Source organism: Bubalus kerabau, chromosome 2, assembly GCF_029407905.1.
Source record: "Bubalus kerabau isolate K-KA32 ecotype Philippines breed swamp buffalo chromosome 2, PCC_UOA_SB_1v2, whole genome shotgun sequence".
In the NCBI taxonomy this organism is placed as follows: domain Eukaryota; kingdom Metazoa; phylum Chordata; class Mammalia; order Artiodactyla; family Bovidae; genus Bubalus; species Bubalus kerabau.
The window spans coordinates 923,977-996,065 of NC_073625.1; the positions used below are offsets into that span (position 1 = coordinate 923,977).

Sequence of the window (72,089 nt, forward strand, 5' to 3'; positions counted from 1 at the left end):
GGTTGTATAGGGCTAAGATTTAAGACCTTTGGCAGGATATACATTCTTCTAAAAAGCTCCCAGGGTAGCAAGAAGACTGCATGTAGAGTGGATGACTGACAAGTGATCGCCATTTGCTAGAGGGGTTTTAGACTCTCCTTTTCTCCATTTTGTGTCAATTACATATCTGCAGTGTTTGGCATGTTTCCTAAATATAGACAGACTCCACGAGATCCTCAGTGGCATCTAAGCACGGCTGCTTGATTGTCTACTTGTATATTCAGGAAAGAGCCTGAAGTATGAAGCAATGGGTACACTGAATCCAATTCAATGGTAATGATGATGAAAGTAAAGCAGTTCTCCTCCAAGGAAAGATCAGCTTTCCCTGGTTCATTAATTGGTTAAAGACCTTAGATCAGCATAAAATGCCTTTAGCTGGTAATTAGCATGCAAATAAGCGCTGGCCCACAGGCCCAGGACTTAAAAGAAATGAGGCTGGGTTTAAAAGGAATGCTGGAGGCAAGCATACCTTAATAAAAATAACTAATTCCCAAAGCATGGTACCTTCCCTTTGTGGTATTTTCTTTTTTAATCCTGTGAACCCCACCCTGAGATTTGACTATTATTAAGATTCACCACTGAGGTCACTGAAATAAATTCTTTAAGAAATAACTGTGGGAAGGCAGCAGATTGCTTCTGGGGAAGACCTGTGGGTTTTCCATTAGGAAGCTTATGAAACATTTCTATCCAGTACATAAAGCTGGGTTTTATATACCACAGTAAACTTTGCAAAGGCTGGAAAGTCACTGTAGACATTAACAGATTTGGAACCCCCAAATCAGTTCCACATCTCAAAGCTAGCAATCACCTCTGTGTTTTTCAGGATAGGTTAGGCTATGAGACTGAGAAATTAATCCCAGAATTTCAGGGCCTGAACATCAGCAGAGCTGATCTCTCACTACGGCTCCATTTCCAAGGCAGACAAGCAGGGGCCACTCCTCGTCACCCCACAGGACCCGGCTGTTGGAGGCTCTGCCCATTTGTAACTGCACCATCTGGAGCTTCTGCCACTGGCTCTTGAGTGCCTTGCCCTGGAAGTGAGGCTCTTATTTCTGCTTTTACCCCGTCGGCCAGCACAGGCCCTCTGGCCCCATCTAACTGGAGAGGGGCTGAAATAATAGCAGGGCACTTAGTGAACATTCCAGTCTGATTGTACCCAAACCTTCGTGTCCTTCTCTGCTGCAACAAGTCAGGTCAAGCGCAGGGTCGCCAACATGCTATTCAGAAATAAGAATAAGGAGAAAACATGGACACTGTCTCAAGAACTAAAATGCCTGTGCGGGTGGGATGCGGTGCTCTGACCACTCCATGTGGTGTTTAAGACGGAGTCCTCTTCGGAAGATACCAAAGTGCTCCTGCTGTTATTTTTCAAATTGTTTATCTGCATTACTATTTCTCAATATTTTCTTTCTTTATCTTACCCCTAAGGGAGTTTTTTTGACATTTAATTTTTCCAAATGGTTCCCTAATGAAATATTACTACTACAGATATACTAGATATCTATTTATATGTCATATGTATATCTGAGCTTTACACATAAAAATAGTAAGCTTTTTTGTTCCACAAAAACCAAGAATTTTTGTTACCCCTTGGAGACGACATCACCTTTAGTTCAGTGCAGTCGCTCAGTCGTGTCTGACTCTTTGCGACCCCATGAATTGCAGCACACCAGGCCTCCCTGTCCATCACCAACTCCCGGAGTTCACTGAAACTCATGTCCATCGAGTCAGTGATGCCATCCAGCCATCTCATCCTCTGTCATCCCCTTCTCCTCCTGCCCCCAATCCCTCCCAGCATCAGGGTCTTTACAATGAGTCAACTCTTCGCATGAGGTGGCCAAAGTATTGGAGCTTCAGCTTCAGCATGAGTCCTTCCAATGAACACCCAGGATTGATCTCCTTTAGGATGGACTGGTTGGATCTCCTTGCAGTCCAAGGGACACTCAAGAGTCTTCTCCAACACCACAGTTCAAAAGCAACAATTCTTCGGCGCTCAGCTTTCTTCACAGCCCAACTCTCACATCCATACATGACCACTGGAAAAACCCTTAACCCTTAAGAATTGTGCCTACATCTATGGGGTCACACAGAGTTGGACACGACTGAAGCCACTTAGCAGCAGCAGCAGCAGCAGCAGTTGCTAAGTAGGATCCAACTCTTTTGCAACTCCATGGACTGTAGCCTTCCAGGCTCCTCTGTCCATGGATTTCCCAGGCAAGAATACTGGAGTGGGTTGCCCTTTCCTTCTCCAGGGATCTTCCTGACCCAGGGATCGAACCCTCATCTCCTGTGTCTCCTGCATTGGCAGGAAGATTTGTTACCACTGAGCCACTTGGGAAGCCTACCCTTGAGAATATATGATCTAAATTTAGCAGAACAGTTTCCAATTGTCTCTGTAAATAAGGCATTAGAAATGAATTCAAATTGAGGACTTTTGCAGCTTGACAGGAAGCGTAGGCAGGGTTCCTTTGGGCAGATGCTAAAGATCATACAATGCTAGGGGGTCCCACGCACAAGCTAGAATTGGAAATCTCTCTGGATAAAGGGCAAAAGCAGCATGCACAGATCAGTTCACCTGGAAAGTTTCCTTCTGTCCCCTCCCCTCACTCCTTTTCCTCAATATGCAAGGGGATGGGAAGAAATTGATCCAAACAGCTTAAGAGTTGTTGTAATTTGGGATTCTATGAAAACCGGTCAGAAGTGGATATTCAAGGGTGATATTCAATATCACCTATGATGTGTGATATCCCACGAGGAAAGCAACAAACCCTGGAGCTTGCCAAGCAGGATCCAGAGGATGAAAGAGTAGGAAGCTGTGATGGGGGCTCTGTTCAGCTGATGGAAGTACACAGGATTTCCAACTCTGTTATCTGATACAGTCTTCCAGAATTGGCAAGAAAATTTGAGCTGTTTTGCACGAATATTACAAAGAAAAAAAAAATGAAAGCAACTCATCTAGTCATTAGTATTTTGTAAGATATACCACATCAAGTTTAGCAGACTTTATACTATTTTATCCATGACCAGTATGCTGACCTTGGTACTTGCCCTGGCATCCCTCTCTCCTGCCAGTCTCCTGTCTTCCACGTCAGCCCACTCATTAGAGAGGATGCCGAGGGCATGGAGCCGGGGCTCCGTGTAGTCTTTATTTCACTTTGTCAGAACTGTGGAAGAGTCGGAGCAGCAGGGGTTGGAGGAGCAGGAAATGGGGGCATCGGACAGGAAGCACAGCTACCTTTAAAAAACTGCACAGAATTAATAAGATACTGCTGCTGCTGCTAAGTCGCTTCAGTCGTGTCCGACTCTGTGCGACCCCATGGACTGCAGCCCACCAGGCTCCCACGTCCCTGGGATCCTCCAGGCAAGAACACTGGAGTGGGTTGCCATTTCCTTCTCCAATACATGAAAGTGAAAAGTGAAGTCGCTCAGTCATGTCTGACTCTTAGTGACCCCATGGGCTGCAGCCCACCAGGCTCCTCCGTCCCTGGGATTTTCCAGGCAAGAGTACTGGAGTGGGGTGCCACTAGCTTGTTTCTAACATCTATGATCAAGTAACTGCTCCAGATACCATTTACAAAATTGATACTTTGTTGGGAGAAAAACCAAGTTTTGTAATATAATTAAATAGAAACTAAATTGGAGAAAATACATAATCATTTTATTATTAATATGTTAACTTTGTAAACAGTATTTGCATATTGTAGGCATTGAGCAAGATAACTAAGGCAAGTTAATTAGACTTCAAGTGAATTGCCACTATGTTAATTCATATTTTATAAGAACAGTAATTAAAATCCAACATGTTATAGCAGCATTTTATTATATCTAATACTAACATTTCCTTATAAGTGATTTTAAAGCTGTAGCTTAATGGATTAGTAAAAGTGCAGTGGGGTAACTGGGCATTTATTGTTAATAGAATCTAGATTATGAAGTGAATTTTTATTGTTTTTAAAGTCATTCACTGCACAATTTTAATGATATAATACTTACATTCCATTGGGAGTTCATTTGTAGCCACTTGGTACTGCAAATGACTTTCTATATACACGTTAAAATAAATATTGGTTTGACATCATTTCTCCAGTCTCATTTTATTTATTTAAGAAAGCATAATTATCATGATCTTTGGGCCTGACTACCGAGCGCAGTGGGTAGTGTGACACATGAGGAGTCCTGGGGTTTTCCTTGTCAAACCACCATGCCCGCTTGCCATACGTCTCCCACACTTGAACCAGGGTAAGGTCCAAGGGGTGATTCTACTTCCTTCATGAAAAAATAATTGGAGGAAGCATGATGAGGTAAATAAAGCATGTGAAGTCAGGTCAGGTCTTTCCTCCCGCAGATAAACTGCGCTCCTGATCGCTTGCCATTTAGAGGAGAGGAACGTCACTGCCCTCTTGATGCGGGGTCCCAGCAGGGCTCCAGCGGGTCACAAGGCCAGTGTGTGCCCGCAGAAACCAGGAGAAATCGTGTCCCTGCGCTTCTAATCAAGCCACCCCGAGGGGGCCGCTACCGTTATGCGGGGCGCTGCAGAGGCCCCGAGCGCTGGTGGGAGGGGTCCCGCCTTTCCCCCAGAGCCTGAGATGAGTGAGGAGACATGGCCCCTCTGAAGCCCTCACCGCCGCCCTGAGGACGGTCTTCCGGCTCCAGTTTTCCCAGCGAGGAAACGAGCGCAGTTGTGAGCACAGTGCCTCGCAGGTCCGCACTTTCCAGGGAATGGCTGCATCTCCCTGCTGATTGCTGGACGCCCAAATCGTCCCTCACTGAAGACTTAAACTCCAGCTGCTGGAGCCCCAGTTCTCCGCACCCTCCGGGCACCGCAGTGAGTGGACACCAGCCTCGCTGGGTCAGGTTCACTCCCTGGACAGCCTGCAGCCAGCAAGGAATCAAAGGTGGAGAGGACCACCACCCAACCTGAAGAGGGGAAGGGGCAGAGGCCTACCGCATCCTTCCACGCTGCCACTGAGACCACAGAGCAGTCCCAGCCTCATTTTGTCCAGTCCTGGCGTTTCCCGATTTCCTTCCGTGGTGGAACCCCCAGCACATTCCCTGGTAAATTGTCCACCCCAGGACTTGCTTCCCAAGGAAATCACTTGCATCCACCCTGTGCTACTTCGGGATCTCAGGTTCACCATGATCTGTGGAGATCACAGAGGCAATTACACAGCCATGGTATTTGTGTTTCCATTTTAAATACACACTTCATGAATGGCTTAAATAAATGAAAACAGCAGTTGAATTTAGGTTAACAAAAGGGATTGAGTTTATAGGATTTCAAAGAGCACTGATCTTGAAGGGCATTAGATAAAGTGAGGGAATCTTACAGTGAAAGATAATTAGATTCAGATCTTGAATGTATTAGAAATCAGAGACACACATTTAGGTGGAGGTTTCAAAAGAGAAGGAACATTTCCCTTTGCAATCTTCAGTGTTTAAAAATTAGACAAAGATCCCAGAGTAAAGTATGCTTTGCCTTTACAGCTTGTCATTGGATGACTCTTTGAGAAAAGACATCAAGTTTTCTACAGGGAAAGAAGTTTGAGTAAATGAGGGAATTTCTCTTGTAGATGTTACTAGAGAGGAACATTCGAGCTCATTACCATTTATACATAATGAAGTCATTCACTGAGCCTTTTAAATGCCCCTCCACTGAAAGCATCCCAGGATAACCAGCATGGAGCCAAGAAGAAAGCAATTGTGTGTGTGTGTGTGTGTGTGTTTCATATTAATGACACTTTTGGAGATATCTCATAGAAACTTTCCAAATATTTGAAAAAGAAAAATCTCTTAATAGATTTTTATAACAGAATTTGTTGTAGAATTCAGATAGTTTCTAGACAATTCTGCAACCATGAGCTCACTTTGAGCCCTCCACTCTCCCCAGAGATATCTGGGGTGATATCATCTTCGATATCAGTGCTTTTTAAACTATAGATATCAGCTCAGTTCAGTTCAGTTGCTCAATCATGTCCAACTCTGCAACCCCACGGACTGCAGCACGCCAGGCCTCCCTGTCCATCACCAACTTCTGGAGCTTGCTCAAACTCATATCCGATGAGTCAGTGATGCCATCCAACCATCTCATCCTCTGTCAATCCCTTCTCCTCCCGCCTTCAATCTTTCCAGCATCAAGGACTTTTCAAATGAATCAGTTCTTCAAATCAGGTGGCCAAAGTATCACAGTTTCAGCTTTAGCATCAGTCCTTCCAATGAATATTCAGGACTGATTTATTTTAGGATGGACTGGTTGGATCTCCTTGCTGTCCAAGGGACTCTCAAGAGTCTTCTCCAACACCACAGTTTAAAAGCATCCATTCTTTGGTGTTCAGCTTTCTTTATGGTCCAACTCTAACAACCATACATGACTACTGGAAAAATCATAGCTTTGTTATTAAAGTTTACTATTTCCTCTGAGTATTTTTAGTCTGATGCTTGGAAAGATTGAAGGCTGGAGTAGAAAGGGATGACAGAGGATGAGATGGTTGGATGGCATCACTGACTCAATGGACACGAGTTTGAGAAAGCTCTGGGAGTTGGTGATGGACAGGGAGGCCAGTCATGCTGCAGTCCATGGGGTCACAAAGAGTCGGACACGACTGAGTGACTGAACTGAACTGAACTGATTTTTAGTCTGAGATTCAGAATGTTTCTATGTTTAAACTTTTCTTCACCATATCTTCCTGGTGTCTTTAAATCATAGCATTTCCTGATCCCCTTCCTGCCAAATAGCATTTATTGAGATTTAGAAATTGGAGATTAACTAAAAGGTTCTAGGTAAATTAGAAGTCTCTTTAATAAATTGCATTAAGAAGAGTTACTGTCCTTTCTATTCATAGAGGAGAAGTCTACCACCAGGATGCAAACTCATTTGCTTATTCACTTATTTTACTCCAACAACAGTATTAATTATGACTTCAAACCTAAAATGGATGATGAGCTTTGAAATAAAGGGTACCTGGCTACAGAACCTAGTTTCCCTCTCCTCTGTTTTCTTTCTTTCCTACTTTCTTCTTTGTGTGTTTTTATCAACACTGATAGATACTCCTAACACAAAATGCAAAACTGTGTGCCTTCACTTATTCAACAAACATTTTTGAACACCTGTTCTGTGCCCCAATATGTGTTAGAAATGTGGAATACATTTTTAGCCAAGCAGGCTTATCCCTTCCCTAAAGGAACTTAATAGAAAGGAGATAAAAAGCTTCTTCTACCTCTGTGCCTGAGCCTAAGAATTAAACTGACCTCAGATATTAACAAGAGAAAAGCATGCATATTTTATTTAATATTTTTTACATGAACAAGAGAGTCTTAAAAAGGAAAATGAAGACCTGAAGAAGCTGTAGGGCCCCAAATCTTATACACTTTCCAAACAAAGAATGATAAAATGTGGGGCTGGGACAAGACAATTTAACTTGAGCTAGGGGTAGTAAACAGTGGGCCAAGGACAAGGAAATACATGCAGGAAACTGATGGAAACTAAAGGTTATTTTAGTCGTTTTCTACATACAAATCTGTTTCAGCATTGACTCCCATCAGGTGATAGAATGTTTTTCTCAGCTCAAAGAGGTTTCTTTTCTCATGGAACTTTTATGACTGGCTTTGAGGTAGAAAAGGGAAGCTTAGAGAGATCTTCCTGCATCTGCTGTTTCTCAAGAGCCTTATGTTCTAAATAATCAATATGCCAGAGAAGAGTAATTGGGGTGGCCCATCCTGAACTCCTCATACACATAAAATGATGCCTGCCTTCAGAGAGTTCATCGCAGAGTAGGAGACATGCCTCAGCTGTATCAAATGCATTAGCTGTTACATGAAGATGAGTTTGAGAACATCTCAGTTACACTTTCAGGATTCAGGAAACTATCAACAAGAGAAAGAAATCCAGGCAAGGAAAGAGCTTGTGCAGGGATCTGGTGGCTTAATGGTGAGATTCTGGAGCAGCAGGGTTAGGAGGCACTGAATTGTATGCCTGCAAAGAGGAGACAGAGGAAAAGAAGCAGGCATGTTAGCAAAAGCCTAGATCAGCTCGCCAACTTGCATTTCTTACTGAGAAGGCTGGGATGGAAACTATGTCAGAGAGAGCAAATTGACCACTGAAGATTTGGGATCCCCTCCTGTAAATTACTGCTAAAAAGTGGCTTCCCTACCAGCTACATTTTATAGTCTCTGTGAATCTAGATGGTGCTTGCTGCTGTTGTTTAGTCGCTCAGTCATGTCCAACTCTTTGTGACCCCATGGACTTTGCAGCCCACTGGGCTCCTCTACGGAGAAGGTGATGGCACCCCACTCCAGTACTGTTGCCTGGAAAATCTCATGGACGGAGGAACCTGGTAGGCTGCAGTCCATGGGATCACAAAGAATCGGACATGACAGAGTGACTTCACTTTCATTTTTCATTTTCATGCATTGCAGAAGGAAATGTCAACCCACTCCAGTGTTCTTGCCTGGAGAATCCCAGGGACAGGGGAGCCTGGTGGGCTGCTGTCTATGGGATCGCACAGAGTCTGACACGACTGAAGTGACTTAACAGCAGAAGCAGCAGCAGGCTCCTCTGTCCAAGGGACTCTCCAGGCAAGAATACTGGAGTGGGTTGCCATTTCCTTCTCCAGGGCATCTTCCTGACCCATGGATCAAACCTTTGTCTTCTGCATTGGCAGGCAGATTTTTTTTACCACTGAGCCACCAGGAAAGCCCATATGGTGACTAGTGTTTGCTAATCACCATAGTAAACACTGTCTCAGGTGGGGGGAATATAAAATAAGGATTAATTTTCTCCACTGCCTCTCATCTCTTGGTTGACTAATGATATGCAGGGCACCCTTGGAAGCTCCATAAAGAATAAGGAGCGGTCACCAGCAGCCTAGGTTTTGAATGACTAGATGAATCTTAGCCCTGCTCTCTAATCAAGAACACCCATGCTGGATGGATACATGAGTGAAAAATCAGCGTTTACTCTAACATGAGATGGACATTTTCAATTTTGTCACTGCAGCTTGTTTTACCCTAATTAATGCAAGAATCCATTAGAGGATTTTTTTTTTCACATAGGTACGCTATGATCAGTGTATATTTTTGAAAAGAGAAGATGCATTGTGTGGGCACAAAGGTCACGTGCTGGGAAATTGCAATAAGCTACTGGAAGGTGCAACTTGTATCAGGACTTTTATAGCTAAAGAAGATTACAGGTTTGGGCAACATTTGGATGAATCATCCTATAAGAATTGCTCCTAGCTTTAGTAAATGATGTCTAGTTGGCCCCAAGTTTTAAAATAAGAGTGGAAAGTTGTTAAAAACATAATCCAAAATTATCCCATTAACAATGAAATCTGTGGTACAGTAAACATGCATATTAGATTTGAAGAACCCAAATATGATGACTAGAAGCAACTGTAAATATTACTTAACAATTCAAATATTGCAGTATTTGAAATGAAGGGTTCTATTTTTAATGGGAAATCTGTATCTCATCATAAAAAGGAATACTTTTGGTTAACTCTCCTTCATAGAAAGTGGCTCTTTCTTCACATGGCTGTTAGCCATCTCATAAAGATAAGACTGCTATGATATATTTCAAGGAGGAGAGCCCAGAGACCTGCAAATGCACACAGAGTGTAGCTTGAAGAGAGATGTTCCCTCTGTCAGGGTATAGGATGCCAGGTCATGAATCCTTGCAGAGCGGACATTACAGATTGGAGTCTGGAAGGAGAGAAGATGTCAAGGAATCAAGAGCCATTGTAGAACAAATGATGGTGGTAATTAAGGCTATGAGTAAAGAAGGGTTTAGCTCTTGCAATGCAAATAAATCAGAAGCCCGTTTGAAGCAAGGAAACAGTGTGCCTCTTGGAATTTGTCAAGTTCTTGCCCTTTTGATTTCCATATAATCTAATGCTCTCTTCAGGAAGTATCTTCCTAAGATACATAGAAAAAAAATATGGTAACTGCTAAAATATGAAAAGAGGCTTATACTCACACCTAGCTGCCTTGAACTGGTTTTGAATTAAAACAATAAAAAGACATCAATCATATTTCTCAATCAGTATTTAGCATATCATTACCAATCTTGGCAGGGATAAATGACACATTTTTAGGTGATGCTAATGAAGACAACATGTTCAGATTGACAAAACTGGACGTTTCTATTTGTAAAATAATCCCTGAATGAGACGCTGGATCTCTGAGGGGGGAGGTTTGCATCACTAAACTAGTGTATTGCTCCTTTAAAGAATTCGTACATAAATTGCTTAACCTATTTTTTCAAACCACACTTCAATATAATAATGTCTTTTATTTTTTGATTTCACGATGGTTATTAGTTGTTTGTTTTTGCCTTTTGTGTGAAGGGGAATTTTTGTCCTTTGTTATTCCACTGTTGACAGTGAAGCCAGAGATAGAAAATACAGTGTAGCATTCAGAGAATTGTTTCAGAATTTGAGTTTTCAAATTCCTTTATATAATTACAGTAATATTTGTACTTATTCTAAAATTAATACTTGTTTTTCTGATTATAAATTTATCATGTGTTCCATCTATAAAATTTAAATATGAGAAAAGTATAAAACATTAAAATATTTTAAAATTTAGTTGTCTTCTTTTTTATTCTTTTTCTACTTCTATGCATAGGTAAGTTTGTTGTGCTTTTTCCTACAATGCTATATTATATGGCACTATGTCAGAAATATTCTTTGACAATGAAATTTTAATGGCTATATGATGATCCATCACACAGATGCATCATACATTTTTTAATGATTCTTTTTTCTGAACATGTAAAATGTCCTCAAATTTGTGCTATTGCAAAACACACACAGAGGAGGAAAGACTTCACTTGAATAATCCTTCTCATAAGATATATTTTTTATTTCTAAGTGATCTATGCTTCCCAAGTTGCTCAGCAGTGAAGAATCTGCATGCCAATGCAGGAGACACAGGTTCGATCCCTGGGTCAGGAAGACCCCCTGGAGAACGAAATAGCAACCCACTCCAGTGTTCTTGCTTGGGAAATCCCATGGATAGAGGAGCCTGGAAGGCTACAGTCCATGGGATGGCAAAGAATTGGACAAGACTGAGAGACTAAACAACAACAGATAGATAGATAGATATGTTTGTATGTTATCTTCTTACCAAAGACTCCTAGAAATGGAATTTCTACACCAGTGTGCACAGACCCTTTGGAAGGCTCCTGCTACAGGCACCCAGATTGCCTCCAGGTTCCCTGCCGCACTTCATGCCTGTCAGTGGCCACTGCCACCTTGGCCAGTCATGCTCTGTCAGTGGCCACTGCCACCTTGGCCAGTCATGCTCTGTCAGTGGCCACTGCCACCTTGGCCAGTCATGCTCTGTCAGTGGCCACTGCCACCTTGGCCAGGGCAGCTTTGACTACCATTACTGTTGCTACCCTGTGTCAAATTGAGAGGCCAAAAAAATGGGGTCTTATTATATGCATCATGTTATTTTCACTTCTCTATCTACAAAGACTTTTTGCTCATTTGTTAATTTGGATTTAAATTCTTCCTTTCATGGATTGTCTTTCTAAACCTTTGCATAGCATTGTTCTTAAGATACTGATTTAAAGTGATATGTTTTTAGAAAGAAATATTCTAACACCTTTTCTTGTTAATCTTCATTACTTTTGTCTATATATCTTTTAATTATTCTGTAGACATATATAAATTCTTGAACTTAAAAGCTTGCCTCCAATTCTTGAACTTATACTTTGCTAAAAAATTTTTAGCTATGATGTAATCATTTAAAAGCTTACCTCTAATTATTCTGGATTTTTTGAAATTATTTTTATAGTTAATTCTGTAATTTCTGAATTTATTTTGATGTATTTTAGTTGACCAACATTTAAGTTGTTTGTGTTATACTTTCAAAAGTTGGAGAGGGAGATTTTATAAAATACTTTTTAGTCTATAAATTGATTATATATGCTTTAATAAATTAAATAAACACTTTAGTTCACTGCTTTCTCAATAAGACATTGACAGTCTTAAGCATTAGATGATATTTTCTTTATTGAAATATGATTGATTTAATATTTTATTAGTTTCAGGAATGTACAGATGTGAGTTAGATCATACAGAAGGCTGACTGCCAAAGAATCGATGCTTCCAAATTGTGGTGCTGGAGAAGACTCTTTAGAGTCCCTTGGACTGCAAGGAGATCCAACCAGTCCATCCTAAAGGAAATCAACCCTGAATATTCACTGAAAGGACTGATGCTGAAGTTGAAGCTCCAACACTTTGGCCACCTGATACAAAGAGCAAACTCACTGGAAAATACCCTGATGCTGAGTAAGATTGAAGGCAAAGGATAAATGGGCAACAGAAGATGAGATGGTTGGATGGCATCACCAACTCAATGGACATGAATGTGAGCAAACTCCAGGAGACAGTAAAGGAGAGGGAAGCCTGGTGTGCTGCAGTTCATGGGGTCACAAAGAATCAGACATGACTTAGTGACTGAACAACAACACTCCATTTAAAGTTATTATAAAATTGATATTGTTCGGTACTCAGCCATGAAGTTATAAAGTATTGGCTGCATTATATTGCCTGTAAACTATCGCCTGTATTCCCCATCCTGTACTATTGTCCATGTAGCTTATTTATTTTACAGGGCTTCCCTGTTTGCTCAGAGGGTAAAGCATTTGCCTGCAATGCAGGAGGCCCAGGTTTGATTCCTGGGTTGGGAAGATCCCCTGAAGGAGGAAATGACAACCCACTCCAATATTCTTGCCTGGGAAACCCCATGGACAGAGGAGCCTGGCGGCTACAATCCATGTGATCACAAAAGAGTCAGACACAGCTTAGCGACTAAACAGCAGTGTGTATTTCTTAGTCCCATGCCACCTTCTTACCCCTCCCTGCTTTCTTCTGCCCACTAATAACCACTAGTTTCTTCTCAGTATCTGTGAGCTTATTTCTGTTTTGCCATATATATTTGCTTTTATTTTTTATGTTCCACATATAAGTGATAACATGGAGTATTTATCCTTCTCTGTCTGACTTATTTCACTAAGCAAAACAACCACCCTGAATCCACCAATCTCATCTGACCTGGCAAGCTAAGCAGAGTTGGGCCTGCTTAGGTCTTGGATGGGGGACCCGCTTTGATAATGTAGATGTTAAAACATACATACATAAGTATGTAAATATAACTACACAGATACACAAACATCTATCTGCTGGTCAAAATTTACAGGAAAAGGAATGTTGTAGCCTTTACTGGAACATCTCTATCCCTTCCCTGTGTTGGTGTGTCACATAGCAGATATAATATCATATATTACATATGACACATTCTCTGATCCAGTTCAGAACTACTTGTGTAGCTCACAGATCTGTCTATTTCATGTTATACCAATTAATCCCTCATTGAATTGTTGGGCTTTTATAATAGATGTATTAATATTTTATATATATATATCTGATCACAAAAGTGTCTTATTTCCCTTTTTCAAAATAGTTTTTCCAAAAGTTTCTGAATAGCTTAAAATTATTTTGTCCAATTTCAAATAACTTTCCATTGAGGTTTTTTATGAGGTTTCAATCAATATACAATGTATTTTTAAACATAAATAATACCTTTTCAAAACTCAATCTTTCCATCCAGGAAAACCTGTGTTTATTAATTTAAATTTGCATAGTCCTTAGAAAGTGTTATAGCTTTGCCATTTCTCATTAGAATTGATTATTTATACACACTTTACCTATTCCTATTGTTTTATTAAAGAAAACTTCACTATATTATACATTCAAACTGGCCTTACAAACATTTAGGAACTCTCTTGCTTCTTCATTTAGTTGCTTTGTTGGATCTTGTCATTAAATTATTGTGATTAATCTATTACAGTGAATCTTCTAGATACTTTTCAAAAAATGAATATGATGACATCAATCCTCTTGTTTCATTCTTTCCAATAGGTTTCAGTTAGTTAGTTCAGTCACTCAGTCATGTCCAACTCTTTGCAACCCATGAACTGCAACATGCCAGGCCTCCCTGTCCATCACCAGTTCCCAGCATTTACTCAAACTCATGTCCATCGAGTCAGTGATGCCATCCAACCATCTAATCCTCTGTTGTCCCCTTCTCCCACCTTCAATCTTTCCCAGCATCAGGGTCTTTTCCTGTGAGTCAGTTCTTTGCATCAGGTAGCCAAAATATTAAGAGTTTCAGCTTCAACATCAGTCCTTCCAATGAATATTCAGAACTGATTTCTTTTAGGATGAACTGGTTTATTTCTTGTTATACGTTCTTTATCTTCTCTCTCTTCCTTTTGCCTTTGACTAGAACCTCCAGAAAATTGTTTAATAGTAATGGGAGCTATTGTTACACATTTTGTTATTTAGAAATTAGATGGTGTGCCACTACGGCTGCATGTTTCCAAGTATTATCCTTTGGACATTAGCTCTCCAGATGCACTGGGAGAAAAGAATTTCCTTTTTTTTTTTTTTTTTTCTTTAAGTCTCTAAAGCTTCTTGTAAAAATGTTTAAGAAATTGTTTTAAGAAAACAACACAGCACTGGAGTTGAGGAGGATGCCCACACGCTCCTGGCAGCTTGAAGAAGTCCAGCAGGAAGAAGGACTGTCCTCTCCACTGACAGCAGCAAGCTGCCCTCTCGTGTGCAGGCGGTGAGAAGCCACCACCACTTCAAACTCACGTTCCTCCAATGGGCTTTTGTTCAGAACATCTCTTTCCAACGTCCTCCTTTCCTCTGTAGAAGAACAGTTATCACTTGTTCTCATGATTTGCCTATGGCTCACCATGCTTGCTTGTCCCCAGTGAAATTCCTCTGCTATTCCCAAACTCATTTATCTTCTTAAATAAAACTGTTCTTCGCTGTTTAAACCTGGCATTATCATTAAAGACTTACAGTACATTTTTGTAGCTAAATATCTGAGAAATCCTGCAATTAAAAAAGTTGTTTTTATTTTGTTTTGCTCCATTTTCAAACAGATCAGAGAATTTTTTTCATGGCATTTTAGTGAAAAACCATTAGAACTGATGTTTCATTGAACAGAATCAGTCATTGATTCATGTGAAACTCTTGGGTGGGAGAAGTACTCTGCCCTGGGTGCAAGCCGTAAGGGATGCCCGGTAGTGGGTTGTGGGATCATGTAGTAGCTCGGCTTTTAATTTTTTTAAGTTGTCCATAGTGGCTATAAAAGAAAGAGCGAGAAAGAGAAGGGGAAGGAGGGAGGAAGGGAGGAAGGAAGAAAGAAACTCGAGGAAACAGCCAAGCGCATTCCGCCGGGCCCTTAACGCCATCATGTGCATCCTTATACGAGCGAGGCGGAGGGAGAAACAGAAAGGAAAGCAGAGGTGACCGCAAAGGCGGAATCGGAAATAATGCAAACGGAAATGATGCAGCCCGGAGTCACTGAATGCCTGCGGCTGGAGGCCTGGCGGGGCAAGGACTGGACTGCCTCTTAGAGCCTTCGGAGGGAGCTTGGCCCTGCCAACCCCGTGATTCTGACGTCCAGAACCATGAAAGCAAAGATTTCTGTTGTCGGAAGCCAACCAATTTGCTGTCGTTTGTTAGAGGAGCCAGAGAAAACTAACTCAAGCACCGAAGTCAGATTCCCAGGTAAGCAGCTCTGAAAGGCCTACATTTTCATTTAAATAAATACACCCACATTTGTGCCAGGTCTGGAGTACCAAATCTTTTTCTTGTATTCATGGGATTTCTTTTTCGCTTAGCAATTCTCTTGTATATATTGCTGGTACCACACAAATGAACTTTACTGGATTTTACTTTTTCACTGATTGTCTTCTGTGCATTGATTTTCCTTTAGTCATCAGCCTATAGGGCCCTTTTAACAGAGCGCACTTTGATAAAAGTGTAAAAAAAAACTTGAGTAAACTAGTATATTCTTTGACATCAGAGCAACTACTGAGTAAATAAGTGGTCTGGCTTGCTGAATTGGACACACTTATAATTAAAACTGCAAATTGACTGCAAACATTTTTTAACAACTGATATTTACAAAAAGAACATACATTATATACAAATATTATACATTAGAGTAAATGCTGATCTTGAAACATGTTTATAACTACGAGAGAGAAAAACTCTTTTATCAGCCAAGTTGTAAATCATTTCTGCATGACGAAGTTGTCAAAATCAGCTGAAAATATCATTTTTGAGTCTAGTACTTTCTTTGAAAGCTAAATACAAAAAAAAAAAAAAAAAGCCATCAGTGATAACTTGGCTTTGGGTATACCTAGATGTGTGACATCTATTTTTGCTGTAGTCCAGATGTTGCCATCTGTTTTCTATATCTTAAGAGATCTAACTGTTTAAGAATTAATGGTCAATAGAAATACAAGAGGCATTTCCCAGAAAAGAAGATTGTTTCTGGGCCTTAGATTGAGCCACATTAGTGGGAAGAAGACCAAGGGCAGGGGTGGGATGGGAGTGGAGAGTTAATCAGCTCAGAAGAACAGTGCCCTCAAAAATAAAGCAAAATGATTAGGGCAGACAGAGTAATGTCTGATAGATATTTTGGTGACCTAGTGAGTCCAAGACAGGCTGAATAGGTAGAAAACCAAGGATCTCAAAAGATAATACTCAGTTCAGTTCAGTCACTCAGTCGTGTCCGACTCTTTGCGACTCCATGAATCACAGCACGCCAGGCCTCCCTGTCCATCACCAACTCCTGGAGTTCAGTCAGACTCAAGTCCATCGAGTCAGTGATGCCATCCACCCATCTCATCCTCTGGCGTCCCCTTCTCCTCCTGCTCCCAATCCCTCCCAGCATTAGAGTCTTTTCCAATGAGTCAGCTCTTCGCATGAGGTGGCCAAAGTACTGGAGTTTCAGCTTCAGCTAGTACACTTTTTTCCTTGAAAGCTACATAGCGAGTGTCTGTGCCACTAGATCAAACTGACTCCAGATCTATTCATCTAATTTGCTGCTAGACCTACTGTGAGTGTGCAGCCTTGTCCTAAAGCTGAGGCTCCTGTGTTGCCTTTGTTTGCCAGTGTGAAATAAAAGAGTATATATCCTTTTTCTTTCTCTTTATAATATATGCATATGTGTGTGTGTGTGGTGTGTAAAATCTGACCCCAGTTCCCAGAACAAAGCTCCTAGAGCCTGAGGAACTCCCTAAGTGTTAAGAGCACAGGGAGCGTCATTTGTTCTAATATTTGGTCTTTGGCCCTGTTTTCTGACAGAGCATCTACACCCCTTGAAGTCAGTCCCCTGGGTGCTAGGAGTGTCTGTGGCTCTAATCAGGTGGCACTAGTTGGGCTCCAGGATGGGATCTGGTCACTAGATAAGCCAAGCTATGATGAGAAGCTTTGCTTTTCAGCCCTAGGCCCAGTTCCCCAGAGAGAAGAAAGGGCCTGGAAATTGACTTCATGGTCAGTCATGCCTCCATAAAAGTCCCTGAAGTATACAATTTCTGGATTGGTGTGCAGACCTAGTGTCAGAAGTATTGTGAGTGTGTGTATAGAGAAGAAAACCAGAATGAATGTGCTCTTCCCTACAGCCTGTCTTGCAGCAGATGTGTTTCTGTGTGCATGATAGAGTGCATTTATGTATGTTTACATTTATAGCTTCTATAAATAAATATCAATCTATATCAAAGATGCCAAGAATTTATTGACACATTAGTAATGGAAAGTGTTAATTTTTTTGAAAGTTATGTATCAGTTTATGGATTAAAAGTTCTCATACACCATTATTGTGTTCTTTCCAACAAACCAGGAAAACAAATTTATTCCTGAGTCCTTCCATATCTTAAATGTGATCACTTCTCCTAATGTCATGAAACTAGTAAATGCCAGTGTCATGGCTCAGAGCCAGGGAGACCCAGGGCTCTTATTAATCCTCATGCTTTGCTCAGGAAGAAACTCCAGGAACATGAAGAACAGGAAAGACAAGAATCTTCCAGGAGTTTTCCAGTGCATGGGAGATAGCACCATTAGGGCAAAACTTCTTGGAGTTTCCACATTCTTGAAACCCATCTGGTATTTCAAGCTGGTTCCTGAAAGATGCACAAACACACCACGGGGGATGTTCTGTGAAGAGGAAAGCACATGGCTGAAAAAACCACCTAAAGCCCCAGGAGTTCAAGAGGCCTACCCGGAACAGCACTCTTTCTGTCCTCACCCCAAATACCACACTCTCAGAGATGTAAAACCTCTAGTGTTTATCCGTCATATCATTTACTGTTCCCCTCATACCCAACTGAAGCCAAATTGGGCCTCTAGACCCCAAGACTGAATTAATTCCTGGGACAGAATTTTGATAAAGTAGAAAAGTTTTATTATTTTGCCAGGCAAAGGGGGACACAGCGGGCTAGTGCCCTCAAAACTATGTGTCGCACCCTGGAGAGGGTGGTGGGATGTCTTAGTGTTCAGGGAGCGGGGTGTGATCAGCTCGTGGACATTCTCCTGACGATTCAGTGTGAGGTGAGTAGGACTCAGAATCATCAACCTCCTGGTTCTAAGGAGTCTGGTGTCTACATGCTTGTGAGCAGCAAACAGTTCACTTCTCCCACTTGGTGGGGGTTTTGATGTCTTCACTCTGCCTCAAAGATACTGTGTGTGTGTCCCTTGAGGGGGAGCCAGGGCCTTGCCCCAGGACTACACTGCGGTTCCTTGATTACTGCTCCTTGTCTCCACATCCCCTCTCGTCCTGATTACCAACTGTTTGAACTTGCTTAGAACTCAGGCTTCCCTTGTGGCTCAGCTGTATCCACCTGAAATGCGGGAGACCTGGGTTCAATCCCTGGGTTGGGAAGATCCCCTGAAGAAAGGAAAGGCTACCCACTCCAGTATTCTTGCCTGGAGAGTTGGACACGACTGAGTGACTTTCACTTTCACTTAATCATTCATAGAACACTTTTGTTTACATTATCACATTACACTTTCTACATAATGCTTTGAATTGGGTGTTAATTCTATCTCCATTTTAAATCTTAGGTTAGCAACAGTACATTATTCAGAATTGTATTTAGAAAATAGTATTTGCAGTTCTAAAATATAGGTCCTTTGGCTATCTTCTTCTTTCTGACCTGAGAAGGTTCTATATTTAACTTATATACACATTTTCCTTACTGAATGCAGGAGAAATAAGAGCTAAAATGTATAATGAATAGAGAAGGTAGACGAATATACCTTCTTTAGTGAATAATGTTCAACCTGAGCTTTCTGTAAAATCCATTCCCATTTTGCACAGTATCTACTCTCTGGATCTGAAAATCAGCTCTGAAATACCTAACTTAAAAAAATGATAGTGAACTAGCAATGTATTGGAAAATAAGCAGAATATAGTTCTACAAATTGAGAGGGAAAGAAACTTTGCCAAAGACCATGAGGCTTAGACCACAAACTAGTCCCTTTTTATCCATGGTTTCACTTTCTCTGGTTTCTATTACCTGAGTTCATCCAAGATCCAGAAGTACTAAATGGAAAGTTCCAGAAATAAAGAATACATTTTAAACTGTGTGCTGTTCTGAGTAGTGTGATGAAACCTCCTGCCATTCTGCTCTGTCTCACCTGAGTTCTCCAACCATTGACATCATCCACTCCTGACATCCAGCCATCAACTTTGTCACAGTTCAGTCATCCAGGATCACCCAAAGCAAGTGATCCCCCTCCATCAGAAGGTCAGTAATAGCCTAATTTAGTGATCAAAATGCCTCCATTATTCATTTCATTTCATCTCACCAAGTGGATATGTCATCATAAGAAGAAGGTGGGGGAAACAGTACAATAGGATATTTTGAAAAGAAGAGACCACATTCACATAGCTTCTATTACAGCATATGTTATAATTGTTCTATTTTATTCCTATCTCTTGTTGCTAATCTCTGACTGTGCTTAATTATAAATTAAGCTGTCTCATAGGTGTATTTATAGGGAAAAAAAATAGGGAGCCATTTTCCACATTTTCTTTCATCACTACCTTGCTGAATCATTGACTCCAGTTGTTCAATATCTTAAGACAAAAATATAACTTAATTTTTGAATACTTAATATTAAAAAGACACATGCTGACTATATATTCATTTCCTCAAAAAAGAACAAATGCATAGCTATAACATGTCAGTCAATAAATCTGTTGTTTAGGAGACTGAGGTAAAAGAAATGTTAATGTTATTTGCTTTCAGGGAGCTTACATACTACCAATGTATATACCAAATATATGTATACTACCATGCATATACAAAATATATGCATGAAAAAATGCATATATTTATAATATAGAATGGGATTATAACAACTGCTGCTACTGCTAAGTTGCTTCAGTCGTATCCGACTCTGTGCGATCCCATAGACGGCAGCCCACCAGGCTCCCTGTCCCTGGGATTCTCCAGGCAAGAACACTGGAGGGGGTTGCCATTTCCTTCTCCAATGCATGAAAGTGAAAAGTGAAGTGAAGTCGCTCAGTTGTGTCCGACTCCTAGCGACCCCATTGACTGCAATCTACCAGGCCCCTCCGTCCATGGGATTTTCCAGGCAAGAGTACTGGAGTGGGTTGCCATTTTCTTCTCCAGCTGCTGACCTAACAAGTGACAATTTTATTTATAAAATGGGCCTAACAGTCTACAACTTCACTTGAGCATAAGTGAAAGAACAAACATGAACTTGTCTGGAGACAAGAAATATACACTAGATACATTTAAAACAGGATATAAATTCTCACGTACCTTTCATATTTACATTTAAATATGTTCATTTTTGCATACTTACAGAGTGTAAACAATCATGAGAATCAATTGTTTTTATCACCCAGGAAGTATTCTTGGAATTTTTAATCAGTGCTGTTATGTCCCAGATATATATAGATAATCCTTGAGGTCGTTTCTGATAGAAAAAGACCCTGTTTTTTAGTATCCTTGGTCTGTGTTCTTTTCAACCACTTGGTACTATTTGTGTGTAATCTAAAAACACACAGGGAAAAATGCATCTTAAAACAGGAAGAAAATGTTAATTCCCTGTAGTGTGGCTACCTGGAGATAACCACTGTTTTGGTTTACATCCCTGTGCATTTCTGAATGCTAGTTTGATACACAGTAAAAGTTTGGTTTAAGTTCAGAATCTGCCAATTTTATCTGGTGTCTATTTGCATTTTTTCAGATGAGTGATTATTGGATGTTTTCTTAAACAGCACATTCTACCTTTACTCTTTTAACTAGATATTTCATTGTATGTATTTCTGTCATTAATAATTCCTCATACAATGGCCCTTGCTGTGAGTGTTTGCCATCATGGATTTTGTTAGTTCCCCTCTACTTTTGGATGTCGTGGAATTGGACTAAAGGAGCAGAGACATAGTTAGGCATAAAAACCAAGAAGCCTTTTGTGTTTAATTGCCAAGAAAAAACAAAATGATTATTGTAGGACTATTTTTTTATTCCTGATTATAGTTAAATGTTATTTGCAGCTTAAATGTCTTAAGTAGGTATTCTGAATGGAACATGGTTTCTTAAAAAGACTACAGTTTTGGTATACAATTGCACAAATTTAATATGAAATTGTCAAATACTCCAGTTTGAATCTAATGTACTATAAAGTAGATTTCTAGATGGTTCCCTCTTTAGATGTCTTGTTGTACTTAGAATTTGTCCACTTAATTTCTTTTTCTATAAAGCCAAGGTTTTTCTTGTACTTTTGGAATCTTATGCTATTTTTAAAATATTGATGTCCAGTGTTGGATTATTTTATTTGATTTCAGACATTTGCTGAGTAGATAATATGGGTGTTTTTCTGCAAGTATTTAAACTAGGGATTCATGCAAAAACAGCGTAATTTCCTCTTGGAACTAGTACCAAGCGTTTGAAAGTTAGATTTGGAAGCTAAGGTTGATATATGGAATTATTACAATAAAAACTTGCTTTCAAACAAGTTAATATTTTCTTAAGGTTTTAACTGTTAACTCACTAGTTTGCTGCTGTTGAAATAATATGGTTTATGACATAGATTTATTTTTCAAGATGTCTTAGTGATTTCCTCTTGTACAATGTACATACTTCAGGATGTATAGAAAGAAAAGCTGCAATTGAGCCCTTATATAAATATTATAAGGTAGGACTATGTTCACTGTTGTTTGAAAATGGATTGTAAGAATAGCCTCAGTTAGGGGTCTTAACTTGAAGTGTCAGTACAGGCTACTGATTTAACACATGACCTTCACCTGACCTCACCTCCCATTTTGCACCCCAGAATATAATCTCTTTTCTCGTTGTGCTAAAAATAATAACTGAGTTATGGGCAAATTTCTTTGGTAGCAACCAAGTGAGAAATAATTATCTCCAACTGTAATTGTTGAAGGAGACTTCAGATAACAATCAACTTGATCTTAAATTTTAACTTGAAGCTTGTCGGATAAAGAGGGTATGGAATGAGGCATTTCAGGCAGGTGGGTAGAAACAGGTATGTGGGAAAAACAGGGTGTGATTGAGAATGGAGCATTCAATGAGCTGTGAATTTTCTAATATTGGCTGAGTTGAGCCAGAGGCAGAGTTCCCAAAACAGAAAAATGACTAGCCAGTAAAACAAAGTCGAGTTTATTGCTTACCTCGAGAAGAGGTATTCTTCCCCCGTAGTAGTGATGGACAGAGTGAAGAGCAAATTTGGATTATTTATTGACATTTTTAAAATCAAGTTTAAGGTCTTTAAATATGAGACTTGTAATGACATATAATTTTAGATTTGTACACAGCATCAAGGCAAGTATTTTGAAGCAAGAGATTAAGAAAGTCTTAGAGTACACACTACCATTTGATCCTTTCAGTTGAAGAGTTGATGGATCTTTCAGGAACTGCCTGTAATGAAATACAGTTATCTGCAACTTTTAAAGTCATGTTAATATAGGCAGTAAGCTGTGTGGATATAGATGGTTCTGATTCTTGGTTGGGATGAAATAGTCAATAAAAGTAAATTTCATCAGATGTTAAAGGGTCTTGGATGTCATTCAGATACCTCATATGTTCTCTCTTTGTCTTTCTTAAATTAACGATGCTCCATTTTTCTTGCTGTTGCTCAGCTACTCAGGATATTAAAATTATGAGTGTGCAAAGTCTTGAATTACTCAACTAGACATGTCCCACAATTTATACCACAGATAAAAAAATGGACTAAGTATATCATTATTCCAGGTGTGGACGATGCCTAGTCTTTCTTCCTGAAAATCTTTTTGTTGCTTGAACGTGATTATTATCTGAAGATCATGACTCTTAGTCCCTTTTCCTCTTCTGTGGGACTTGACATACAAACAATGAAACTTCCCGGTTCTGAGGGACTTTTGTTTAATGATATTAACAAATGAGTACTAGCACATACGATGATTTATCATCAATATGGAAAGACTCCTTCTTTCCAAAGAAGGAGTCATCAAAGGGAGGAAATTTGAACTATAAACTTACACATGTTCATCTCCAAGAGCAATGTAAACTTTTGACATCCAAAAGCCATCCAAAGCCACCTGGAACGTGTTTTCTTTACTCCCTAGAAATCACAGCTGAACACTCAATCTACTGCTGGCAAGTGACTGAATGCTTGCTGGTGAAACTGTTTACCTCAGATTGGGGCTTGAACGCATGCACCAGGACATGAACCCAGCCAAAACCCAGTTTGGGACTTGAACCCAAGAGGCTAGGACTAGAAACCAGCCAAAACCCTGCTTGGGACTTGAATGCATGGTCTTTTAATTAGAATCACTCACCCGATGTCTGGACTTACTGAGGCTCAGGAGAACAATGGAGAAATAACTGCAGGAAGAATGAAGGGATGGATCCAAATAAAAACAACATCCAGTTGTGGTTGTGATTGGTGATGGAAGTAAAATCTGATGCTATAAAGAACAATATTGCATAGGAACCTGGAATGTCAGATCCATGAATCAAGGTAAATTGGAAGTGGTCAAACAGAAGATGGCAAGAGTGAACATCCACATTTTAGGAACCAGTGAACTAAAATGGACTAGAATGAGTGAATTTAATTCAGATGATCATTATATCTACTACTGTGGGCAAGAATCCCTTAGAAGAAATGAAGTAGCCATCATAGTCAACAAAAGAGTCCGAAATGCAGTACTTGGATGCAGTCTCTAAAACAACAGAATAATGTCTGTTCATTTCCAAGGCAAACCATTCAATATCATGGTAATCCAAGTCTATGCCCCAACCAGTAATGCTGAAGAAGCTGAAGTTGAATGGTTCTATGAAGTCCTACAAGACCTTCTAGAACTAACACCCACCTAAGTTGCTCTTTTTTATTGTAGGGGACTGGAATGCAAAAGTAGGAAGTCAAGAGATACCTGAAGTAACAGGCAAGTTTGGCCTTGGAGTATGAAATGAAGCAGGGCAAAGGCTAGAGTTTTACCAAGAGGACATACTGGTCATAGCAAACACCCTCTTCCAACAACAGAAGAGAAGACTATATAAATGGACATCACCAGATGGTCAATACCAAAATCAGCTTGTTTATATTCTTTGCAGCCAAAGATGGAGAAGCTCTATACAGTCAGCAAAAAAAAAAAAAAAAAAAAAAGACCAGGAGCTGACTGTGGCTCAGATCATGAATTCCTAATTGCAAAATTCAAACTGAAATTGAAGAAAGTAGGGAAAACCACTAGACCATTCAGGTATAACCTAAATCAAGTCCCTAACGTTTATACAGTGGAAGTGAGAAATAGATTTAAGGGACTAGATCTGCTAGACAAAGTGCCTGATGAACTATGGATGGAGATTCATGACACTGTACAGGAGACAGGGATCAAGACCATCCAAAAGAAAAAGAAATGCAAAAAGCAAAATGGCTGTCTAAGGAGGCTTTACAAATAGTTGTGAAAAGAAGACAAGTGAAAAGCAAAGGAGAAAAGGAAAGATACACCCATTTGAAGACAGAGTTCCAAAGAATAGCAAGGAGAGATAAGAAAGCCTTCCTCAGTGATCAGTGCAAAGAATTAGAGGAAAACAATAGAATGGGAAAGCCTAGAGATCTCTTCAAGAAAATTAGAGATACCAAGGGAACATTTCATGCAAAGATGGGCTCAATAAAGGACATAAATGGTATGGACCTAAGAGAGGCAGAAGAGATTAAGAAGAGATGGCAAGACTACACAGAAGAACTGTATGAAAAAGATCTTCATGATCCAGATAATCACGATGGTGTGATCACTCACCTAGAGCCAGACATCTTGGAATGTGAAGTCATGTGGGCCTTAGGAAGTATCACTACAAACAAAGCTAGTGGAGGTGATGGATTTCTAGCTCAGCTATTTCAAATCCTAAAAGATGATGTTGTGAAAGTGCTACATTCAATATGCCAGCACATTTGGAAAACTCAGCAGTGGCCACAGGACTAGAAAAGGTCAGTTTTCATTCCAATCCCAAAGAAAAGTGTAAGTGAAAGAAAGTGAAACTGAAGTCACTCAGTTGTGTCTGACTCTTTGCGACCCCGTGGACTGTAGCCCACCAGGCTTCTCCATCCATGGGATTCTCCAGGGAAGAATACTGGAGTGGGTTGCCATTTCCTTCCCCAGGGGATCTTCCCAACCCAGGGATCTAACCCAGGTCTCCTGCACTGCAGGCAGATGCTTTAACCTCTGAGCCACCAGGGAAGCGCAATACTAAAGAATGTTCAAAGTACTACACAATTGCACTCACCTCACACACTAGCAAAGTAATTATCAAAATTCTCCAAGTAAGGTTACAACAGTACGTGAACCCTGAACTTTCAGATATTCAAGCTGGATTTAGAAAAGGCAGAGGAACCAGAGATCAAATTGCCAACATCCGCTGGATCATCAAAAACGCAAGAGAGTTTCAGAAAAACATCTACTCTGTTTTATTGACTATGCCAACGCCTTTGACTGTGTGGATCACAACAAACTGGAAAATTCTTCTAGAGATGGGAATACCAGACCACCTGACCTGTCTCCTGAGAAATTTGTATGCAGGTTAAGAAGCAACAGTTAGAACTGGACATGGAGAAACAGACTGGTTCCAATTCAGGAAAGGAGTATATCAAAGCTGTATATTTTCACCCTGCTTATTTAACTTATATGCAGAGTATATCATGTGAAATGCTGGGCTGGATGAAACACAAGCTGGAATCAAGATTATCGGGAGAAATATCAATAACTTGAGATATGCAAATGACACCACCCTTATGGCAGAAAGTAATGATGAACTAAAGAGCCTCTTGATGAAAGTGAAAGAGGAGAATGAAAACGTTGGCTGAAAGCTCAACATTCAGAAAACTAAGATCATGGCATCTGGTCCCATCACTTCATGGCAAATAGACGGGGAAACAATGAAAACAATGAGAGACTTTATATTTTTGTGCTCCAAAATCACTGCAGATGGTGACTGCAGCCATGAAATTAAAAGACACTTGCTCCTTGGAAGAAAAGCTATGACCAACCTAGACAACATATTAAAAAGCAGAGACATCACTTTGGTGACAAAGGTCCATATAGTCAAAACTATGGTTTTTCCAGTAGTCATGTATGGATGTGGGAATTGGCCTATAAAAAAGCTGAGCCCCGAAGAATTGATGCTTTTGAACTGTGGTGTTGGAGAAGACTCTTGAGAGTCCCTTGGACTGAAATGAGATCCAACCAGTCCATCCTAAAGGAGATCAGTACTGAATATTCATTTGAAAGACTGATGCTGAAGCTGAAACTCCAATACTTTGGCCACCTGATGCGAAGAACCGACTCATTTGAAAAGACCCTGATGCTGGGAAAGATTGAAAGTGGGAGGAGAAGGGGACGACAGGGGATGAGATGGTTGATGGACATGAGTTTGAATAAGCCCTGGGAGTTGGTGATGGACAGAGAAGCCTGGTGTGCTGCCGCCCTTGGGGTCTCAAAGAGTTGGATACTACTGATCAACTGAATTGACTGACTGAGGTTCATGTTTTTTTGTGTGTGTCTCATTGCAGAAAGAATTCACTGAGAGACTAAGTGGTAGGTAAGAAGTAGATTTTATTCAGCGAGAAACACACTCCACAAACAGAGTGTGGGCCATCACGGAGGGTAGGTGTGGCCTGGAAATATAATGTGGTTATCTTTTATGGGCTGAGTCATTTCATTGGCTAATGAGTAGGAGGATTATTCCAACCATTTTGGGAAGGGGAAGAGATTTCCAGGTATTGAGCTGCCTCCCACTTTTTGGTCTTTCATCAACCTGGGAACTGTCACGGCACCTCTGGCTGTGTCATTTAGCTTGCTGATGTGCTGATTATTACAAGGAGCTTATACTGAGGATCAAGGTCTAGTCAGGTTGACTTCTCTGCCATCTTGGACTCATTTGATTCTAATCATTTGTGTTGTGCCTTCATGCTATGTCTTTCTTTCAAAGTTGTGCCCTGCCCCCTTCCCTCCTGTTTCACTGGTACCAATCATAGTTATGTAAAAATAACCTGCATAGTTTCTCTGGAATAGCATTGTATCTTGTCTTATAACCCCTGCCATTTTCTATTTCCCTTGGAACAGATTTGAATTGTTAGTTGAAGCAGTGCCTCCTGAATTGCAATTCTTAAGATCCCTGATAAACTCTTCTTATTTGTAGCTTTCTGCATTTCTTGGTAGACACATACATCTTCACCACTAGCTTGGACAGCAATGTAAAATAGTTGCTGCATATCCTTGAGGCTTAAGTATTTTCTATGCAAAACAAACAGTGTAATATCAACATCACAAAGTTTTGGTGATTAATTTAAATATACAGTATTTTACATGGCAATTTTGGGGTGAAAAATAGATAAATTTATATCATCATTACAATGAAATTTTGTATTCTGATTCAATGCTTTAAAACTCACAAGCTTATCTATGGATTCAGTTTTCAGGCAAGTCACATTTTCTTTATCGTTTTTCAATCTGATGCATCTGCCTGCATAAATCATATATAAAGTTGATAAAAGCAAAGAGCACAGCCTTAGGAAAATCCAACAGGTTGGCAACTATTTATAATTTGACAATTCATGAGAAAAAATATCTCCATTACATAAATAATTCCCTTGCATTTCTTTTGCTTATACACCATTATTTCTACAAGTTTGTCACAAAGAAAATGCGGATTGATTTATCTTCTTGGGGGGGGGGGGCACAATGGATAAATGTGAGCAGAATAATTTGCCTCAGTCTTTTTTGCTGAGAAGGTGATACTAAACTTTTATTTTATAAAGATATACCTGAATTCAGCCAAAGGCTAATAATCCACAGGGACATAGAAAGCTCTAGGAGTAATTTAGCCTTGAAGTGTTTCTGTATATGCCAGTGATCACTTGGCTGGTTCCACTGGAGTCACTGTCTTTGAATGGAACTGTGAACTGTCCTTGGATGTTATTCAGGCCTTTATCCTCTCTCATCAGCATAAGAGAAAGCAGTTGAAATGTTCCAGGGCATGCTTTCCAGCTGTGTACAGACAGAGTCCTCCAGGTACTGAGGATCAAGAAACCAGTGTTCTAATCATAACCCCCATTAGACATTCTTGTGCCAATCACTGACAGAATACTCTGAAAATCATTTGCAAACTAAGGAGCATATGTCTATTCTAAAATCATGTATAAATGATTCTAAAATCATTATAACTTGCAAATAATAAAATCAAAATCATTTCTAAAATAAGGTGATGAGCTATGCACTTGAATGTGTTTTATCAACTTGGCTAACATTATAGGAGTTTTTGATGAAAAAAAAAGAACAAGTCAAACACTGAAAAAATTAAAGCTAATCCCCAAAACCAGACATCTCAAGTGGAAGATCTTAATACTTTTCTATGTATGGGAAAATGCAAGAGTCTGAGATCATTGAAATTATTCCTTTGATAAGCATCTTAATTATCTGGAACCAGTGTCCTATTTTTCTCCATCCTGAATCCCCCTCAGGGCACAGTGTCAGGGGCAGGTGTCAGTTACAGTAGCTCATGTCTTGATGGCAGGCAACATTTTTGTTTGCTAAAACAGCAGGCAATTTTTTTTTTTTTTTTTTTTTTTGTCCACATCAGAATACCTTTCCTGTGTGGTTTCAGAATCGAGTTGGCCAAGAAGGAAAGTCATTTAAGATTGGAAGGTAGAAATGAAGACGAGGCCATTACTCTTTGAAGGAACTTGGCAATCAGATCCTGGGACCACAGACCAGAAGTGTCCCATGAACAACAGTTGTCTTCCTTCTCCTCACAATCTGAGTAGATCTTGTCACCATAATTGCTGGTCCTGTCAGCCAGCACTGACCCATTGCCCACCACCAGGCACAAGCCCAGAGAGACCCCAGCTTCCTCAGAAGAGGCAGTTACTACAGTCCGCCAACTAATTCTTCCTACATGGCGCAGTTGGATGTCCAGATACTTTGCTTCTTGAATTTTCCTGCAAACTCTGACTTCTCCATGTGTTCCAGCATTTCAGACTGAAATCAAGCAAGACATTGTGGGGCTCCTAGATATGGAATTCATTCTCTGTCCTTCATTTCTTGTTTCTGAGGAAATAGGCTACAGCCTTCATGACCTTTCCTGAGTTACAAAGGGCAAGTCCAAACCATTGCTGATCAAGGAAGGAAGAGGATGCAAAGACAAAGGAAGAGCATCCAAAAAATGAAAGTGCAGCCTTAAGGCAGGGTCCTCGTTCTCCCTAAGGGATACAGATAGCAATATCTTTGGGCCATATTGTTGTTGTTCAGCTGCTAAGACCTGTACAACATTTTGTGACCCCATGAACTGGAGAACTCCAGGTTCCTCTGTCCTCCTGTATCTCCCAGAGTCTGCTCAAATTCATGTCAATTGAGTTGCTGATGCCATCTAACCATCTCATCCTCTGTCACCCATTTCTCTTCCTGCCCTTCAATCTTTCCCAGCATCAATGTCTTTTCCAGTGAGTTGGGTCTTCACATAAGGTGACCAAAGTATTGGAGCTTCAGCTTTAGCATCAGTTCTTTCAATGAATATGCAGGGTTGGAATCCTTTAGGATTGACTGACTTAACAACCTTGCAGTCCATGGGACTCTCAACATACTTTCCAGCACCACAATACATCAGCATCAATTCTTCACCACTCAGCTTTCTTTATGGTCCAAATCTCTGGTCTGTACACTACTCCTGGAAAAATCCCAGCTTTGATTAAATGGGCCTTTTTCAGCAGAATGATGTTTCTGCTTTTTAATACACTGCCTAGGCTTGTCATAGCCTTCCTTCCAAGGAGCAAGCATTTTTTGATTTATTGTGCAGGTACTGTCCACACTGATTTCGGAGCCCAAGAAAATAAAATCTGTCCCTGCTTCCAATTTTTTTCCTTTCTATTTGCCATGAAAGGATGGGACCCAATGCCATGATCTCAGATTTTTGAACGTTGAGTTTCAAACCAGCTTTTTCACTCTCCTCTTTCACCCTCATCAAGAAGCTCTTTAGTCCCTCTTTGCCTTCTGCATTAGAGGGGTAGGATCTGCATATGTAAGGTTGTTGAGATTTCTCCTAACAATCTTGATTTCAGCTTGTGATTCACCCAGCCCTGCATTTCAAATGATCTACTCTGCATATAAGTTAAATAAGCAGAGGAACAATATACCGCCTTGTCATATGCCTTTCCCAATTTTGAACCAGTCAGTTGTTCCTTATCTGGTTCTGTTTCTTCTTGACCTGCCTACAGGTTTCTCAGGAGGCAGGTAAGGTGGTCTGATACTCTCATCACTTTAAGAATTTTCCACAGTTTGTTGTGATCCACACAGTCAAAGGCTTTACCATAGTCTATGAAACAGATTTTTTTGGAACTCCCTTGCTTTGTCCATGATCCAAAGAATGTTGGCAATTTGGTCTCTGGTTCCTTTGACTCTTCAAAACCTAGCTTGTACATCTGGGAGTTGTTAGTTCAAGTACTGAAGCTAGCTTGAAGGATTTTGAACATTACCTTGCTAGCATGAGAAATGAGCACAATTGTACTTTAGTTTGAACAATCTTTGGCATTGCTTTTCTTTGAGATAGGAATGAAAACTGACCTTTTCCAGTCTTGTGGCCATTGCTGAGTTTTCCAAATTTGTTGGTATATTGAGTGTAGCACTTTCATAGCATCATCTTTTATGATTTGAAATAGCTCAGCTGAAATACCATCACATCCACTAGTTTTATTTGTAGTAATACTTCCTAATGCCCACTTGATTTCACATTCCAGGATTTCTGTCTCTAGGTGTGTGACCACACCATTAAAAAGCTTTTGTATAGTTCTTCTGTGTATACTTGCCACCTCTTCTTAATCTCTCCTGCCTCTATTAGATCCTTACTGTTTCTGTCCTTTATCCTGCCTATTCTTGCATGAAATGTTCCCTCCATGTCTCCAATTCTCTTGAAGAGATCTCTTGTCTTTCCTATTCTATTGTTTTCCTCTACCTCTTTGCATTGTTCATTTAAAAAAGGCCTTCTTATTTCTCTTTGCTATTTTCTGGAACCCTGCATTCATTTGGGTATATTTTTCCATTTCTCCCTTGTCTTGCACTTATATTCTTTCCTTGGCTATTTGTAAAACCTCCTGAGACAACCACTTTGCTTTATTGAATTTCTTTCTCTTTGAGATGGTTTTGGTCACTGACTCCTGTACAATGTTACAAACATGGGCCCATAGGTCTTCAGGCACTCTATCTGATCTAATCCCTTGAATCTATTTGCTGCCTCCACTGTATAATCATAAGGGATTTGATTTAGGTCATACCTGAATGACCTAGTGGTTTCCCCTACTTTCTTCAATTTAAGGCTGAATTTTGCAATAAGGAGTTCATGATCTGAGCCACAGTCAGCTCCAGGTCTTGTTTTTGCTGACTGTATAGAACAAACAAATTGAGATCATTCTGTCATTTTTGAGGTCCCACCCAAGTACTGCATTTAGGACTCTTGTTAACTATGAAGGTTGCTCCATTTCTTATAAAGGATTCTTGTACACAGTAGTAGATATAATGGTTATCTGAATTAAATTCACCTATTCCCATCCATTTTAGTTCACTGATTTCTAAGATGTTGATGTTCAATCTTGCCATCTCCTGCTTGATCATGTGCAATTTACCTTGATTTGTGGACCTAACATTCTAGGTTCCTATGAAATAATGTTTTTTACAGAATTGGACTTACTTTCACCACCAGACATAGCCACAACTGAGCATCATTTCTGCTTTGGCCCAGACACTTCATTCTTTCTGGATCTATTTGTTATTCGCACCATGCTCTAACCAACTGAGCTAACCTGCCAGCTGGCTTTCTGGAGCTATTTGTAGCTGCCTTCTGCTCTTCCCCAGTAGCATATTGGACCTTCTTACCTGGGAGGCTCTTCTTCCAGTGCCATATCTTTTTGTCTTTCCATACTGTTCATGGGATTCTTGAGGTAAGAATAGTGGAGTGGTTTGCCATTTCCTCCTTCAGTGGACCATGTTTTGTCAGAACTCTCCACTATGACCTGTCCATCTTGGGTGGCCCTGCACAGAATGGCTCATAACTTCATTGAGTTATCCAAGTCCTTTCATCAGGGCAAGGCTGTGATCCATGAAGGGGGTCTTTACAGACATGAAACCCACAACAAATGGGGAGTTTAGTACTTGAGGAACCATTCCTCATTCCAGAGTTTAAGTCATGGTTTGATGACCTCAAGAATCAGAGGAGCTCCCCAGGATCATATGAGGCCAGATTACAGCACACACCCTAATCCTTACCAGGAAGCCTGCTCTTGAACATTGCTATAAAACGCCTCACCACATCCTCCCAGGCTGGGACACACAGTGTCTGAGGGCATGAACTGTTGTGTCCCTCTTTGCTTTGCAAAGCAATAAAGCTGTTCTTTGGTACTCCACCCGAAACTCTCTGAGATTCAGTTTGGCACTGGCACACAAAAGGCACGTCCTTGGCATTAAGACTGAAATGCTTTACTCTTTTCTGAATTTCCACTTCCTCCTTGTAGACCTTCCTTTCTTCATCCGCTCCCATATTTGTGTAAGATCTAATTCCTGTTATGTATACCATGTTCCCATAGTACTTATAAGTGGCTCCATTCTTCTGACAGAAACTGGGTGGTACAGACCAAACTTCATAAAGTCCCTTTTAATTAAGCCATGAAATGGTTCTATAATTTATTTCATAGATTCAACCATTAACCTAAGAGTGATGATTAATGTTTTCATTTAACCCTCTCAACAAGTCTATGAAGTAGGTATTATTAATAGGCTCAATTTGCAGATGAAAGAACACATTTTAAGAATATTATCTAACTCAATTCACACAGCTTGTTGTGATCATAATTCAAATCTCATGTATCTCACTGCAGAATGTAAGTCCTTGGGGTGCACAGACATCTACGGACCCACAGTTGTGAATCAGATGATCTGTGAACACTTGGAAAGTGTATTTGCATTAAACAGCTTTCTAGGTAGAAACAGGCTGTTTTCAAAATGTTTATAAAGAATCCTATAACCACAAACATTAAAATTAATGCTTGAAAATCTACTGGCCATGTGTAACTGCTTAAATCTAAATCAAGTTTAAATTTAAGATTTAAAATTCAGTTTCTTAGTTACACTGATTGCATTTCAGGTAATCAGTAGCCACGTGTGGCGACCACAGTGGACAGTACAGATAGAGCTTCCTGTGATGATGAAAATATTTTCCACTATGCTACTTCAGAGGATAGTCAACATTTTAAGGAAGTGCAAAAGGAGAATTACTCTCTACATATTAAGGGAGCCAACTTTTTTTTTTACCATTCCCCTACTCTCCCTCAACTATTCCCAGAACACAAAACCCCCACTCAAGTAGAGCATTAAATTTAGAACATTAAATTCACCGAACAGCTTAGGAGAAGCACCATATTTTCCTTTATAAAGGTCAGTGGCTTTTGTACAGCATGATTGCATACAGAGTTGAAAAACAGATCCAATTCACCTACAGAGCCACATAAATATTTTAGGATGGTGTTTTATAAACTGTAAACTTTATTATAGGCTCTGGTTGCAGAGCAGGTGAAGTCTACATATCATCAAGCTCCACCACTCATGTCACTGCTTTAGTAGCCTGCCTCTGCACTCGTGCCGTATACTACCCCAGCAGACTGGATTAACAGCTCTCCTGGGCTCTCTCCTGCCTTCCAGGAGAAATACTGATTGAACCAGAAGCAAATTCCTCCTCCTTTGACTTATGTGCATAAGAGAAAAACCTAGGATTTACCAACAGCACAATAGACTACAAACAGAAAACCAATTGCCCTCTTCTGGGAAAGCACTAGAGTCTATCATCCTTTCAGGCCAGGTAGGTTTTGACTGGTGAACATAGACCTTTACAGCTGCAGCATACTTCTCCGCATTTTAAGGAGAAACACAACAGCATCCCCAATTAGGAACTAATTAGAAAAATCAGTAGTGGATCTAGAGTTTGGCAGCTATCCCTCATAACCTGAAAGCGGGCAAAACACTTCAGAGTCTCCTGTGTAAAGAACGGCTGGAGTGGTACCAACATCAGTTCTGACAAAAGGGAAAGTATAGTCAATTGCCTTCTTAGGAGCTGACTCCCTCAAAAAACAATGTAAGTGTAATTTTGGGGTCTGACGTTTTCTAGTAAGCTATTTTTTAATCTGGAAAGTATGTAGAACCAGGGTCTAAAAGTACTTGGATGCTTGTGAAACTTATGAGAAGTTTTATATTTAAAACTTTAATTTAATTAAAATATAAACTTATTGTATATATTTTTAGGAGTACCTTACTCTTTAGAAATATCTTACCAGTTATAAAGATGCACTTCGCAGAACTGATTTGCAATCGAAAGATGGTGGTGGTGATACTCCTTGCAACCCCATGGAATGTAGCCTGCCAGGCTCCTCTGTCCATGGGATTTTCCAGACAAGAATACTGGAATGGGTTGCCATTTCCTTCTCCAGGGGAGCTTCCAGACTCAGGGGTTGAACTTGAGTAATCTGCATTAGCAGGAGGATTCTTTACCCCTGGCCACCTGGGAAGCCCAGTTGAAGGATCCTTTCAAAGAATTAGATTTTCTCTGTTCAAGTTAAGTGTTTCTCAATCTGTGTTGGGAGGATCCTTTAGGATATACATTTAAAGATTCTTAAGAATTTCTGTCTTTAAAAATTCTTCTATACTTAGGTCTGAGAAAAATTTGCTTAGCTGGGAATTCATTAAGATGTGTTCTGATATAAAGTCTGTTTTCTTAAAGAAAATTAATTTAAGCTCTATTGTATATTAGAATCTAGTTGATTTACAATGTTGTGTTAGTTTCGGGTGTACAGAAGCATGATTGTTATGTGTATGTATATATATATATATATTTATATTTATATATATATATATATTCATTCTTTTTTCAGATTGTTTTCCCATATAGGTTATTACAAGATTTTGAATAGTTCCCTGTGCTATACAGTAGGTCCTTGTCAGTTATCTATTTTATATATAGTAATGTGGAGAAAGGGATGTCAGAGGATAAGATAGAGAGCATCACTGACTCAATGGACATGGATCTGAGCAAACTCTGGGAGACAGTGGAGGACAGAGGAGCCTGGTGTGCTGCAGTTCATGAGGTCACAAAGAGCCAGACACTACTTAGTAACTGAACAACAGCAACAACAACTGTGCATATGTCAATCCCAAACTCCTAATTTTTCTCACCCCTGATCTCATCTGGGGTGACGTGGAATGTACTATTTGTTGGCTACTTGCCTCAATAACTCAACACTGCAAATTAGGACAGTAAAACCTTTGTCACTAATCAGAGGATGTATAAAGTCTTCCCCAATCATGACATAAGGCAAATTAGGACTCAGCTAACCTATAGTGAGGAGGAAATGAGATGCTTCCTGGACGCAGTCTAGCACTGGGCCTGTGACAGCAGACCTTCAGATAAACGGTGGCTCCCCGTTCACCCTCCCCCTTTGGCAGCCTGTAATTCACCTGGCACATCTCCAGGGTGGTTCCCTCTCCCGGGCCACAGAAGTGAGGGCCTTCTGTCAAGCCACTTGCCTGTGTTTATGTCCACATGCTAAGGGCTAGATATAGTTCAATCTTAATATGAGGGTTCAAGACTTCACTCTTGCCTCACAGATTATTTGGAAGAGCAGTGTGCTGTTCAATCCCTGGTCAAGGAACTAAGATCTCACATGCAATGCAGCCAAATGAATAAATAAATAATATAGTCCAAGCTTTCTTCTGTATCATTTCCTTTCTGTTTAGGAATTCCCTTTAGTTATTCATTAGGGGTAAGATTGCTAACAATATATCTTCTTTGTTTTACATTATCTGAGGATATCCTTATTTTCCTTCATTCCTGAGATATATTTTCACCAAATACAGAATTCACAGGTGACAGGTCTTTTCTTTCAGCACTTTAGAAACATGTTAGGCTACTTCTTTGTGGCCTCCATGATTTCAGATAAGAATTGATATTCCTCTACAAGTGATGGGTTGTTATTTTTCTCTAGCTGCTTTCAAAACTTCTGTTATAAATTTTCATAAACTTAATCACAATGCAATCTGGCTTGTATTTCTTTGGATTATCATGTTTGAGGTTCACTCAGTTTCTTAAACCTGTCAGTTTATATACCTTATGCCAAATTTAGATTTACTGCCATTGTTTCTTGGGAAACACTTTGATACATTCTCCTTCTGAGATATCCAAAGATGAGAAAAATGAATGCTTTTGTTGTCTCAAGATCCTTGAGGTGCTGCTCATATATATTTCCAGTTGCTCTGTTGTTCAGATTGGATAAATTCTATCACCTGTCCTCAAGTTCACTGATCCTACCTTCTATCACCTTTATCTAATGCATTTTTATTATGGTGATTGATTACCTATGTTAGTCCTATAATTTCTATTTGGTTCTTTTTTTATAACTTCTATTTCTTTTATGAGATTTTTCTGTTTTTCATTGATTAAATGAGAGTCGGTAATTGATTGTTGAAGCAATTTATAACTTCTTTAAAATCCTTGTCAGGTAATTCTAACCCTGGTGTGCTTAGGCACTTAGTTGCTCAGTTGGGTCAGACTCTGTGACTCCATGGACTAGAGCCCACCAGCCTCTTCTCTCCATGGGATTTCCCAGACAAGAACTCTGGAGTGGGTTGCCACTTCCTTCTCCAACTCTAACCCTAAATCACATTAATGTTAGCATCTGTTGATTGCATTTTCTTGTTCATGTAGTGATTTTCCTAGTTCTGGATATAAGTGAGTTTTGAATGTATCCTGGTCATTTTTGGATATTATATAATGAGACTCCGGTGCCTATTTAGTCTTCTTTTTTAGTAGGTGGCTGTCTTATTGATGTGTAGTGCAAGTAGCAGAGGAACGTGTATGTTTGTCTTTCCACTGGGTCCTGCCAACATCACTCCAGCAAAAGTGGAGCGTTTGCTCTCGCAGTCTCACTGAAGAACGGTGGAGTGCAACTTCACCTCTCTCATCACCCCCTGGCAGCTGCCCAGTGAAAGCAGGGCACCCCAGAGTACCTCATTCTGCCTCACTGATGCCTTATTGATGCTGGATAGTGTTATGTCTCAACTCCCCATCCAGCCCCAGACACACCAGAAGAAGGGAGCAGAAGGGCTAGCTAGCCCTTGTTAATACCGCTTCCCTAAGATTCCTTGCTCCTGAGTGAGTGTGGGGATTCAGCCACCCGCTGGGCCTTGCTGACACAGTGCATGCTAACTCACTTCAGTGGTGTCTGACTCTGTGCAACCCTATGGACCGTAACCCTATGCAATCTCATGGCAGGTCCATGGGATTCTCCTTTGTCCATGGGATTCTCCAGGTAAGAACACTGGGTTGTCATGCCCTGCTCCAGGGGGTCTTCCCAACCCAGGGATAGAAATTCTGTCTCTTATGTCTCCTGCATTGGAAGGCAGGTTCTTTACCATTAGCACCACATGGGAAGCAGAGATAGTGGAGTGATTACTAGTCCTGAGTTTCCTTACCATGCTCAGTCTTGGTGCCAGATGGGAATGGATGCTGGTGACTGGTGAAACCTACTGGTGACTAGCCCCACCTTATCCCACCTGGTTAAGTCTGCTGACTCAGGGTGAAGGCTTGGTCAGCTACTGGACTCTACTAATACTGTCCTGATGAGAGAACCAGAATGCAGCCTGTTTCAGCCAGATAGGAAGTGAAAGATCTGACCGTGGTCAGCGGTGCCTGGGTGGGGCAGTCAGCACCTCCTGGTTCTCTGTCTGACAGGAACTGGAAGGTCTCTGCCCGCTAGTCCTGCTGGATGGGCAGAGGGGAATCAGAGCCTGCCACCTGCTTCCACGCTTCCATGCAGAGATTGGGGAGTGAAAGCCAAATCTCAGCTGTGTCTGCTGAAACTTCAGGGGCCATAGTGGTGAGTTTTTTTCAATCCCTATTTTGGATAGAGTAGGGTGTGACACTGATTTAAAAAATAGAGAAAAGAACAGACTTTCCATGGAGATTTTTTCATCTGTACCAGTTTTTAGATAAAGGCTTCTGCAGAACATTGCTGAAGATGTTTGTGAGGAAAGGAAACCTCAGACCTCAATATCATGTTGGTCCTCAAGTCCCAACACCCCTAGTCCATCTACTGTCTTCTTTCCAACTTTCAGAGTCTTCTTAGGCTTGTATGATGAATTATGCCCCCTAATTTTAGATATAAGAAAGATGACCTTAGAAGAATAAGGCTAGTCCATTTTAACAGGACTTTAGAGCAGGCAATGTCTGTTTGTTACTTTTGTTATTATTTTTATTCATTTGGTTGTACCATGCAGCTTGTGGGATCTTAATTCCTCTACCAGAGATGGTATTCATATTCTTTTCCAAAGTTGGTCAGCTTTCATACAAAGTAACCTAGTGTAGCTCAAAGATCCCACAAATGTGCCAAGTCTCAAGAAGGGTAACCAGCAAAAATTGATACTTCTTCCAATATCTTCATTAGAGGGACTTCTCTATTTAGTTGCCCAATTCCCCAAATTCTCATCCTTTTCGAGCGGAGCTCTCCTTTATCTAGCTAGATGCTTTGACATCAGGACAGAACCAGGAGAGCTTGATCCATAGTGTGGTGACCATGGAGCGTTCACAGTGGGCGGCTGTAGGGGACAAGAGGTGGCTCGTGCTCCATTTGTCACGTGTGTCTGCTTTCATATTCAAAAGCTCTCCTGCTTTCCTTCTGGCATTTTGGTGTGAAGAGCAGAGTCAGCAAGCTCCCTTAGTGAATATTTAAAAAGTTGTGCTGGTGCACTTGAGGGGGGGAGACATGGGAGCAAAAGGCAGGTAGTGACAATAAGAGGTAGAACCTCGCAGGGGAGGGAAGAGTCCAGATTGTGATGCGAGGAGCCACTGCCTGACACTCGGGCGTTTGTCTAGTAGGGGAAGGAAGCTATTCTTTGCTTCTCAGTCTTTTCCCAGATGCTTTAAAAACAAACAAAATGATACAGTGGTTGTCTTTTCTTTCTAAAGAGGGATTTCTTTTCTGATTGTGACAGACTGTGCTTACAGAACTCAAGAAAGAACAAGAAGGATTTCCCTGGCAGTCCAGTGGCCAAGACTCCATGCCGCCAATGCAGGAGGCGCAGGTTGGGTCCTTGGTCAGGGACCTGGATCCCACATGCGTGCATGCAAAGTCACTTCAGTTGTGTCCCACTCTTTGTGACACTACAGACTCTTCCAGGCTCCTGTCCATGGGATTCTCCAGGCGAGAATACTAGAATGGGTTGCCATTCTAGTATTCCTCCTCCAGGGGATCTTGCCAACCCAGGGATCAAACCTGTGTCTCCTGCATTGGCAAGTGGGTTCTTTACCACTGTGCCCCAACATGCTAGGGAAGCCCCAACATGCTGCTACTAAGACTTGTCACAGTCAAATAAATAAGCAAATAATAAACAGAGAGAGAGGAAAGAAGAAGATATCCATCCCAGGATAAATTGGAGCTCCTAAGCTCTCTTTCTGCCTCTTTCAACTTCGGGGGCTCCACTTACTCATCTAAGGTCGAATGTTTTTTACCATCCACTTATGTCCCTTAAAGCATTAAAACCAAATGCATAAGCCTCTAGACTCCAAACAGAAAACCAGTGAGCTGTCTGTAGTTAAAGAAGTGGTCCTTTAATGAGGGCATTTCTTGTTGAGGTAGGTGAGAGAAGTGATAGAGGGGTTATCTGAGTGTGCGGGGGATTTTCCCATGGCCTCTTAAGTCCTCACATGTTAGCATGACATCCACTCCACTGGTGCATCATTAGAATTTTTTTTCCTAAAAAAGAGTTGAGAGACTCTTAAGCTCTAGTTGCATAAACCCTAGAGAGAGTATCCTCTTCGGTGGTCTGTATACATGATAAATTCCAGATATTTATCCAGTATTTAAAGACGTGCTCAAATAAGTTCAATCTTTTTGTTCAAATTGATATCCTATACTGGCTTAGTTTATAAAAATATGATATAGTACATGCGATCATGCAGCTTATCATCAAGACTCTGAATCCTACCTACCTTGTAAGGCTCAGACCTGGATATATGCCTCCTTGACATTCTCCCTGACCACTTCAACCCTCAGGTACCTGACAAGGACCTCATTCCCTACAAGTCTTTCATCTATACATGCTTTGGCACATAGTATATGCTTTCTCAGGCTTCCCAGGTAGCACTAGTGGTAAAGAACTCACCTGCCAATACATGCGATTAAGACACTCAGATTCGATCCCTGGGTTGGGAAGATTTCCTGGATGAGGGCATGGCAACCCATTCCGACATTCTTGCCTGGAGAATCCTGTGGACAGAGGAGCCTGATGGGCTACAGTCTGTGGGGCTGCAAGGAGTTGGACATGACTGAAGCAACTTAGCATGCAAGCATATGCTTTCTCAAATTCTAGTTTTTAAGAATGTACTATATGCCTCATCTAAGGTTTATGCCCCTGGAAAACAGAAGATACACCTTACATGAACTTTGTTCTGACCATGTATTTATTGATGTGCTGGTCCAGTATGTCTCTGCTTGGACTGATTACATTCAGCCCAACTTTACAAAGGTATGGTATGTATCCAGTTAAAGAATGGAACTTCAGAGATGGACAAAAGAATATTCCTGCCCTGGTAAATACAACTTACTAGTCCAGAAAGAAACAAGAGCTATGTTTCCAGCAGCCAAAATCACTTCCAACAAAACACATTTGATTCTGAGGCCACTGGGCTGAGACTGTGCTTAATCATGTTTGCGACTTCATTGTTGGATACCAGACATATACCTCCAATGGCCTGAATGACATTTCTAATATAATAGTCATCTCATGCTAACCAGAGTCCACAGAGAACCATTGGTCTCCTTCACAGGAAACCTGCTCCTCCTGTTAGCAAATAAACCTTAGAAGCCACTTTTGCACTCGCATTATCAGACAGACACCTTGATTTTAGATCTGAAACTTGTGCCCACATCTCACCATCTCTCTTGCCATAGTGGAAGACAGCAACTATCTCTCTGTAATACCTGCAACGACCTCTGGGCTATTTACTGCTTCCACATTCACTTCATTTTTGTTCTGTTTTGTTCCACACAAAGCTTATTTCTAACCTCAGGGGTTTTGATTTTGCTATTTCCTTTGCCTGGATTTCTCTTCTTGAATAAGAATTTTGTCTTTTTTTTTTTTTTTCCAAACCACTAATCCCTAACATATAGGAGATTTGCTGGTGCAAAACAAAAAAAAATCAATACTTATTAAAGGAGTGGGCAGATTTTGGCGGTTGTTGTGAATCATATACAGACATGAATGGGTGACTCGAGCCCCTGATGTTTGTCTAGCTGAAAGCTGACATATTCTCTGACCTCACAAAGATTATGGCTTTAATACATGTGATTATAAGAACTATCTGTATAAAGAAATGAGTAATCCAGCATTAGATGGGTGATTGAAATAATATGTCCTCAGTAAGCTCCAGAAACCAATAGCAGGAAACAAGGATAGTTAAGCAGTGGTTTTCTTCTTCAATACCTGTTTTTATATGGATAGAAGCTTACTCTTAGCCAGATGGGATTTCCTTTAGCCCTTTAGGGCTGGAAAAGTTCCCAAGTGAGCAACTATCAATTTCATGATTTATCTTTACTGAGTAAATCCATCAGTAATTTTCTGGAACTTGTATCAGGTTGAAAAGAGGACTGGATGTACTCCTCTGATTGCATATCTCATTCTCATTTAAGCCTTTCCTGGATCCAAGACTTATTTTCATCTGAAAATTGGGGATATAGTAGTAACTACTCAAGGAGTGGTTGTGTAGGTTTAAAGAAGTAATGTACATAAATGAACTAAGACCCGGTCTGATACATAGTAAGTCCTCACTTTAGCTGTGGAATTCTTTATAAAGGAGAAGGAATCAAGTCCTTGAAAATCCAACGTCTTCTTGTTGGCACAGAGTGTAGATGACTCTGTTACAAAGTTTTTACCATTTTAACCAGGCATATATGAAGTACTTGAAAAATTTTGTGAAAAACTATGTTCAGGGTCAGAAAAAAAATCAGAAATCTTTTTATTTCGTATTGAAAAAATAATTCACATATTTAAATTGCCCAGATTGTAGCTAACTTTGGGGAGGATATCTGAACATTCCTTGGAGTAACTGAAGTAATGAGAACTTTTTGTGCAAAAAGACATAATTCAAAACCTAAAATTCATTCTAGCCAAGTTTAAATTTTATTTATAATCCACTTTAAAGAGTAAATTCAAGGCACATGCTGGGGAGTCTCCATCAAACATTAGAAAAAGGATTTTTGTGTCTGGTTTTGATCTTGACTGTGCCATGTCATTCAGTTTTCCATCTTTTAACCAGGCTCATGATAAGCACCCAAGAAATATCGTTTGAATAAATGTGTTCAGGAAAGATCATGTCAGCTCCATGTTTCCTCAGAGACATGTGTGGACAGTGGGCAAGACCTTAGTCCCTTGTGATGAAGGCCCTGGTGCCTTCCCTGATCACGTCGGTGGTCTTCACTTTTTTTCTGAAGCCCCCGCTTCCAAACAACCTGCCCGTTTCCAAGAGTTGGACCTCAGGCTGCTCCGCTCGAAGCTGCTGTTTTTCAAGCCTCCATCGCAGGCTTCTCACGGAAGAAAGACCGTTTCCGCTGTTCCCTGAGCCCATGGCGACTTCCTCCCTGCGCGCTCTCCGAGGCGGCTCTGCCTTCCGTCCGCCATGGCCCCCGCTAGCCACACGCAGAGCTCAGCTGCCGGCAGAGCGGCTGCGAGAGTGGCTGGCGCGGGCCCGACCGCCCCGCAGCGGCCGCACGCCTGGCGGGGCCTCGGCCGGCGCGCAGCGCTCAGCTCCTCCACCTGAGCCGACAGCGCCCTGAGCCGGAAGTGCTGCACGCCGCCCGTCGGAAGTGACGTTTCCACTTCTTCCTCTTGACTTCCTGGAATTCCCCAGACGACCTCCAACTCAGTTCTCGAAGTATGTTTTGAGGGTGGGCCTCTTAAAGCCAGCAATAAAAACTGACTGCCTGACCAGTAAACCTAGGCAGGAGGATTAACAGGCTTCTCCTTTGGTTTCTGCTCAACGTAATGTAAAACTGGGACTTGTCAGAGGAGCGAATGCAGACATGCTTTTGACTCTGAAACAGGTCTCACACTCCAAATGCATGTACCAACATTCAAACTGGGGATTGATAGCAGTCTACCATTGGGTTGGCCAAAAACTTTGTTTGGGTTTTTCCATAAGATGGCATGGAAAAGTCTGAACGAAATTTTTCTCCAACCCAGTACTCTGCCAGAGCTTTCATTAAAATTTTGTGGGGAATGAATCTAAATGTCTGTGTTTGCCTCTTCTTGTTTGTACGGGCTACTGAGTGACACGTTTAGCCTCTAAACTGTGATAAGGGTGATAAGATATCCGGTGAAACTTTCCTACCTGGGTCCAGGGTTCTGGAAGTCTGTAATCTCCACATAGTGTGTGTGAAGTGAGGAGACACATTCCTGAGTGGAAAGTGAACAGCAGGTGTGCAGTCTCCTTGTTTAAACACCTCCTGGTGTGGGTGAGCCGGGCCCTGCTCTGTTTCCAATGCTCTCTTCAAGTTACCATCAGGACCACGTCTGAGCTCAAGCACAGTCACACAAGATCTCCTCTCCCTGTTTCTCTCTCTCTCTCTCTTTTTTCCCTACCAGTTCCTCCCTCTGGCCTTGGGCCTAGAGCATGCTTTGGTGTATACTGCATCAATACAGATAACTGCATGTGTGCCAAGTTGCTTCAGTTGTGTCTGACTTTTTGCGACCCTAAGGACAGTAGCCTGCCAGGCTCCTCTGTCCATGGGATTCTCCAGGCAAGAACACTGGAATGGGTTGCCATGCCCTCCTCCATGGGATCTTTCCAACCCAGGGACTGAACTCGAGTCTCTTGCATCTCTTGCATTGGCAGGCAGGTTCTTTACCTTTACCACCACCTGGTAAGCCCAATACAGATATCTCTCTCTTATTAAACCTTGACTCCCAACCTTATGAAACACAACCAGTACATTCAGCACTGCTAAAACCATGCCCCTGAATTGCATTCAAGTTAGTTATGTCATCTTTTCTGTGGCTTTTTTGGTTCCTGGCCCCTCCATCTGCTCTGCCCCAAGCTCTGAGAAAGAGATCCCAACAGTCTGCATGGTTTAGGACACAGTGTGTGTGCTCAGTCATCTCCAGCTCTTTGCAACCCCATGGATTAGAGCCTGCCAGATTCCTCTGCCCATGGGATTTCCCAGGCAAGAATACCGGAGTGGGGTGCCACTGGACTGGGGTGCCATTTCCTACTCCAAGGCGTCTTCCCAACCCAAGGATGGAACCCACATCCCTGGCATCTCCAGAACTGGCAGGCAGATGCTTTACCTCTAGCACAACCTGGGAAGCCCTGGGACACAGTATCAAAAAGAGTAAATCTGGGAATTCAGTTCCATTGCTAAGAACCCAGGTTCCTGGCATGAGTGGCCCCAGAAGTGATGATAATAGTTCTGAGTAATCCTAAAGTAATTGAATTTTCCTGACTTCAGGGAAGGAGGAAGATTTTGTTTCCTTTGTTTGGCCAATGTGAGTCATATATACAAAACCAAGCTCTTTAAACAAAGGGAATGTGGTCAAAGCAAGCCCCCGGCATTTCATCCTGTGTCTTGCCCTCTGCTTGGTTCAGGAGGGAGTGCCAGTGAGGACAGGCTGCTGTCTGCCTGGGGCTCAGTGGAGTCCCACATTAGAGCAGAGAAACGCCTCTCCTCCCGGCTCTGTGACAGGTTCCCATCGTGGAAAAGGTAGAATTCATGTTAGAGTTGTTGGTTTTTTGTTTTTTTTTTTTCTTTTTGGTGGGGGGGTTCTGGTCACTGAATCCATCTGGTTAGAATAAAATCAGAGGAACAGAGAAAGAATGAGGAAAGAAGTTTGTGTTCTTTTTTTTTTTTTTTTCTTTCAATCAAGTGAAGAATTTTTAGCTCATTTGATTCCCATGGTTTCTAAACTGTTTTGAATGAAAACCAACCTTCCAGCTAAGTCTTATGGGTGCAATATCGATCAAATAAAAGTGGTTGTGAAACAGTTGGTTGGAGGCTGAGTGAAAGGAAGATGACGCATTTCCCACAGATTCCTTCTCCAGTGGATAAGTGGTGTGAGAGCCAGAGCAGCAGCAGGGCGGGGTGGTAGGAGGACTCGGCATCTGCAGGGTGTGGACTTCACAGCCGCCCACCAGCATGCCAGGGTGTGAGCGTGGAGGGTTTCTGATCAGGTCATTGCAAAATCCTGCAAAACTTGTCTCAGAGAGAGAAATAGAAGTATCTACTTCACAAAGGCTAGTTGTTAACATGATCTGTTTTTATTTTTACTTTTTAATGTCTTTCTCTTTCCCATTCTCTTTCTTTTTTCTTCCTTCTTTCTTTCCTTCCTTCCGTTTTCTTCCTTCCTTCCTTTCCTTCTTTCTCCTCCTTCCTTCCTTCTTTTCAGTAGAGATGTCTCCTAAAGTTTTATTCCTGATCCCACTGAAGTGTCTTCTGCATCATGGCAGGATACAAAACAGTAGCTGAAGAAAGAGTGAATGAAACCTTCTAGCACATCGCCATGAAGGAAGTCACGCTCCCCAGCCGCCTGTCGCTTCCATACTCAGGTCTGCAAATTCTGATTCGTTTATTCCAGGCTGAGCCTTCTGTGAGGGGTATGTTAGTTGGATAGGAGAAACCATCAGGCCAAATCTTGGAAGTATTCTGTGGTGCTGCTAATGAAGACAAGCCAAACACAAGCTCTGAAGCTTCATGCAAAATCGATCTGTCAGCTATTTTCCTTTGGACAGATAAGAATTCTAATTTGTCTTTCTGTCTAAGCAAATGGTGATTTGTCGTTCTAAATAAATTTAACTTTTAGCAACTGGTAAGCTTTATACTCATATACTCAAAGAAAATTTAATAATTTTGTTGAGAGATAATGTTTTTAAAAAACCAATCATCATCACTGCAAAGAAATGGTTTGGTTGTTTAAATAGAAATACATAGATTCTCTGTTTGAAAAATATAGGGTTTAGAATGGAAAACTGATTCTGGTTCTACATGTTTCTGGTATCATTGTCTCTTTGCCAAATTTGGTCTCTATTGTAAATGGCTGACTTTGGGAAATTTACACGAGTTGCGATGTCTCACGTCCCCATTTGTCAAAGGCGCTGATGATGTACCTGCCTCACTGGTTGTTAAAGGTATTAAGTGAGGCACGTGTGTGGAGCTCTTGTTACACCAGCCTGGTGATTTACGGGTTTAGATAAATCCAGAAAATATTACCTTTCCATATGACAGACACTATTCTGTGTGCCTCATAGAGACCAGCTCACGTGATCATCCTAACAAGCCTGTGTATGTTCAGTGCAGGCGCTCAGTCGTGTCCGACTCTCTGCGACCCCATGAACCGCAGCACGCCAGGCCTCCATGTCCATCACCAACTCCCGGAGTTCACCCAAACTCATGTCCATTGAGTCGGTGATGCCATCCCACCATCTCATCCTCTGTAGTCCCCTTCTCCTCCTGCCCTCAATCTCTCCCAGCATCAGGGTCTTTTCCAGTGAGTCAGCTCTTTGCATCAGGTGGCCAAAGTATTGGAGTTCCAGCTTCAGCATCAGTCCTTCCAATGAATATTCAGGACTGATTTCCTTTAGGATGGACTGGTTGGACCTCCTTGAAGTCCAAGGACTCTCAAGAGTCTTTTCCAACACCGCAGTTCAAAAGCATCATCTATTTTTCAGATGAAGAAAAAGACAAACACGGAGGCCAAGTAAACTGCATAAGCTCACTCAGTTGGCAAATGTCAGTGCCAGGGTTCAAACCTAGGTAGACTGATTCCAAGGTCAGGAAGCGCTCTGCTACTTTACTTGCCTCTTCTCTTGCCCTCATTTTTTTTTTTTTTTTTTAATTTACATTACTACTAGCCTGAGCTTTCTTAAAAGTAACATTACCCCACTGGTCATATTGCTTGAATATAGTTGAAAAGATTCTTCACTATTTCCCCCATGTCTAACTATCCTCTCCCATTTGCCAAAGCTCTGGCCTTGTGTTTTATAATCCTGTGCAAACATATGCCTCTATGCTTTCCCCAACATTCAGCATGAAATGTATTTGGACGACATCTATACTCTGTCTGGAATATGCTTCACCTACCCTGCTTCTTATCTTTCTTACCATTGAAATTTGATTTAGTCTTCAAAACTTAGGTCAATTTTTGCCTTTTTCAGGAAACTTTCTCTTCTCAAAACGTTAATTATCACGTTCCTTGTACTCTTTGTGGCAGATTGCATGTCCCAAAGGTGACTGTAACGGCATCCACCACCATGTGTGATCTTACGTTTGCACATTGCTGTTGGAGTCCCCCACCAAGGGCAGCATCTAGCTCTCCATGTCCTTGAACCTGGACAGGCCACTAGCCCAAGACAGAAATGAGGCATAATTCCTATGGACACAACCCTAAGTGGCCTGGAAATTCAACTTCCTCCCTCTTCTTCTGGCAGAATCAACCCCCAGGTAAACTCCAGGCTATGCGAATGGACAGAAGTATAGCCAAGAAGGGCACTAGGTGCCAGGTATTGAGTGAAAAATCCAGGCACTGCTTTGACATATAGCCTCGTTGAGTCATCAGATGACTCCAACTGCACCCATTATCTGACTGTAATCAAATTTTAGACTCCAAGCAAGAATGACCCACTGAGCCCAGTCAATCCACAAACTGTGAGAGAGACCATGGGGAACTGTTTAAAGCCACTCAGTTTTGAGGAGGTCTGTTACGTTGCAATAAATAACTAAATACAATTTATCTGATTTCAAAGGCTCTTTATTCTTACATGCTAAACTCCATCTCCTGTATTTATTTCTTTTTATGATTGTCTACTTTACTAGACTATGAACATCTTGAAGACTGGGGTCCTGCTTTATAGGTGTTTGTAACATCAGTGTTTGAATTATAGACTTTAAATAGGTATTTGTTGAATTTAAGTCTATGTACAGTGTGAATTTGTTTGTTTATATTTATCAAATTGGGTGAGAAGAAAAAAAGAAAACTTTATCAAAAGATTTAAGCTGCCACATAGGCTGTCATTTTTTGAGTGTCCTGTTCCCTCCCGCAGCTCCTCTAACCACACCAAAGGGAATGGGACAATGAGAAGACAGGATCTGACTTACGTATCAAGACAAATTCAAAGCAGAGTGAATTCTTCAGGGAGCAAAGATTGCTGTCAGTGCTGAAAAAGATATGGAAAGCCACACTTGAGTTTGCTATTATCAGTTGCCTCCAGGGAGGGGATGGAAATCAGCTGCAGGAGGAACACAGGAAGGAGTGGAATGTTTGCCTTCTCCTAGGTCTACTGCTGCTGCTGCTAAGTTGATTCAGTCATGTCTGACTCTGTGTGACCCCATAGACGGCAGCCCACCAGGCTCCTCCGTCCATGGGATTCTCCAGGCAAGAACACTGGAGTGGGGTGCCATCTCCTAGGTCTACTTCCTTCATATTTCAGTTAGTGTGTGTGTGTGTGTTTAATAAGCATATTTTACTAATACAGTTACACAAAGATTTAAAAATGAAGAAAACCTGGAGATAAGAATAATCAAGGAGTGACTGCACACCCCATGTTAATAGAGGCATTGGATCTGATGATGAGTTTTCAGTTAGACATTTGGGCTTCAGTGTCAAGTGGATCTGAACTGGAATCCTGACTCCCCTTTGGAGGACTTGGGCCAGGCCCTTCTCCCCAAGCTTCACTTCACTCATCTAAACAACAGGCAAAGAAACAAACTCCTAAACTGATAGATAAATCAAGAGATAGTACCTTCACAGCATGCAGCACAGCACTTGGTATGTACTGAGTGTTCAGTCATTGGCGTGAAGTAAGTATCTACTGGGTACATACCGAACAGCAGCTAGGTCTATGAGTTGGCTTCCCTGCCCTGGCTGGGCACAGGACAGGACCAGGGCCTGCAGAACTCAGTGTTTGGGGACTGAAATTGACAAGAGTGTGCACCGAGCAGGCTAGTTGTGTGAGGTCACCAGTACTGTTCTGCAAATGGATGCCGAAAACTTGGCCTGCGTGCTCCAGTGCCAGATTAAATCTCAGAGACAGACTTTTGGGCAAAGTAGAAAAAAAGGGCTTTATTGTTTTGCCAGACAAAGGGGGACACAGTGGGCTAATGCCTCTCAGAACTATGTGTCCCAACCAGGAAGGAATTGGTGAAGAGTTTTGTGGTGCAATGCAGAAGATCCGGGTTCAGGCCCCGTGTTGGGAAGATCCCCTGGAGAATGGAATGACTACTTGTTCCAGTATTCTTGCCCAGAGAATCCCATGGACAGAGGAGCTTGGTGGGCTACAGTCCACGGGGTCACAGAGTCAGACACGACTTAGGGACCAGCACTTTCACTTCGGATAGCAGTGGTTCAACAGCAGGGCTGCTGCTAAGGATCAGGGTGAGTGCAGGGTCTGCACTCCTTTCAGCTGGCCTGAGATGGTCTCCTGGTGAGCTGATATGGTTTCTTTAAGCTGCCTCAGGTGGTCTCTTGATGGTCTTCTCTAGTTATCCAGCTGTGATCGTCTCTGGAGTGAAGAATGCTGACACCTCCCTTCGCTGTGGGTCTTAGTTCTGCAGAAGAACTCAGGGGTGTCGCTATGCACGTCCCTTAGGCAGAACAAGGACCTGCCCCAGGGTGCACTATTGTTCCTTGTCTGCTTCTCTCTTGTTTCTGCACCCCGTCCCTGGCCTGATCCACAATCTTGTTTGAAGGCTTCTGTCCCTAGGATCCCCCCAGGATCCTGCTCAGCTTCCAGATGGGAGAAAGTCACAGGCTGTGCTCTCTGTTTAAGCACCACTGCAAGCAAGGCTGTTCCATGGGCTACACGGCTTCCCATGCTAAGGGTCACTGCCTGGGCAGCCCGGAGGCTGTAGTCAGCAATAAGTGGGTTACAAATTAGTTTCCCACCCCGCTGCAGAAGGAGCAGGGCTCCAAAACCAGTAATGCTCTTTGTGATTTTGACTCAAGTCCACCTATGACCCCATTCCCTGGCTGGATAAGGCCACTGGCTCTGCTCAGATGTGACCAGCTCTGCCTGCCCACCTCTTGGGTCTAGAGTTGCTCGGTTGTGCCACTTCCAAGTGTTCTTGCCAGCCCTTCCTGCCAGATGGGGCTGGGGGCCAGGCCCCACAGCAACAGGGCTGCAACTCAGGTTCCTGCCTGGGAGAACTGGAAGGGCCCACTTCGGGCAGTTCCTCAATCTTCCTGAGTAAAATTTCCTGTCTGGAGGGACTGGGAGCCACACTCCATAGCAGGCAGGGTTGGGACTCAGACCTTCTGCCTGAAGTATGCAAAGACCAGGCTCCAGGCTGGGCAAAATCCCTTATCTGGTGACCTGAGTTAGGAAGCCCTATCTCCCACTGGACTCCCTCGTTAGACTGGGCCACTGGGTTGGTTCTACAGATGAGCAGAGCTGCAGGTCGGGACTCCTACCTGAGCTCTGGAGGTAGGAATCCTGTCTGCCAAGGGCAGTGTTGGAAGTCCTCCCCTCTTCTCTGTCAGTCAGTTTCCTAGGGATTCAGCACCGCTGCTCTCCTGATTTCCCTGTGAAAACAAACCAGGGTAGGAGCTCCCACAAACCAGCCCTCAGTGCTGGGGGACTGGGTGCTAACCAGCCCTCAGTGCTGGGGGACTGGGTGGTAACCAGCCTGCAGGGGACTGGGTGCTAATGAGCCCTCAGTGCTGGGGGACTGGGTGCTAACCAGCCCACAGTGTGGGGGGATTGGATGTCACCCTGGGTTCTCCTTTCCCACTGGAGGTGAAACTGTGTGATTCAAATTGGGACTTGAACCCAAGTGCTGGGACTCAAACAGCCAAAACTCAGATTGGGACTTGAACCCATGGTCCTTTAACTGAGATTCCACCTAATCTTGGGACGTAATGACGCTGAGATTCTTGATGTTTCCTTGCAGAAAGAATCCAGTGAGAGACAAAGAGATAGGTGAGAAGTGGATTTGCTTAGAGAGCAGCACACTGCACAGAATGTGGGCCTTCTTAGAGGGCTGGAATAGCCCCAGGGTATGCCTTGTCTGTTTTCCTAGGGTAGGTAATTTCACAGACTAAGGATTGGAGGAAATATTCCAGCTATTTGGGGGAAGGGGTGAGGATTTCCAGGAATTGGGTCAACACCCACTTTTGACCTTCAAGGCTGACCTCGGGACTGTCATGGATGTGTCACGTGACTTGCTGCTGTGTTAAAACCAGCAAACGCTGAGACTCAGAGTCTAGTGGAAGTCAGCTGTCTGTCATCTTGGATCTATTTGGTTCTAATCAGTTCACGTCGTGTCCTCAGGCTATGTTATTCTTAGGTTCCCTGCCCACTTCCCTTCTGTTTCAGAGGAACTGGAGGCTCAGGGAACCCTCCAGGTATGATGCTGGGGCAGCCTGGGGCAGGGCAGCACAGTTGGAAATAGCCATTTCTCTTACTGTCTCGGTCTGTCTTGGTCTGTGTGGTGTAAGGGGGTGGTGCAGCCTCACTCCCTCCTCTTATCCACAGAGTATCATCTTATCCATGAACTGTTGTTAGCTGTTGTTCTTGTAAAAGGGATGCTAACAAGGAAAACCCCAGTTGCCATGTGGATGACATCATTCTCTGCCTTTAATATTCCATGAACACTGCCCCAGGCTAATCCAGTTCTGTTCCCACTGGTCCCTGATGAAGAACCAGCACTGTGCTCCAATGTTTACCATCAATTTTTATCACTTCTACCTGTCACTTATATTCCTTAGGAGCAGGTCTCTAGATAACTTTAACTCAGACCAATTCCTCCCCAGATCTGCCCTGGTAAGATCAGTCTCTCTGAGACTGGCCCAAACCCTGATCCAGCCTTCACATGTTGGCTAGTGATGTGATCTGCAACGAGCACACCTTACCCCTCTCTTTGGAAGTTCTTAGCTTGCCTGTGGTTTGAACTCAGTTCGGTGATCATCTCCTCATTGTATCCTCTCTTATCTCCTTTAACTCCTCAGGTATTCTAGGATTCACAGCCTGCAGTGATTGATGGTAAGCCTACTAGTTTTCACTGAATAATATAGAATTTTGTATACAGAGACAATACAGGCTTGTTAATTATTTTATGTGTAAATCTTGACTTTCCAACTGCCAGGTTGCTATTTGCATCTTTTGCTACTTTTAAAAAACATTGTACCAAGAGTTGTGCTAAATGCATAAAAGGTATTCAACTTGCTTGGATTGCTTAAAACAAAACAATGGCTATATCTGTTATGTTTCAAGAAAAGGCCTAGTGTATCAGATTATTTGAGGACAAATGTGGAGTTGAGGACAAATGGGAGTTGTTGGGGAGAGAAATTCACAAACAAAGTATACTTACAGACAGCCAATCTGCTCTTTCCATTACCGTTTTCAGAATGGATAGGTAACACATTCATGAAATCAGTGTCCCAGATTTAGGGATTTTAGTGGTTCCCCTGCTTAAAGTTTTATTCAAAGAACTCTAAATACAAACAAGCCCAACTCTCTGCCAATGAGATGCCCACGTGGGGTTCACTTATTGTTTGAGACGTTGAGTCATATGTGTTTGGTGCAAGATGGAATTTCACATGTCAAAGCATATGCCTGCCACTGAAGCCAAATGCAGATAACATATGCTTGGAAATGAAATATCTGTGAGTCTTTTTGCTTATCAAAAATTAATGAACACAACTGTGTGCTTGTACTATTTTGGGTCTATAAACAGATGAGTAGGGTTAATTGTAGAAACCGTTCCTGCAAAGCAGTCAAGCGTAGCTGTTGTAAGCTGTGATGCTTTCTGTCTGCACTCCTCTCTGAAGCACACACCCACTCACCCCTGCGACACGGCAGCACATATTTGCTGGGGGTGGGGGTGAGTGCTGGAAGCCCTACTAATAGATCCTTTAGCTCAGAGTTTCTTTTTTCCACAGTACAGGAGGGTAATAATTTAAAGCTTACTTCTGGAAATACTCATATTTCCGCCAAATAAAGCCTGTGTGTAAATTTGAAACAGAAGCCATGAAAAATGCACTCTATGTATATTTAGGCAAAGCTGCCATTTTTATAAAGTACATTCACTCGCATGGCCTTGTATAGCTTTAGAGCACTCAGGTGGCAGGTATTTTCATCTTTATTTTATGGGTGAAGAAATTGATGTTCCACTGGGTAATGTCACTTTCGCAGCTGGTTTTGATGGAGCCAGGCCTTGAACCCTTATCTGCTACCTCCACCTCCAGGGCAGTTTCTGCTGTGTGCAGCTGTTCAGCCTCCTTTGAGAGTGATGGTGTATTAGAAACTGATGTGAAGATTAGACATTTGGCTGTGGGGGAGAGCTGAGATGGTTGCATCGGACCTGATAGCAATTAGACTAGCCAGTTGTGGATTCAGGAGAATGCCTGCTGTCAGGAGAGTTGGCTACCCCATCAGAACATTCAGTGCTGTCTCTGGTCCTGGGCAAACCAGCAATATAACCAAACACCTTCTAAAAGGGAATAATGTTTCCTTTCTGAAACCTAAGTGCTCAATCTAAGTGCACAGCACTCTTCACATCTGATATGCAGTGTGGCTTCTCCCTGAACCTCTATATTTAATCACTGTTCAAATCCTGGCAACTCTGTTTTCATAATATTCTTTATACCCCATGCTCTATCCCACCTACAGAGCCCTGATTCAGACACCCATCCCCACTTCCCAGGAATCCTGGTGAAGTCCTCCAATTGATTGTGCTTTCTTTCTCTTCTTTCTCAATTCTGCCTTCAATACAGCCTACAAATCCCATTTGTTCACAAGAGTCTTCTGAGCATAGAGTATTATATATTATTTAAATATGAGTACAGGAATAATCATCATTTTTCTGACTTACCTCTGTGTCTTTTGATGCAAGATTGTATCATGTACATATTACATTTTTTTGGTCCTAACTCTTTAAGCCAGGTACCATGTAAGCTGTAATACATAAAGAGGGCTTATAATGCTATTGGCTGTTTCAACATTAGTCTAACAGAGCACTGTCTAAGCCACATGGGTAATTTTAACTGTTCTGATAACTACCTTCAGCAAAATTTAAAATAAATAAATTCATTTTAACAGTACTTTTATTGACCCTTTATATATCTATGTCAACATATAATCCACAGAAAAATATTAATGAGATATTTCCTTTGTTATTACTAAGTATCTAAAATCCAGTGCTTCTTTTTTTTTTCACACTTACAACACATACCAACTTAGACTAACTACAATTCAAGTGACCAATAGCTACACACGGCTATGGCCATCGCATCTGATAACACAAGGCTAGGACTCTGTTCTACTTGCTTTCTCTTACCTCTTTCTTGACCAGATTTATAGGAAATAGCTATCCTTGTTTTCTGGAATGAATCATCATTCAACATCTGCAGTCAGCGTCTCGTTTTCATACTGAAATGATTCTTGCCAAAGTCCCCAGCAAGTTCCTTGTTACCACCTACAGTAGCAGCCTTATCCCTTCAGAAGTAGCTCTGAACCAGCCAAGGGCCAACCGGAAACACGAGAGCCACACTAGGTGCTTCAAACGGAGGGGATTCAGTACAAGCTAACCATTGCAAAAGTGGGAGAATTAGCATGACCTCAAATCTGCTTGGAGTATTACTTTTAAAAGGGGGACTAGAATGGCACAAGGTGAAGTTAGGAAATTATTCACAGACAGGTGATGGAGAGGCTGTGGGTGTCTGAAGAGGTAAGGGAGCAAGAACAGGAGGCACGTTAGCATAGGACACAACTCCAGAAACTTTACCCATCCTGAGAGGAGCGTAATAAACAGGAAGTAGTTCAGGGGCCCACTGGCAGCTGACACCGGTAGCTGTGAGTGCTGCTGCCGGTAGAATCGCTGTCTGGGAGGGACTCCCTGCTGGTCCAGCAGTGAAGACTGTGCTTCCCCTGCAGGGGTGAGGGACCGATCCTTGGTGGGGGAACTAAGATGCCCGCTGCTGCTGCTAAGTCGCTTCAGTCATATCTGACTCGGTGCAATCCCATAGACAGCAGCCCACCAGGCTCCCCCGCCGCTGGGATTCTCCAGGCAAGAACACTGGAGTGGGTTGCCATTTCCTTCTCCAATGCAAGAAAATGAAAAGTGAAAGTGAAGTCGCTCAGTCATGTCCAACCCTCAGCGACCCCATGGACTGCAACCTACCAGGCTCCTCCTTCCATGGGATTTTCCAGGCAAGAGTACTGGAGTGGGGTGCCATTGCCTTCTCCGCCTGGAGCAGTCAAAAAAAAAGTCACTGCCTGGGAATCTTCGGCATTGGGAGAACCCCCACGCCCCGCAGACAGGCATGTTGCTACTGGTGGAGACAGGAGGAGAGATGGAAGAGCAATAGCTTATCCCTTCGTCACACCTTCCAGTTTCCAGTGAGCATCTCTCCTTGCTCAAATCAAGGTGGAAGCCAGTCTGGGGAGGTAGCTTTGCATGCTCCCCTTCCCTACAGTGCACAGCTGAGCACAGCCCAGGAAAGAGCTGAGTGCAAAGAGGTGAAGGGCAAGCTGAACCTTCTAGCAACATTCAATGCAGAAACGTTTTCTCCATCTTTGACCACTCACGCTTCATCTCCTTACTAGGCTATTCTTCCTCTTAAATGTTATTAAATACTAATACTTCTCAAAGCCCTTGCTCAGTCCCTTCCCCCTTCGAGGTCCATGATCATCCTTGTGGATGATTTCATACTCTCCCTGGATCTCCCTGTCATCAATTATTATCTTTATAACAATGATTCTCAAATATCACTTCCTCTGTCTTTCCTAAACTTTGGAACCAAACCAAACAAACTGCCCAGTGGAGAAATTTAGGTGGATATATCACATGCACATGAAATTCAGAATTCTGAACACAGAAGCCATCCTATCCCCTTCCATAACTCTCTTCATCCCCAACTCTTATTCCAGCTTGACGAATGAGTGGCACCATAATCCAGGAAGAAACTCACTAGAGCTCCCTTTTATCCCAGAATTCAGGCAGCAAGTCATGTCCACTCTGCTTACTAAGAAACTCTCAAAACTGCCTCTTTCCGGAAACCGCAGATGTCTTCCTGCTGCAAATTTTCATCATCTCATGTTTGGGCTCTCGCCGCAGGCTCTGAGCAGCCTCCTCACTGGGCTCATTGTCTTTTCGTCACCTCATGTTTGGGCTCTCGCCGCAGGCTCTGAGCAGCCTCCTCACTGGGCTCATTGTCTTTTCTGTGCTGCGGTTGCAATGATCGCCTTAACATGCAAATCCAATCACATAATTTTTCTTCCTACAGCCCCTGCTGGACCCTGTACGATTTTCTCTGCTTACATTTACAGGCCTATTTCTTATCATTTCCTTCCCCCTTTGGAGGTCACCATTTCTGTAAAACCAAATTAATTCCATTTCCTGTTTCCTCTTTGCTCTTGACCTCAGTTCTTGCTGTTTGTTTTGAGGGGCACAATCCTTGTTTGCTTCACTGCTCACTCTGCTCTTTACCTGAATATTCCTACTCACACTACAGATCTCAGAAATGCTCCTTCATCCAAGACAACATCCTTGACTTCTGGTACCCATACATTTCAATCTATCATCATAAGAGAAGTTTTCTCTATCTTACTGCTCCCATCATCCCACTCAAAAATGTAAGCTCTTGTCAGTTTTCATCCTCAGCACAGTATTTGCCCATAATAGGTGTTCAATAAGTATTTTTGAATAAATAAATGGTTGAATGGAGATGTGGCTAGATGACACATGGGTGACTTCTGTAACATCCTTTAATGTTTTTGTTCTTTTCACTCCAACACATTGCTTCAACATGGATTGCTTATTATATTTTAGTCCACCTTATATTCTTGGATATAACACAAGGATTGTAAAAAAAAAAAAAAAAAAGCATGTTCAATTCACGTTATTTTCGGCATTCCTCTTCTGAGTAATCATGTAGAGAATATAAAAGGCCAATAGGGGGATTCATAACTTTCTGCATAATTGTGTCTCCCGATGTGAGGTTCGTGGCTTCATTAATATTGCAGATGATTAAAAGGAGATTTTATTCACGTTTGCAGTTGTCTTAGCACACCGAACTTGGCGGCCCACCACTGTTGGTGAATAAAATAATAAGTTAATGCATGATGAATGAAAAATGCATGTTCTAAGAAATAAGACTCAGTGTAAATTTCATTCAGTAATCATGTTTTAAAGGAAAGAGGATCAATTTCAACCTGATAAAGCAGGTCATTGGGTTTGGAAGTTATTGCAATTGCTCCCTGAGAGTGCAAGAGCTCTAGGTTTATGCAATTGCCCTGAAAAACCAACAACTCCTTGCAAATGTTGATGAATTCATCAAATTCTTGCTTCTCACAGTTTGAGTGCTTAAACCAAGCAATTAAATCAACAAGGAAAATATACTCTCTGTAAGACTTCTCTTTCTAATATTTTTTCTATGTTTTCCAACTTGATGTAAAAAGTTAAGACACAGACATTTCTTAAGATGCCTTTCTTCCTACGAAAGCATAAATGTGAAATTCAGAAGGGACCTTGAAAATTCTCTTGTTCAACCTACCCTCCAACATCATGGCTTTATATTATGGATAAGTAAATTGCTGCCCAGAAAAGCCAGTACCTTTCCCAAAGCAACAACAGTCCTTGTGACTTCACAGGGGCTCCCAGTTCAGTTTCCATGAATAAAATAAGAGCGATAACTGCCCAACACTGATAACTTACTCTGCATCTGGAAGTCACTGAGCATTCTAGCATTTGGGTATCCTTTCAACAATTTTTCAGACAAAGACAGAATTTCACCTAAATTTCTGCCAAGATGTCTTGGCATACACCAGGTAGATGATAAGCATGGCGTTCAGCTGTTAGATTGAAGTGAAAAGGGTAAACTAAAAATAGTGTGAAAAACAAACTGCTAGAGTTACTTTGACTCCTTATCCTTAGAACCCCGAATTATAGGGACAAGTTTCAAGACAGTTCTATTCAGCCTTTTCACTGAGTGTCTGCTGGGGGTGGGGATGGGGGAGCAGAATTCATGGAAACCTTGTGATCGGGCAGTTGCTTTGGAAGAAGATTTGAAACAATGTGAAAAAGGTAAGGTAGGATAGCAAGTTTGCAGATGGGTGTAAATGTAGGACAGTATCTGACAAAGTGGTTATGTGTACCGGCTATTTTTATTTCTATCCAGTTTTGCTGTAAGGGTTAGCATGTGGTAGGGTTTCCCAGGCAGCAGTGGTGGTAAAGAACCCAAGTGCCAACGCAGGAGATGTGCGAGACAAAGCTTCAAGCCCTGGGCCGGGAAGATCCCTTGGAGAAGGAAATAGCAATCTGCTTCAGTATTCTTGCCTGGGAAATCCCACAGACAGAGGAGCCCGGCAGGCCGCAATCCATGGGGTCGCAAAGAGTCAGACATTACTGAGCAAGTAACACTAACTAACACTAAGAGTTGAAAGGATGTGTGTTGCTCAGTTGACAGAGATCATATCTTCTAGGAAAAACAGGCCAGTAGGTAACATTTGGCCGTGTGGATTGAATAATTAGACACACTTTTATTTGTTCACACAAGACTTCTCAGGGAATTTCTGAGTGTTCAAAATATACACATTTCCCCTCATCAATAGAAAACAAAGTGAATAGCTTGGCTTACATTACAGTGAATGCAAACCACACAGGCCTGAAGCTGGAAACGTTGCTTGTGCACGATCGTCCTCTGGGGCCCGTGGAATCTCAGAGAAACATCTGCTAACACAGTTTCAAAAGCAGAGATGTGGAGGACAGAAGGTGATCCTCTGCCCTGCTCCCTGAATGACCCTCACACATGGGTTTGTAATGATTTTGACTGACTTTGAGGTTTAGGAGTTGCAATGATCAGTTTGATGCTACCCAATTCAAGAAATCTGATTCTGTTCCTTATTATCTATGATAATACTGAAGACAGGAATCCTGCCCTCAAATAGCTTCTTAACTTCCTTGGTAATTTACAATGCATTTAAAATAATTGTAAAACAACAGGGAATAGTCTTAAGTGGTGAAGATAGAAAGTACAAAAAGACAAGAGGTGAAAAAAATAATAAGGAAAGGGCCAGAGTCATTAGAATGGCTATTTTAAAACAGAATAGAGGGAATTCCCTGGTGGCCCAGTGGCTAAGATTCCGTGCTTACGATGCAGGGGGCACAGGTTTAAACTTTGTTTGGGGAACCAAGATCCCACATGCCCGTGGCACAGTCAAAAATAAATCTTAAATAGTTTGAAACAAAAAGAATAAGGCTGGGATTCTGAAGCGTCAATGAATTTTGAATAAGTGGAGACAGAGAATCGGTGTGGAAGGTGAGTTTTGCTAAATAAATGTGCCTACTAGGTTAAAGAAGGGGCTTCCCTGGTAGCCCAGCTAGAGATCCCAGTTGGTTTCTGGGTCAGGAAGATCCCCTGGAGAAGGGATAGGCTACCCACTGCAGTATTCTTGGGCTTCCCTGGTGGCTCAGACTGTAAAGAATATGCCTACAATGCAGGAGATTTGGGTTCAATCCCTGGGTTGGGAAGATCCCCCATATGAGGGCATGGCAACCCACTCCAGTACTGATGCCTGGAGAATCCCATGGACAGAGGAGCCTGGGGGGCTGCTGTCCATGAGGCTGCATAGAGTCAGACATGACTGAGTGACTAAGAGCAGCACAGCACACAGGTTAAAGAAGAGTGCTCTGCAGAGAATATTCCATTGTTAGTAAGTCATGGAGACAGAGTTGGGTTGTTTGCGTGAGCCTGATCTCAGGGAGGCAAAAATGCGTTCTTAAGTAGCTGAGTGCTTGAAAACTATTATTTTGGAAAGAACAAGTCTAGAATTTCTTTGAAATTGTTTTTAAGCCACTAAACATATTTTTCTCCTGGGTTCTCTCAGTACCTTCTTGAGGTTGAAATGTGTGGAAAGTTCTCCAAAGTTATGCTGAAAAATCACCCTGATTCTGATCTTTTTGGACTTATTCTGCTGTCCTTTCTTGACCTTTTTCAACCCCTGTTTTTATTCCGGGGGTGGTTTCTTCTCAGGAAGGCTGTAGCCCATGGAGATTAAATTTGGCTCAATCCTGCCCCTTTACTGAAAATTCACTGCTTCTGTTCCAAGTCCAGTTCTTGAGGCTACCTCAAGCATAAGCAGGATGAGAAGTCATACTTGAATTAAAGCTAGATGAAAATATGCAGGATAACCAGTTACTCTGTGATTGAAGCATCATTTCCAGAGGCCTTGGTCTGGATGCAAACATCTTCCTTCATTCAGGAAACATTTATCGAATGCTTCTTTGAGCCTTGCACTATGCCAGAAGGGGTAAATCACCCACCCACTGGCAACTAACAATACCGAACGCCTAGCTTTTATCCCTGACCACATCCCTCATAGTGGTGCACAGTTGAGCATCAGGTTCAGAGAATAGGACTTGAGGTCTGTAGGTGAGATTTACAAATGGTTGATAAAGGTCTCCTGCCAAGATGTAATTAGCCCAGAAGGAATTAGAGGAGTGGTGGATACAATCTTACAACATGGAATCCTAGATATATAGGGCAGTAAAGAAGGGACCCCCAAAGAAAGTTATTCCTAGTTGCATGTTTGACCTCACGCTGAGACTCCACTCTGCAGCACAAGGGGAGGGCATATTCTTTCTTACGTCTGGTCAGGTCCAGCTGCAGAGGCTGCACACATACATCCATCCTGAACATCCCAGAGGTCTGTCTCTGCCAGTAGAACCTGTAAATGATACATTTTTAGTGATTGAAAGGTCCTAAAAGTACATGCAGCTGGCAGGATGTTGGGAGTTTCTGTGCACAGTCAGGACAGCCCACCCTCACTTGGGAGGACAAAATCATGCAAAGGGGAGGATCTTGCAAAAAGGAAAGAAAAACTTCCCTTCCTTCTGGATTTTCATTGCCAACAAAGGGGAATATCAATATCATCTCAGCTGGCTGACAAAGGGTGAAATGTCCCAGGCAGGGAGCTGTATGGCTCAAGGAGAATTAATTTTGTAGTTTGCTGCCAATTTTTTCCTTGCCCAGAGGTCCCCCACAGAAATGCTTAAGTCTCAGTCACATACTGGATGAATGAAGTGAACAAATAGCCTGCTGGGGGGAGCCGGGATTGTGGTCATCTGCTCTGGAAGGCAGTCAAGGACTAATTAGGCAAGGGTCTCTCCCTGTCCAGCCTGGCAATCCGGGAGGTCGGTGGCCGCAGGAGGTGCAGCAGAGGCCCCTGGGCAGTGGTTTTCAAGGCCGTGCACCTTCCCAAGTTAGGCATCTGGTATTATTCGTCCGATCAATTGCTTCTTGTAGCTCCTACGTCAGTGCTGCTAAAATCTGGCTGATGATCAGAGTCGCAGGGGGAACATTTTTCTTAAACTTTGTGTGTTGTCAACCTCCACTGTAGAGTCTGTGAATGAGAATTTCTCATAATGGTTATCAATAGCCTATAGTTTCAGAAACATTGCCCAAGTATTTCTAATGATGATCCAAGTTTTGCCTCCACAATCTAAGATGGGATGATAGGACTTTAACTAGAAAGGTTGCCCATTCTAGGGTAAAGCCATGGAAAAGGAAATGTTTTTCTGTTGCTGCATGCATACTTGGAGGATGCTAGATTTAGTTAGTCTTGTATTACTTTCTTCAGAGTGCCAGTAATCCAGCCACACACCACCATTGGTGGTTGCCTTGGTTACAACAAATACTTCTGTGAAATCCGCTAGATGTAGATGGATGGTCCTCCAATTGCCAGCAAAGTGTACCACGGCTTGGCAGAGCTCCATCCTAGACCACGGTTATAAGGGGACATCCTCCACCAGAAACACTGCAATCGGCAGGCTGTTATATATACAGATGGAAACGTCAGTTGGTTAATATTTAACACATTTTTTGCAGTTTATTAAGAAATAATTACCAAACATTATCATATGCTGTTTCTGCTAAGTCGTGTCCAACTCTGTGCGACCCCATAGACAGAAGCCCACCAGGCTCCTCTGTCCCTGGGATTCCCCAGGCAAGAATAGTGGAGTGGGTTGCCATTTCCTTCTTCAATGCATGAAAGTGAAAAGTGAAAGTGAAGTCGCTCAGTCGTGTCTGACTCTCAGCGGCCCCATGGACTGTATAGCCTAGCAAGTTCCTCCGTCCGTGGGATTTTCCAGGCAAGAGTACTGGAGTGGGGTGCCATCGCCTTCTCCGAACATTATCATATAGCCTAAGGTACAATACTTAAAGGTTTGATTTGCATATACTGTAAAATAATGACCACAGTAGGTAGGCTTCCCTGGCTGCTCAGATGGTAAAGAATCTGCCTGCAGTGCAGGAAACCCGGATTTAATCTCTAGGTCAGAAAGATGCCCTGGAGTAGGGAATGGCAACCCACTCTGGTACTCTTGCCTGGAGAATTCCATGGACTGGGAGCCCGGTGGGCTACAGTCAAGGGAGTCGCAAAGAGTTGGACACATTGAATGACTAACACTTTCACTTTCATCATCTCATATAAATAAAATATTAAGCTTTTTCTTATATATCATACAGCAGTGTTAACTATATTCAGTGTTGTACATTATATCCCTAGTACTTATTTATAACTGAAGGTCTGTACCTTTTAAATAATTACCTTCGAACACCTCTTCCCCCAAGCCTTGCCTGCAATCTGATCTCTTTTTCTATTAATTTGAAGGGGGGGGGTGGTTTGTTTGCTTCTTGTTTAGAATTCACATACAGGTGAATAATAATACTAAATTTTTACCTATCAATAATTATTTTCAGATAAATGGATAAAATTTTCTAATCAAAAGGCACAGGTGGCTGAAGGGATAAAAACATAACAATCAATGATATGCTGCCACAGACGACTCACTTTGGTCTTAAACGCACACATAGACTTAGAGTGATGGAATGGAGAAAGATGTTTCTTACTTTGTCTTAGACTTTTGACAATTTAATTATGATGTGTCTCAGTGCAGATTTATTGTGATTAAATCTATGTGCTATCTTTTGAGCTGTGTAGACTGAATGTCCATGTCTCTCCCCAGGTTTGGAAGTTTTCAGCCATTGTTACTTTCAATATGCTTTATCTTTCTCTCCTTTTGGAATTCCCAAAAGGCAGGTATTATTCCTTCCCACGGAGTCCTGCAAGCTTTCCTCACTTAGCCTTTGCTCTTCTGACCTCATAATTCCCACTGTCCTGTCGCCCAGGTCCCCGTTTCTTCTGCACAGTAAAGTCTGCTTTGAAAATTTCTGTTTAATTCTTCAATTCAGTTACTGTGCTTTTCAACTCTAGAATTTCTCTTTGGGTCATTTTAATGGTTTTCATTTCTTTCTTGAACTTCTCATTTCTTGTTCATGCATTATATTCCCAATGTCATCTAGCAGCCTGCATCTGTGTTCTTGCAGTTTGCTAAACTTTCTTAAGAGGATTATTCTGAATTCTTTGCCTGATAATATATAGATTTTTTTACCTTTAGAGTCAGTTATTGGCCCTTTGCTAGTTTTCTTCAGTGGTGTTGTAGTGATCTGATTTTTTGTGGCTCTGATTCCTTGTGTTGGTTAATAAAGTTCAGTTCAGTTTGGCTTTCTGGGCAAGCGGGGGCTCCCATTACGGTCTCTTTGGGGTGAGGCAACTGTCTGACCTGAGGCCTGGGATGGCCAGTGTGTACTGGCTGAGGACAGCCGACCAAGACTGCTGGCTTGGCTCCCTGGACAAGTGACGCTGTAGGATGGGCTCACTCCCTGGTCAGTGTTCCGTGTAGCTGGGGCTGTGTACTCTACTGGGGAGTAGACTGGGCCATGAATTAGTTTCCCTGCCTTGGCAGGGTGGAAGAATGGGATCGGGGGCCTATAAGGCTTGTGTTTGAGCCGCTGAATCAGGCAAGAGTGTGCACTGAATTCCCTGGTCAGGTAAAGTCGCTGGTTCTGCTCTGCAAGCAGGGAAGCCGTGGGCTGAGCTCTCCTCCCAAGTGTTACTTTAAGCACGGTGGTGGGACGGGCTCATCCCTTCTCACAGGTGACATGTATCCTGGTCAAGCAGGCTGAAGGCCGAAATCAGCAATGAGCAGAGAACAACTTAGTGTCCCTGTGTGCGTGTGCAGCGGTGGAAGTGGCTCTAAGCCAGTAAAAGTCTTGGGTGTTGTCATAACTCAGGCTGACTCGCACCCCATGTTCCTTGGCTGATCAGGACCGCTGGCTTTGCTCTTCAGACCATCAGCTCTGCCTGCATACCTCTTTGCTTTAGTGTTGCTGTTAAATATAGCTTTCAGTGTATTGTTTTTTTGTTCGTTTGTTTTTCCCATCCCTTCTGGTCAGATGGAGCTTGGAGACACTTTGCAATAGTTTGAGCTATGTCTTAGTTCCCTTGCCTTGGCTGGATGGGGAAGGGACACACCAGGTTTCTGCCAGTCTCTCCCAAACAAGTTTCTGGCTGGAGGAGTTGCAGATACCCTCAGTCTGAGCTATAAATCAACCCCCTTGCTGGGACATAACAAGGAAATCCTTTATACCCAGTCCTGGATCTACTCTGGAGGTGACAAGCTCCATCCGGCCACCTCTCAGCTTGAATATTGCTGGTTACACAGCTTCCAGAAACTCTTATCAGTCCTTTGGGTCCAATGGGATCCCCACAGTCAGAATGGGTGGGGTTACCCAGCTCATGTGCCTGGGCAGGATGGACAAAGGCCGATTGTCCTCAAGCAGGCTTTCTCCTTGGAAGAGGCTGGGAGCTACCTTAAGCCTTGGCTATGAATTATTCCTCCTGAGTGTAGTGGGGGGACCACCCACACCTGGCAATGCCTTTGCGTTCTGGGTGCTCAGCTTCACCTGCCAGCATCTCAGCTTGAATGTTGCTGGACTACAGAGCTTGCTGGTGCCCTGGCCGGGGCTCTGGCCACGTGGTGGGTAGATCTCTCTCCACAGTGGATGGGGCTACGACATGGGCAAGACAGGCTTTCGGGCCAGCAGAACTATTTGAGGACCACCGCCAGGCAGCTCTGTGCCTCCGTGAGTTCCCTGGGCAGAATGCGCCACCCACTTGGTTGTCTACACAGACAAAGTCGCTGGTGGTCACTGTACTTGAACACTGCAGGAATGAATTCAGCTGGCCCGGATCCCTGTGCTGCTTGTTATCTGATACACGCCCCTTCCCCCATGCACACCATGGTCGGATTCCCGTAGCTGAGCCCACGATCGCCCTGCCGTTACACTGAGCAGGACCAGGGCAGGCCTTGCATGAAGTGACTCATGATGCTGGGGTGCCTGTGGTCTCCCTGGGGCTGCGTTTTCCCGCTGGAGAAGTTAGGGCCTCACGGGGGAGTCTCAGGGAGGAGGCGCATCCCAGGGACGAGCAGTGTTGTCAGGCGCCCTCCTTCCCTCCCTCTGAAGACAATGGGCTCGTGTCCGTGGGGCAGGGGCCGGCCTTCCCCTCCGCTCTGTGTCCCGGGGTCTCTCGGGGGCTCAGGGTGGCTGTGAGACCTTCTCCTTGCGAAGCAGGGAGATCAGTGGCAACCTGTGGGGCCGTCCTCGGGCCGTCATCTCCCTGAGAACATTGACGTCTGTCCTTTGAGTAAAGCAGATTATCCTCCATGATGTCCACAGGCTTCATCCAATCAGGCCTCACGAGCAAACCCTGAGGGTCCCCCAAAGGAAATTCTTCCTTCAGACTGTAACCTAAAAATTCTGCCTGATTTTCTAGCTTTTGGACTCAAAACTACAATATTGTAATTTCTCCTGTACCATTCCAGACTTTTGGCTAAAAGGCCACTGTAGTAATTAAGACAGATAAACAGGAGAAAAAAAACCAGAAGTTTAGTAACATGCATTCCTCTCGCATATATGAGAGGTTACATAAGAAAACTGAAAAACTCTTTAAAATGGCCCAAGGCACCACCATAAATACCATCTTCAGCTAAAGACAAAAGATGCTGAGGAAGGGGTAGCCAGTTATGGGAGATACTCAGTAAAGCATAGCAAATGAGGGTCTGGTTATCACACAGACTTAACACAGCTTCTTCTCTATTGATACAAATTCTAGGGATTTGGTCATTCTCCATTCCTGATAGACCAAATGACCATTTCTGATAGAGGGAGACACCCTTAAGAAGATAGATTTCCATTATATATATATAAATGTCTCTAACAGAAGAGTAAGTTCTCAATTTTCCTGGCTTTTTCTATGCTTACAGTTTCTTTAAAATAACCAGCTCAAAATAAACACTATGCCCCAAAGGCATTTTCTAAGGTGGTATATTCAGCTCCTTTTCAGTTCTCACCTTTGAAACTTTCAATAATGTGTTTCACAATCCAGAACCAAACAGCTAGATGCTGCATATCTCACTGAACCAGTCTCCCAGTCCTGAGAGTCAGTCATTCCAGTAAGGCAGTCATGTCTCTCATTTCAGGAGGAGGACTTGCAGGTGAGCTTTTCAACTTAGGCCTGTCTGGTGTGAGCAGTGAGAAATTTCCTAAGAGGCCTTTCCATGGAAATACAAGTCAGAGAAATGTTAATTCTCAGGAAAGGCTATATGCCTAATCTGAGTCTTGGGAACTGATGGTCCAAAAGATTTCCAGATGTTGGGATCAGAGCATCTTTTAATGCTCTGATGGTGTTATTGTGCGCTCAGGTAAACTTTTAAGTGGCCCACATAGCAACAGGTATGAGGATTTTCTAAAAATGAGCTAACATCTCTGAAATTTATATCAAGTCATTCTCCTTCAGTTTTCAAGGCTTCAAGGAAAAGGACAGTTTTTGTTCTTAGTGACTCCAAGTCCAAAGAGTGGGAGAAAATAGGAAGTGCTAGTTTGAAGATCCATAGCATGTTTAAGGAAACTAGAATTCAGGATCCAGTCCAGTTTACGGGTGGAAAACAAAACTTCAGAGGTGGTAACTGCACTAGAATCTAATATCTATCAAGGAGCAAACATACTGTTTTTTTTCTCTCTCTCTCTAAAATCACCCTCATTTCTACCAGACGTGATCATGGTAAAACTAATTTGTTTGCAAATTATGTGTAGTTTCAATAAACTTGACCTGGTTATTTACATAAGTGCAGCAAGAATAACTATTGACCATATGTGCTAATGGCTTCCGTCATGCTGTGTCTGACTTTTTGTGACTCCATGGACTGTAGCCTGCCAGGGTCCTCTGTTCATGGAATTCTCCAGGCAAGAATAACTGGAGTGAGTTCCATTTCCTTCTCCAGGGGATCTTCCCAACCCAGGGATAGAACACGCATCTCTTACATCTCCTGCACCGCAGGTGGGTTCTTTACCACTAGTACCATCTAGGAAGTCCATATAGAATATATCAATCATATAGACTCTTTTAAATGAGCCTTGCTGAAACTTTGAATAAGGAATCTCAGACTGAACATTTAAAAGTGCTAAAGGCTAGGAAGCCAAGACAAGGCAAGGTTTGCCATCTGATTTTGCCTATAATATTTAAAGATTTGGGTAAATTCCTCTCTTATTTAGTTCCACAAAACATCTCAAAATTCCTGGGCTGCCAGGAAGTGAGCTTTTTAGTCAACTGGTAAGGCTAAAATGAACACTGTGAGCAAGATATCAGGACGTTTTCCCAAGAGGCTTTATTGGCTCTGTAAAGTCAACCTGAGTCCCTTAAAGCTGCCTGGTTATATCTAAGTCTATGTACATCATTCTCAAATACCACATTCCAGTCAAAGCCTTGGAAATATAACCAACATTTCCAACTGTGTCCTGTTACAAGAGGGCAAATTCTTATTGGATTTATGTAAATAACTTATGTAAATAGTCACTAGAAGTCTTCAAATTCTGGAGGGATCAGGCAGGGGGAAAAATTAAATGTTTTATCTTAGTTCACAAAGATAAAATTTACCAGATTGCTGTAAGTTATAGCTTAAAAGAAAGTTTACTTAAATCTGGAAAACCACAATATTAAAGAACCAGCAATAGTTTCAATTAAAACTCACGTGTGTTATAGTCACCCTTATCAGTTTATTCAATCCCATGAAATTAATTCTTGTTGATTTTTATCTTTTGTTGGCAATTTTATGAATCCAGTTTTTTCAAAAGTCTTATAAATTTCTTACTCACTTTCAATTTTATGGTTTAAAGAGTTTCAGAAATCTGTATCTAGAGTACTTGTTCGAGTCCTTTCTATGAATCTCTCTGAAGATGAAACACTTTCACAAAAGCATCTGAATTAAAAAAAAAAAAAGACATATCTATGAATGACAAAAATACTTTAAAATGCCCATGGTTAAAGTCTGATTCGAGTTTATTACAGCGCAGTTGAGAAAGAGAGGTGCTTAGGCCTGTGACACACATTTCCAGACAAGAAGTAGAGCCGTGCTGACAGCTTTCTACAGGACAGGCACGGACGCTGTGCATCCATCCAGCACTTTCTGGAATACAAAGTATATACCAATAAAAATACAAGGTAAGAAGGCTTAGTATTACTTCTTCTTTGACAATGATTTCTGTATGATTTAATACAGCAAATAAGTCTAATTAGTTAATATACCTCTCTTCTTTTTTAATAAGAAGAGAGAACAAATCTTTTGAGATGTTTTAGGGACCCTGTGGAAAATCCCAAAATTAATTCAATGTCAACCAGAATTCATTTAAAATTTGATTTTGGAGGTTTATCAAAAATAGCAACAGTTTTAGGTATTGACTAAAAAGGATCACACATCATTCAAAAATAATATTTAATGACAGTAAGCTTTCAAAGGAAAACACAAAAGATTAATAGTTCTGAGCAAAATTTAGCTGTTAAGACTTAGTTTTCCTGAATAGTCAAGTCTGATAAAGTGCAGGAAGTTATTTTGATAAAACAGAAATATTTTGCTTTCTATACAGATTACTTCAAAGCTAAAGAAAAAGTTTTTATAATTCGTTTTCAAGAGTAGAGCAATAGTCCAACAAAACTTTGTGATTTTAGCATGTATAAAAAAATAAGCTTTAGTTTTGTATAAGTACAGTGTTGGTATTAGAGTTTCTCTTAAAAACTTAAAATACACTCATTAAGTTTTTGCCAGCTTGGTCACACAGTAGAAATTTTCTCCCTCTCTCTTTCTCCCCAGCCCCCAATATACTGACTGTGTCCTTTACTATCCCTTTCCCACTCAGAAACAGCTTCTTTTATTGTAGGACAAGATTACTTCCATTTCACTTAACAAAAGTACATTTCCATATTGCATACGTTTTCCTACTCTGAAACATATTCTACTTTCTTTGTATTCAGAGCTGTTTCACTTATTATTTCTAGTAATTTGAATTATACATATTAATTAGAATTACTAACCTATAGGCAAAATAGATGAAAAGAATTAAGAGGTACAAACTGCCAGGTATAAAATAAATAATTAACAGGTATGTCATGTACAGCCTTGTCTTATTCCTTTCCCAAATTTGAAGCAGTCAGTTGTTCCATGTAAGATTTTAACTGTGCTTCTTGACCTACAGACAGGTTTCTCTGGAGACAGGTAAGGTGGTCTGGGATTCCCATCTCTTTAAAATCAGTTTCTTGTTTTTCATTCCAATCCTAAAGAAGAGCAATGCCAAAAAATATTCAAACTACTGCACAATTGTGCTCATTTCACAAGCTAGCAAGGCAATACTCAAAATCCTTCAAGCTGAGTTTCAGTGGGACATGAACAAAGAACTTTCAGATGTACAAACTGGATTTGGAAAAGGCAGAGGAACCAGAGGTTAAACTGTCAACATCATTGAATCATAGGAAAAAAAACACGAGAATTCCAGAAAAACATCTACTTCTGCTTTGTTGACTATGATAAAGCCTTGAACTGTAATACAAAACTCACTACTTTATATTATACATAACAGATTCAAATTGTGTTTCTGGCATTTTACCCTTACAGATGGCCAAAGTTTTTTCTTAATAATTGTTAAAGAGACACTAGGTTTTTTGTTAGCCAAGTTCCCCAAAAGCTCTTTTGTTTTTCTCATGAAAATCATTTCCCTGAAGTTTACATTTGAAAGAAGTGGCTCTCAGATTCCAAAGAAGATGGCATAGAAAAATCTATATCACAAAGGCACAAAAATAGTATCCAAACTTTCTCCCAGGAGTTCTCAGGGCATATTTGCAAATAATCAGATGCCTAGAATAATTGCTATTTAAATGTTTCCTTCCCTTTCTTAAGTGTGAGATCATTCTGTTTCCAACATCCTGAAACTTGTAGGAGCATTGAGAGAAAGAGTCCAGGCTTTGGGGTTGGTAAAAGGAGAGTCAGGCTTTACTTCTCCAGCCACATTACTGATTTTGTAAAGATTTGTAAGGAAATACAGTTGCTTTTAATTTCTGTAGTAATTGGATTGCAGCCTTAATGATGTCATGGGGCTGACTTGCCCATCCAACTACATTGTCTTCAGTTTGCTTCTTTATATCAAGGAGAAGCCTTTCAACTAATGTGGAAATCAAAAGATTCCTGTTCTAGAGCTTTACGGTTTAATGAGGTATGGCTTTATAATGTCTGTGTAAAGCTTTCAACAGAGGCCTTTAAATGCTCTCCTCTTTCTGACTGTACAATTCAAACTCAGATCAATCCACCTTTGGGGGAAAGGTCTCTACTATTTCTTCAATCAGACCTGAACCTTAGTTTTAAGGTGATCCATTTTCTGATCATTGGATCACAATAAACTGTGGGAAATTCTGAAAGAGATGGGAATACCAGACCACCTGACCTGCCTCTTGAGAAACCTGTATGCAGGTCAGGAAGCAACAGTCAGAACTGGACATGGAACAACAGACTGGTTCCAAATAGGAAAAGGAGCATGTAAAGGCTATATATTGTCACCCTGCTTATTTAACTTCTATGCAGAGTACATCATGAGAAACGCTGGACTAGAAGAAGCACAAGCTGGAATCAAGATTGCTGGGAGAAATATCAATAACCTCAGATATGCAGATGACACCACCCTTATGGCAGAAAGTGAAGAGGAACTAAAAAGCCTCTTGATGAAAGTGAAAGTGGACAGTGAAAAAGTTGGCTTAAAGCTCAACATTCAGAAAACGAAGATCATGGCATCCGGTCCCATCACTTCATGGGAAATAGATGGGGAAACAGTGGAAACAGTGTCAGACTTTAATTCTTTGGGCTCCAAAATCACTGCAGATGGTGACTGCAGCCGTGAAATTAAAAGACGCTTTACTCCTTGGAAGGAAAGTTATGACCTCAACCTAGATAGCATATTCAAAAGCAGAGACATTACTTTGCCAACAAAGGTCCATCTAGTCAAGGCTATGGTTTTTCCTGTGGTCATGTATGGATGTGAGAGTTGGACTGTAAAGAAGGCTGAGTGCCGAAGAATTGATGCTTTTGAACTGTGGTGTTGGAGAAGACTCTTGAGAGTCCCTTGGACTGCAAGGAAATCCAACCAGTCCATTCTGAAGGAGATCAGCCCTGGGATTTCTTTGGAGGGAATGATGCTAAAGCTGAAACTCGAGTACTTTGGCCACCTCATGGGAAGTGTTGAGTCATTGGAAAAGACTCTGATGCTGGGAGGGATTGGGGGCCGGAGGAGAAGGGGACGACAGAGGATGAGGTGGCTGGATGGCATCACTGACTCGATGGACGTGAGTCTGAGTGAAGTCCGGGAGTTGGTGATAGACAGGGAGGCCTGGCGTGCTGCGATTCATGGGGTCACAAAGAGTCGGACACGACTGA

General features: G+C 41.9%; 1 long non-coding RNA gene across 1 annotated transcript; it reads right to left on the reverse strand.

Annotated features, from left to right (window-relative positions):
- Positions 1-14,547: 14,547 nt before the first annotated feature.
- On the reverse strand, positions 14,548-56,570 carry LOC129642920 (uncharacterized). Its single transcript, XR_008709927.1, has 3 exons — positions 56,410-56,570; positions 40,621-40,763; positions 14,548-14,756 (listed from the first exon to the last, which is right to left on the reverse strand). It is a non-coding gene; the product is annotated as an uncharacterized LOC129642920 (long non-coding RNA).
- Between the last annotated feature and the right edge of the window lie 15,519 nt (positions 56,571-72,089).